Below are 72089 nucleotides of genomic sequence, written 5' to 3' on the forward strand. Positions count from 1 at the left end.
GGTCAATAATTTATTTACAGGGTGTACCCCTTATTTACTTCCAGTGAATAAATGTTTTTTATAGTTGGCTGTGTATAAATTTGTGATTTACTGTCAAATATAATCAGCAGCCTCTCCTAACTCCATCACACCCTTCTGTGCCTCAGTGCTTCCAAATTATGAAGACTGGAAAAAAACTATTCACCTCAGCTTGGCCTATCTATTATTGTCTGTTTAAATACCACTTATGGGTCATGACTGAAGAAAGCCATATAGCTACAACACAGGAGATGGAAGCTGGGGTTTGGATGGTTAGTGAGTTGCTTCTGCACAAAGCAAGCCAGAAGGCTTCTACGAGGCTTCAGGAATCACATGGATGCAAACTGGGCCTGTTTGCTTTATGGGAGCAGTTTTGGCTCCTCAGAGACCATAACCAAACATACTTCATGGGCTGGAGCAGAGGTGACAGATAAGAGTGCTCCTGGAAGCCTCTGCCCATAGCTAGGTGAAAATGTCTTCGGGAAAGTGGTGCAATGTAACCAAGTGTCAGTCTTGACACAAGTCATGGCCCTGAAGACACAAACAGAGCCGTATCTCTGCTGACCTTGCAGCTGGTGTGAGCAGCCAGGCTGAATTGAAAGCAGGTACTAAACACATCATACTGGGTAAAATACCAGCACACTACCTTGTGTGCACCCACATCCTCTTGAGTTGATCTTTTTTGGACTGATTCTAGTTCAGTATGCACTAAGGCTTAACCAAAAGGTCAAATAACAGTTGTTTAAAGGTTTTGTGTTTTCTAACTACTGTCCAGTGCATTGCCGAGTTTCTCTACTATTCTTGAGGGATGACCACCCATATTCAAACCTTCAGTGACAAATGCTTATGCATTCAAAGATACGTGCTTCTTTATTTCTCCTGGTGTCTTTGGCCTGAGGTGAGTCTTGATCCCAAGTCATGTCAGTTCTTTGCACTAATATTATTCTTACCTTTTATGCCAGGATTGTGCTTCACAAAGCCAGGGTAAAATGAGTCATTATATGGTTTCTGACTGCATCCATAACTCTTGTGAGTTGCCCTGTTGGGATGGGGCAAGAGAGTCAACCTCATACACAACACATAACATGCTGCAGAAAATGTAATACCTGTCAATAAGTGCAACAACATGGTGCTTTCAAGCCCTGCTGTACAGATTGGTGGCAACTGCCTGAGCTTTGACAGTGTGAAATGGACCCAGTATCCAGGCAGATGTCATGTCTTTGTCTGAAACTGAAGAACAGTGAAATACCATATCCAGAACATCAGGGCACTCTACTGGTGCTGCTAAAAATCAGGAAAGTCTAATGCCCACTTGTATAAATGAAAGGGGATTCACACTTTTCACCTGCTGAATTTGTGTCAATATCTGTGGCAAACAACACCCCTGCGTACATTTATCACAAAGACATAGGTTGCAGCCTACTATGGTACTGGCCGGCTCTGGGGTTGTAGATTGGCCTATTTAAGAAACCAGATGGGAGATGATCTAGAACTAGGAAACACCTTTAAACTATGAAAAAGCAACTCTGCTGACAATAGTAATTTGTTAAGGGTACTGCCACTTAAGGGACATAAGGCTGAGACTTACACATGCAATCAGAATTAGACACAAATGTGATAAAAGTAACATACTTGTTTAGGATGAGAAGGTGATAGCATGTAGTCAAAGATAACACCCAGAACTGAAATTTCCCATAATGGAAACAAGCAGGAAATTGTTTTTATAAAGCAACTCTGTTATAACAAGCTAAATTCAGCTGATGAAAAACAGTTTTCCTGACTCATCTCCATTGCATTCCGTTTTTTATGTGCTTCCCCTTGTGAGGAAAAATTACTACTAGGAATAGAATTACAGCACCTCTTGATCACTGCCACTTCTGATGCCATCTTATTTTCTCTGTCATTTTAGAACTTTGTTGAAAGAGCATAAACAAAAGAAACACCTGTGCTTAAGTGAAAATGGGGTGAGAGAATGGATTTTGAGAGGGCACATAAAAGCAGTTGCCATTCAGATCAAGTGAGGGCAAACCTCAGTGCTGTACAAAGAGTTCATTTTTTCAGTATAGGAACTTAAAAATTGCCTCAAATGTAATGGCATGTGAACAGAGTTACCCTGTGCCTCTCTGTCTTCCTTGGTTTGAAGCCAGGACAATATTCCCATCTGCCAGATTTGCAGCTCGGAACCTTCAGTGTAGTGTTCAATTTTGACAGCAAACAGGACCAAGTCATTACTGTTTTATCACACAGCTGTAGGGATACCAGCAAGTACTTATACAAAAGTAAGCCTACAAAAGTGAGCCTGAAAAAGTGACTAAACCCCTTGGAAACATATTAGGCCTTGAATGACTAATGAGGGATCATTATCTGCTGCCTGTGCTAAAGGCAAGGCAGAGTTTGAACTCTCACTAGTCAGAAACAGAGAGGGAAAAAGATTTAATGGGAAAATAAAAGGTGATTCAAGGACGATGAAAAAAAAAACCAACCCAACCAAACAAACCCACAAACAAAACCAAACCAAGCAAGCAAAACAAAGTAAAAGAAATAGGACTGTCTCATCCTGCTTTCTTCTCTCTCACCCTGCATTATATAAAGCCCATTTTGCCCATCTCTGAAGCCATTCCTTTGGCCACAGCTGAACCCCTGCCACTCCCTCTTGCTGTGGCATTCCAGAACCAGGGTAGTCAGTCCACTAAAAGGAGGGGATGAGGGGAGCAGGCTGGCAGCTGAAGGATAACCTGAACCCAGCCTTTTAGCCCAATCTGACTCCTCTGGACACCTGTCAGTAACCATTTCGTATATTGCTAAACTTGAACTATAAACTGCAATTGGTAAATCTGCAGAGCAAATCAAAACACACCTGACAGACCTTCAAATTATCAACTATTACAGCTGTTTGATTACTTTGGAACTGCTACTGATATGTGACATTAGCTCAAGGCCATGTCTGCAACTGTCTCCATCAAACCAGTGGAGCTCTCCGCAGAAAAATGTCAGAACAGAGACGAAACAGGCTCTCTCCAGAAATGGTTAATCAATAGCTTGCTAGGTTGATTGAATGCCATTCGATACAGCAGTGCACCTACAGTATATAAATCATGGCCTGTCTTCTGTATCATTCTCAGTCACCACTCCTGCCATACCGGTAGTTACCAATTTTCCACTTGGAAGTTTTTGGGCATTAACAGAAATGTTCATAGCATCATGGGTCTGGGGAACAGTGCTAATACTCTGCTGTGGGTTTTTGTTTCTTCTAGGGAGGAGGAGGAGGTAAGAAATATCTTTGTAAATGCATCTCAGAGTACCTGGCCTTTGTTTCTGTCAGATATACTTTGTACATTTGTTTGGTCTTCTGAGAGATTTATGTTATAATAGGATTTTTGTGTATGGTCTTTTTAATAATAGTGAGTTAATGCCTAGACATAGCTGTAAATACAAATCTATGCATAAATGAGGTAATTAAAATATGAATGTGCATGTCCCAATTTCCTAAAGCACTGGGCTGTACTTTTGCATGCACTGTAATCATAGATAATATCCACTTATATATACTTATAGTGTAATACCTACTTACCAACATTTTCATATCATCAGCCTATCATACCTAGTAACACAGTTTAATAAAGGTAATATTTATGTACCTTACTATGTCGAATATATATTCCTTAAAAGCATTGATCCTGCTGGCACATTTGCATAAGGAGCAAGTAATTTGCTTAACTGTTGTGTTTTCATACTTTTCAGCAGTTATTTTCTTGTTTTACTTTAAAAAGTTTAATAAAAAAAAGATGAAAATAGTTGAATGCAGATAATAAACAGTAAATTCAGATAATAAATATAAGAACTTTACTGGTAAAGCTAAAGTAGTATCTGAAAGTTATTTTAGCAGCTATGGCATCCTAATGCAGGAAAGTAGTTTTCTAACTCTATAAAATATATCATTGGAGCATATGCTTCACTCTAAACATATGTTTCACTTAATGACACTTTGCCAGAAGGACTTCCTCTTATGCTTACTGAAGATCATGGCAAAATCCCCACTGTTTTCAGCAAGATCTGATCCAAATGGTATATGCCAGTAACAATCTTTCTATACGACAAGGCTGTTCCCTTTGGTATTCAAATTGAATTGTGGATGCCATTGCCCAAAAATATATGAGACAATATTAGTGGGGTGCATTATTCATTTATGGAACAATTTCATAACTGTGCATGTTAGCTAATGGCAACAATTCTGCATTTAAACATGTGAAAAATATATTCCTGATCTAGGGAAAAGAAGATGACATAATCAAGCTGTGGTTTATTATGTTTATTATAATAAAGGCTGTTAAGGTTATTCTACCATAAAGTTATTCTACCATAGACCTAACAAAAGGCTTAGTCCTTGAAGGGGAGAAAAATTATTTGTCAGTATACTATTTGTTTGGGGAAAAGTGGGGTGTAGCATGTTTTCCACATCAAAAATTACCTCAGTATTTTGCTTACCTGGTAGCCCTTTAGAAGAGCTCTTTATACATACTTATAGATTCAGCTTTGTTTGTGTTTTGTAGGCGACAAGGTGAACCACCACTTGAAAATGGGTTCCTTCCATACCTGGGCTGTGCCTTGCAGTTTGGTGCCAATCCCCTTGAATTCCTCAGAGAAAAGCAGAAGAAGCATGGCCACATTTTCACTTGCCAAGTAGCAGGGAAATACATCCATTTCCTCACCGACCCATTTTCATACCATGCATTGATCCGCCAGGGAAAACACTTGGACTGGAAAAAGTTCCATTTTGCTACTTCTGCCAAGGTACCCCTTTAAAAATGCTTTTTATATCTAAAATGCAAAGTATCTGTTGGTAGGACAGACATACCCAGTCAATCCTGATAGCATAACTGTGCCTTTAAAATAGAATCGTTTTCACATTATTGCACTTCTATTGTTTTAAAACATCCGGGTCTTTTTTTCCCTTTCCTTAATGGAAATGAAATATGCAGTGATTTAGATTGTCCAAGAATGACATTGTTTAAACGTGAAGTATCCCAAATTGCTAAAGCAGAAATACAATTAACACCATCTTCAAAATGATAATGTAGCTTCCTGAAGCTGATACTTTCCTCAGGGGGTTCTCACTACTATGGAAGAGTCAGACCTAAGGCCTTAAAAAATGATGCAACACAATAGCAGCTCAGTCAAACTCTTCCTGAAGTAAGCAGAAAGGCTCCTGTTGATGTCACTGGGATCTGTTTGTAAGCATCTATGGAAATATATTTTCATTTGCCTACTTCACTGCTTTCACTGAGAGAGTATCAGCTCTAGTATTAATAGCCCTTATTATACTTCCCTCTAGTAAGCTATAATATGTTGTCTTTCATTTCTGATAGACTTTATCATCAAGGTTATGATAGGCCTTATTTATCATGTATATTTCTTTTGCGACAGGCTTTTGGGCATGGTAGCATTGACCCAGCAGAAGGAAACACCACTGAAAATTTTCACCAGACTTTCATTAGAACCCTTCAAGGTAATGCCTTAGATGCCCTCATTGAAGCAATGATGGAAAACCTACAATACGCAATGCTGCAGTCAAGAACATCTAAGCTTCAGTCTAATACCTGGGTGACAGAAGGACTTTATGCATTCTGTTGCCAGGTAATGTTTGAGTCTGGCTTTTTAACACTTTTTGGTAAAGAATTTAATTTAAATAATGACAAAAATCTATCATCAAAGCAAGAAAATGAGAGAGCTCATATCCTAAATGCCCTCGAAAACTTCAAGGAATTTGATAGGATCTTTCCAGCCCTTGTGGCAGGGCTGCCTATCCACCTCTTCAAGAGTGCCCATAGCGCACGTGAGAAGCTGGGAGAGGCACTCCTCCATGAGAACCTCCTGAAGAGGAATAACCTCTCTGAGCTTGTCACCCTCCGCATGTTCCTGAATGACACTCTGTCAACTTTCGATGACATGGAAAAAGCGAAGACCCATGTGGCAGTGCTCTGGGCCTCTCAAGCGAACACCATTCCTGCCACGTTTTGGAGCTTGTTCTATCTCCTTAAGTAAGTCTTCTGTAGAAGTGTTTAAAAAAACCCAACAAACACTCCAGGGCAATGCTACACTTTGCCAAGAAAGCTTTGGAGTAAATCTGTATGATATGATATTAAAAGTGCTGGTTGCAGTCAGAACATTAATTGTATGGAAGGCTCCCAGTATAACTGGACAATTTTAGACCATCTCATTAGAGCTGGCAAAATGAGCTGTAACTTTATTATTGTTTTCACAGATACTTAGTAGAAAATAGTTTTTACATTGATAGATCCTGTTGATGCTGCAGTGTAGACTTGTTGAGCTTCTTACTCATGAAAGGATGCACAGTTCAGATAATACTATTAAATGTCCGTCTTAGAGTGGGTCTCTGTGCAGTATAATCCACCTCAGCATAACTAACTCTTAAGTACGTATCTAAATTGCTAACGTTGTTATTTAGCCAGTGGCTTGCACCCTTGTAGCGACCTGCCTGTGCTAATATCTGAGGTTCTCTAGTATTTTGCACTCCAAGAATCCATTGGATTTAGGTCTATCTGGCCTTGGAGTCTTTTAAAAGCCTGTTTTATTGTGCATTCATCAGGATTGTTAGTTCACCATAGCTCATATATTCTGTGTCTGTAAGAAACTCTGGACAGTGAAAGATACTGTGTGGACTTTTCTTATTAGGAAGTTTCCTTTCAGCTAGACAGAATACTGCCATCATGTCCTGGACATCATTCAGGATAAGTGATGTTATGAAACTGATCTATTATCCTGTTCCTAAACTTTCTACCCACAATGGGGCTATTTCCTAATCTACAACTGATTGCTTTTTTTCTTATGCTTGGTGTTGCTTTTTAGTAATATTACTGTTTATTACCTGTTGCGCACCTCAGTTCTGTCCCACTTACCATTGGCGACAGAATCAAATACTTGAGGTTCTTTTCCTTTTTCTGAAGCTATCATACCTTTGCCGAGACATGAAAAAGTGTAATTGCAGCATTTTGCTGCAATATTTTAATTTTAAAAGGTACTAAAGTTTAGTCAGGAAAAAAGTTAATGGCAACAGCCCCTTTTTAAAGCATCCTTAAGTGTAAAATTATGCTATAGTTCTGCTGGTTTTGTCTTAGGAACCCAGAGGCAATGACAGCTGCTACCAAGGAAGTGCAAAGTGTTTTGGAAAGTGACGGAGAGATCAGCTCCAATGGCAAACACATTTCCTTAAACCGAAAACAACTGGATAATATGCCAGTACTAGGTATGATTATTTTATGCAGGAGTATCAGAAATGGCACCACAATTGTCAGAGTCTTCTATTTATTACCATAGAAATGCTTGCTATGGAATTACTATGGAATTAGCTAACAAACACTAGGGAAAAATCCCTGTATGTACAAAATCAGTCTTCCCAATGTCCCAGGTGGTACCGACAGTATCAAAATTCACGTGAATAGCACTTTTTCTTGGTAATGGCATGTCTAAATACTGCTGTACTGCTGCATAATACAGTATTGGAGACCCCATGATAATTCAAAAACATGGGGTTTTTATAATGACTATAGATCAAATAAAAGTGTGTTACCAAATTTTATATCCCTGTTCTTATGATGTGAAGCAGAATATTCCAATAACTTTTATTTCTTCTTATTTCAAATTATAGGCATATTTTTCAAAAGTGTCCAAGTTACAGAGAGTTTTGAAAATGACACCTTTTAACTACTGTTGCTTTAAAAAAAAAAAAATTTTTATTATATTAAAAATGAAGCAAACCCCCCACAAGTTACTTTTTCTGAGCACTGGTTTCCATGCATCACCTTTTAAAGTTTCAGAAAATCCTGATCACTGCAATATTGTTTTTCTCATTCCGTTTCCAGTATTGAGTGGTTTGTTCTCTATCTCAAGTGAAAATGTGTCTCACTTTCAAGTATTCTGTTACATCAACTATAAGTCCTCGGTGTTATCTGCAGAAGCAATAATAATGCTAAAAAGAAATGAGAAAGATACCTTCTTAAGCATTAGAAAGTTATGGTTAAAATATTTCTTCTATTAAATGCAGGGTTTGATCATGACTCTGAAATATTTCAAAATGCAGGACCTCCCCCAGGGACATACTATGTCCATAGTAATCATTCCTTTTCTGCTCCTCACAGACAGCATCATCAAAGAGGCAATGAGGCTATCGAGTGCCTCCATGACGTTCCGAGTTGCCAAGGAGGATTTCACTTTGCACTTAGAGAATGATTTTTACAACATTCGCAGGGATGATATTGTAGCTCTTTATCCTCAACTGTTGCATTTTGATCCAGAAATATATGCTGATCCCTTGGTAAGTATTTATCAAAGTGCTTTAAGCTCTGAACTCTAGCAGAAGCTAATATTCCTCTTAAATAGAGCATTTGTCAGGGGTGCCCCATGGCTGTTTTGCTGTTGAACTCCAGTTGTTCTTATGCCTGGATATGTAATGATAAACAAGAAAGAGAATAAAGTTGGTGCAAGCACTATATGCAAAATATATTTTCGTGTAACCAGAATGCATGCTGCCAGCCCTGGATAGCCCTGTACTGACTGCCTTCCTTGGTGAGGAAAAATCACCATTGTGGGGGTTTGAGGGAGGACAAGGATAAGGATAAGATTTTCCCAGAGTCACAGAATGAGAAATCTTTCAGTTCTGCTGCATGAACAAGAATGGAGGTTACAACTTTAAGACGGTCATAAAAGAAAAGGAGAGTTTCCAGCAAAGAACCTGGGATCATGTCCCACATACCAGAACTTCTCAGGGACTATCTTCTCCAAAACACCACCATGGGGCTGGGTGCTACTATAATATGCTTACTGCTAGAGGCATTTCTTTCCCAGCCTGCATTTTATGTCCTAATGGAATTATCTCTCTTTGAAGGTATTCAAATATCAATTAACTCTTTTGCGGGTTTAATTACAGACATTCAAATACGATCGCTTTCTGAATGAGAATGGAAAAGAAAAGACTGACTTCTACCACAGTGGTCGCAAACTGAAGTATTACTATATGCCATTTGGGACTGGCACAGCAAAATGCCCTGGCAGGATATTTGCTGTCCATGAAATTAAACAGTTTCTGGCTTTGATTTTTTCATATCTTGAGATAGAACTTGCGGACAATGATGTGCAATGCCCTTCTTTAGATCAATCCCGTGCAGGGCTGGGTATTTTGCAACCACTCAATGATGTTAACTTCAGGTATAGACTGAAATGCCTATGAATATATATATTATACGTGTAAACTATGTACTATATAAATGCACTATATAACATATACTACATGTATATTTTATGTATATATGCAAATAAAACATTGCAAGTCTTGGGGGAAAATCTGTATGAAGGTAATTCGTCTAATGGAAAATGCATAATATATACCATTATGGTACCAGCATGCAAGGGGTTTAATGCACTGTGTTGATGCATATGTCTCCCCTTTTACCGACCATTTTGAAATGCAAGTTAAGATTTGAATTGTGTGCGTGTGCAGTAGTTCCTTTTCTTTTTTTCTGTCAGCAAATACTTTCCCAGAGGTGGTGAGAATTTCATCAGGTAATTCAAAATAATTACCAAAATTCAACTACAGTTAAAACTTACTCTTTCTTATAAGTGACATGTTGGAGGTAGTGGTTCTCCCTGCAGGTGAAATAAAGTTTTTTGTTGTATACAAAGGCAGATTCATAGTGGGGAGGGGAGAGTTTCCTGGGGAAGTGCCTTTATGGTTTTATGAAAACCTAGAAAAAGACTTGAAGAAAACATACAAAATTATTCACGTTCTAGTGGAACTGCAAACTTGTATTATATTCATTGTAATATACTTCTTTTCAGAAAGTTGAAACTGTATTAAAATAAAAGATACTGGCTGAACCAAATGCATCTCTAGACTGTTTGTCATTTTAATGTTGTAACATTGTCAAAGATTTATGTACTCATCCAAAGCCCCCTAACTCAGCTTTAGACTAGCCAGCTCAAATGCCAATATGGGGATAAAAAGTCACCACGGGTTTTGCACTATTATCTGACCTCCGTATTTCCATCAGCCTCCATTGGTCACACTCCTTATGTTTTCCTAGTCTAATTCCATTAGAGTTATCATGGGTAGTATGCCCACACATTTCATTTTTAGTGGTGGCATCTCTGTAAGAGCAATTGCTCCAGGGATAATATAATTTGGTTCTCTGTAACATCACTGTCCTTTCTTGCTCCAAATGAGGGATGTATGCCACAGAGGTCCATTCTTTAATGAAACATCTTCAGGCTAAAAGAGAGAGTTTTCTTCTCATCTGCCAATGAAAAAATCAAATGGACTTGAAATATTGTTGTTATCCTATTTTTATTCCTAAGGACTTATGGTCCGACCTTTTGTCCTTGACTCACAAGTAAGCTTCATCACGGAAGGTAAGACACAGGACTATTAGATACTTTCAAATTTCACATTCTGGCTACACATCCAGTCTAGCTGACAGAGCTTTTCTTAAACATGGAATTTTGGATTGAGTCCTAGAACTGCTTTGAATTATGTATGTGTCTCTTCTCACTATTCAGTGTGATAAGTACTCAAGGGTAAATAAAAGGATTCAGTAGTGTGTGATTATTTATTGCCTGTGTTGTCTTTGTAATTTTATTTAATCTTTTTTTCATTTTCAAAGGAGAACAGAGAACACCAATTTGCTACTATTTGCAATATGTATAATATTAAACTATAACATATAATGCAGGTAGGTTTGAATTATAATTGTGGTTCTCTTGGTGAGGGAAGTATCCACTCTTTAGGTACAGCTTGTTTTCATACCTCTGTCAACTATATTTTGGTATTATTTATATGCATTTATAAATAGCACATTCAATGCAAGCTAGCACTGACTTAGAGAACACCTGAAAACCATAATTACATGTCCCTCGGCACATAGAATCAGAATCATAGAATAGTTAGGGTTGGAAAGGACCTTAAGATCATCTAGTTCCAACCTCCCTGCCGTGGGCAGGGACACCTCACACTAAACTGTCTCACCCAAGGCTTCGTCCAACCTGGCTTTGAACACTGCCAGGGATGGAGCATTCACAACCTCCCTGGGGAACCCATTCCAGTGCCTCACCCCCCTAACAGGAAAGAATTTCCTCCTTATATCCAATCTAAACTTCCCCTGTTTAAGTTTTAACCTGTTTCCCCTTGTCCTGTCTCTACAGTCCCTAATGAAGAGTCCCTCCCCAGCATCCTTATAGGCCCCCCTTCAGATACTGGAAGGCTGCTATGAGGTCATTAGAGTATCTACTCCCCCTTTCTTAAACAAATCCTTCTTAAAACACTCATTTTGGAGGGTAACAAAGCTATGCAACAATCGAAGCAAAATACTCTTCCTTGATGAAAACAACTTCAACACAGAACTGAAATAGTGTATAACAAAAGATAAGAAGAATACTGCTAAACTAATTCTGGGTTCCCTCAAAATTTAAGACTTCTTTTACATCCTCTTGTCTCCTTCAAACTGACTGCTCCAGGCTGTGGTTTAATGTCTTCTTTTGGCTTCCTTGGTCTATGAGAAATTAGAGTATTCAGTAGCTCCTAGACCTGATCTGACTTTCAGCTACCCAAGTGCAAGAAAAACATGGAAAATTGCTAGCAATTCTCCATGGATGGCTGGACCCATAACCTGTGGATCGATAGTGAGTGTATAAAACAACAGAGGCAACCAGCTCTTTCTGCCCCGTTCTGAAATTGTTTAACAAGAGGGGTATACCAGCACATCTTCAGGGAACTCTGCAGAGCAATGACACTTTTTAATGCTGAGCTAGTGTTATGCAGCTGAAAAGATCCAGTATAACCCCCTGACTACACTTCCAGTTCATGACAAAAGACATACAGATGAACAGTTTGAATGGCTTTGGATAAGGATTTCTTCTTTTTTTTTTTTTAAATTGGGCTATATACAAGCATTTTGGTTTGCTGCCATGGCTGCTACCTCAGTTAAACTCCTGTTACCAGGGCTCACACAGATGCAAGTAAGGGGAGAAAAGAGTACAAAGTCTGTGACTGCTATGCCTCAGCTAATGTTATCAAATACTTCAGCAATCAATAATCATTTGCCTTGCCAGGGTCATGGACAACCACAAGGTTGTAACAGGGCAGTTCTCTATAGTGCCTCTCCTAAGAGCAATGCTTTTCCTAAGACAGAAGACCAAAAAAAGTAAGACTAAAGACCATAAGAGCAATTATAAAAATACTGGTCAGATCCAGGTTCTTGGGAAGGCAGCCTGTGCCATGGGTTGCGTAAGTATTTCACATTACACACTTACTAGGTAGAATGTGTAAAGATACATGGGCAGTAAGGGGGCAAAAACCTCCACCCACAGGTGAGAACCCTAACCATTAAGGTTAGCTCAGGGATTCATGCCTTTTCCCAGGTATCTGTAGCTTGGATCAGAATCAACAGGACAATTTGCAAGACTCCCTGATGGTGCCCTTACAGCTAAAGTGCTCTCTTAGTTGAGAAAAGATTAACTTTTGATATGGGACTAGTAGTAGATATGGGTACCGCCTGAGGAAGATTACAAGCACATTATAGATTAGGCACACCAAGGAGTTTAAGTACTCAAGCTTTTTTGGACCCACATGAGCTCTGCTTGGGGCTATCCAGGTGCCTCTGAAAAGTGATCTTGGGATTAAGAGCAAGACACATGAGAGCAGGTGGCTCATAACCCAACAGAAGGAGGCATTTTTGCTGAGCAGATGGGATTAGGCAGTGTAAATGCTTTGCAGTTTTCTGGCTAGAAGAAATCGTTACCTCATCTTGGAGCTGTTGGAGGTGACATGATGACCTTGCTAATGAAACAAGACAGTTTATCAGAATACAGTTTTACGTGTCTGAAACCACATTGGCCATAGCTGTTGTTCACTAGCTGGGGTTCATCCACAGAGAAACTACCTCAAGAGAAGCCTTTGCTGGTTGTTAAAGGTCACGTAGAACTACCCCAGGCAGAGTCATCTGCCTCCATCAGGCTGCTCCATTCAACTGCTTGACAGGCTGAAGCTAAAACAGTCCTACCTGAATGTTAAAAGGAAGTTGCCATTGCACTATGTGGGGACTTGATCTTCAAGGCTTGCTTTGGGGAGCTACCCAGTGGCAGAAGGAGAGGACCTCCTGGTCTGTGGATTCTGATGGGCTGAGATCCAAAGCTGTGTGCAAAGCATGGCTCTTCTCAGTCAAAACTGCAGCACTTCCGGGCTCCAACAGAAGAAAAACTGTAGGCTCCTAGCAGCAGAGCTGCCACTAGTTCAGGCAGCCACTCTTCAGATTGTCAGCAGTGGGTTTGTGACTGCAGGTTTGAGCAAAAATTTTCAGCCCCTACCTGAACTTCTTGAACAGTTTTTGTATTTTACTGTAGAAATATCAGGGTGAACTGGTGCAAGACCTTTCAGACAAGTTTCTGAAAGGAAAAGAAGAAGTAAAGAGGAAGGAAAAAGAAGAAAAGTCATGGGATATTTTTTTTCTGAAAGCATGAAATAAATTTTAGTGTTAACTGTAGCTCAGTTGTCAATGGAGTGCTTCAAAAGATATTATTCATGGTCTTGGTGTAAATGGATAGCTGTAGCAGCATAAATAGGAATTTACCACTTATGAACTGCACAGAGTGCTACAGTCTCATGTCAGCAGCCTGAAGATAGGGCCAAAATCTGTTCTCATCTACACCACCATAAAGTCAACACAGTTAAACAGCACAGTTAAACAGAGGGGGTTTGATCATAACTGTGCCTACATTCTGTCCCTTGTCAGCTAGCTGCATACAGTAGATTTGGTGGTAAAAGCAATCATTGCCTTATAATAACCTTAGAATTAAACAATAAAAAGGTTGCATACTGCTAAGTGGACTGCTGTCAATGTAAATACCCACCTTGCTAACTGTTGTTGACTTTGTTTTTTGCCAAGAAAAACAACTCTGGAACACACTTCAAATGATCTCCAGTGGTCCATGTGTCATGAGAGGAGTGAGAGGTCACTTCAGAGCAATGCACTGAAGAACCACAGATTTTAAAATTAAAAGTTCATTTTACATAACTCCCCAATAATAAGATCCTGCAGACACTACTTACCTTGCTGAAGATGAAAGAAACTTCTGAAAGCCACCTCATCAGATAGCAGCATTCTGTAGAGGGTTTGAAAGATTAAAACACCTTGACTGACTGAATCACTCCTGAGAGCTCTTCAGTGTGAGGAGCCATGAGATCATTTCTTAGTGACATTTGTGTAATAGCCAGTTGGAAAGGGTTTAAATGTCTCACTGTCTCCAGTAGCTGCAGACTTGAGACACAGAAATACCCACAAGGACATCATTAAAGACCACAGAATGGAGAAGGTCAGACGGAGGTCCACTTCACCCAGGAGTATGGCAAGAGGTCCGCTTTGTTGAGGAGTAAAGCAAGCATGAGTGGAGCTTCCTCGGGACTTCTGTAAGTCACCTGAGTAATGCAAGTGCCCCCAGAGGTGATCAACCTATACATGCTCGGCATTTTTCAAGAAACAACTGGTTTTCTGTCAGGTTCTTCAGGGCTTTGGGAGGCCTCTGTCCTGGCTTTAGCTGCTGGTGAATACCCTGTGTGAAGCACTTGCTGGTTGGAGTGCAAGGCCCAATCCTTGCACCCTTGTGATGTACCCGAGCCAGCTGGGCCGCAGCCAGTCTCACCTTTTGCTCAGCTTATAGAGAGATCAGTGCCAGCTCCCCTGCTCCTTCTCAGCCATGCTCTGCACAGACATCTGGCCTATATCACATGGAGCGCCTCAAAGGTAAATCAGAGCCTGCAAGAGGACTGTGGACAAACATTTGGTGCCTATGAAAGCTCTGTCACTCCCACTATGAGCTTGTATGGCTGCCTTGAAGCACAGGATGAGGGACATTGGCCAAAGAGTCGCATCAGCGGGCGAGAGAACTGGGCCTTCCTGAACTGTGGTGACCTCAGCTTTGCTCCCTTTAATGGTAATTGCTCCTTACACTGAGGGAAAGACTTCCTATCTATCTGCTTTATGGGATATTTAATCTCGACTGCTCTGCCCAAGAAAGTGAAGCCTCAGGAAAGGCAAAGAGTCAAGGGGGAGCTTTCTAAAAATAAATCTTCCACATTGAATGGCCTCATTTCATGGCTATTTTATTTCCTAGATGTAAGAATTTGGAACAAGGAATAATATCCTTATGAGGATTAAAAGCTGATGTGAAAAAATGACAGGGGAAACTGTTAATGGTGCAAGCAAGAGTCAATTATATGAGTTCTGTTAACTGTGCCTTAAACTCTTGGTACATTAGCTTCTTACAGATAACATTTAGACACAGCAAACCTGTGTAAACAGACCAAAACAAATATCCATTGAAGTTGCGTGTCTCGAATTAGAGAGATTCACCTGTGCCTGTAAAGAGACTACAGTCAAAGGACTTTTCCTGAAATTTGGTGATATGAGAAAGCATTAGGAATTCTGCAGAATCTGCAGAAACCATAGCCACATGCTATGGGTGCAAAATACACATACACAGAGATACGCTACATTGCAGAGCTATCTGCATATGCTGACATTAGGTTCCTAGAGGAGGCATTGCAATGCCAGAAGGTAGACAACTGGTTACAGTTCAGAAGACCCAAGCTAACTGCTGAGGCTCCTGCACAGGCAGAGGCAAGGGCTGAAGGGAGAGCCTCATCTTGCCCCACGAGTAGCTTCTAGAGGAGGACAAGGAATGAACGAGGCAGTGTTGCCAGCACATGCTAGCTAGCGGTCTGAAAGACCAACAGGTTGGTTAATGTCAAGTTTATCTCTGACATTAAAGCATCTTGATCTGGTCAGATCTAAACCATGAGAACTAGACAGTTAGTACCAGGTGACACTTATGTGAGGATCAAGCTATGAAGCTCCTTGAAAGTGGAAAAAGAGCAGTTTATCTTTGGTGCTATAAAGGATGCAGGAGAAGAAGGCAAGGGAGGAGGAATCCCAGTATAGACAAACAGCCTTTGCACCAAAAGTACTAATGGATGTAGCAGGATAGGACAGCACTGCAAAATTGCTAAAGTGCAAGAAGGGAGCATTTGGATGACTGTTTTGTTAGGAAAATGGCTAGGGAAAGAGTGACAAACAGGGTGACTCTCAGGAGATACAATAGGATGGAGTCACAAGGACAGGAGGAGAGCCCAGTAAGAATGCTGGTTTAGTGGAAACCATGAACCTCAGTTTCCAGAGTAGACCTCAGACAGACCATATTCCAAACAGTTAGTGCTGTAAAAAAAAATACAGCAGACTGAATCCAAATGCATGTTCTTATACAAATATTTGCTACCACTCTGATCAAAGCTATTAGGTGATAATGTTTAGCCTTGGAAACTGGCCTTGAACAGCTCCTATTAAGGTGTTCCACTACTACAGCTATTGCTAAAGATCGGTACACCAAACTGCACCATCGAGCAACCTTGAACCTTTGTGCAGAAGACTACCAGTAAACCATTGTCCTGGGTTCAGATGTAACAGATATTTTTCTCCCTCTTAGTAGCTGGTGCAGTGCTGTGTTTCAGCTTCAGTCTGAGAACAACGCTGGTAACACACCGATGTTTTAGTTGTTGCTAGGTAATGCTTACTCTGGTCAAGGACTTTTCAGTGTCTCATGGTCTGCCAGTGAGGTGGGGAACAAGAACCTGTGAGGGAGTAGAGACAGGACACCTGACCCAAAAGGGGTATTCTGTACCACAGCACATCATGCCCAGTATACAAACTGCACCGGCATCATAGAACCATTATTACAACTTCCATACTGTCAAAAACATGCTGAGCAACAAGAAGTAACTGAGGAAATACAGAATTTTCACTGCCTGCTATACTTATCTAGGGGATAATTTTAATTTTTTTGAGGCAGGTGTTTTTCTAAGTTAACAGCCTTTACTTCAAGTCCTTAGCTTCAGGGTAATGAAGAGTTTTGTAATTAATATATGATAAGCATACAAGGAAGAGGCAAAACTTCGGTGTCACATATATAGATGAAAATAATTTATAGTATGAAAAATAAAATACTAAATTGTGCTACCAAAGGAAAGAGGAAAATACAATTAAAAAATGTTTGAAGTCTCATTTGAGAATGATAGAGTGAGAGTCAGCCCACAGATGAAGAAACCTATCTGTATCATGTCCATACATGAACTAGGTTTCCAAACTCCCCATATAGCCAGCAGAGATGTGGTCAGCACATGCAGACAGCTGAACACTAGCAGCTGCCAAACTATGCTTGACTACTTTAGGGTAAACCAAATAAATCTCTAAACTGAAATGATGTCACTAACGAGAGGGTTGACCCATTTGTTCTCACACAGGTATCTAGAGCCATTTGAAATGCCCCGTGTTATCCCACATAATGCACCTTCATACGTGCATGTAAGTCCTGTAAGTCAAGTGTCAAATCTGTTGACTTCATGATGTCTTCAGAGACCAAAACGCTTCTGGGATCTGATTGTGGGATAGCAGCCTGATCAAGCCCTAAACTTTCACCATATAGGATGGGAGCTGGGCACCTTGCTCATATGCAAATGCATACAGGTATATACCTACATTTAAGTGTCTTACTATTTGAACTGAACCCATTGCCAACTGTATCCTGGGCTGCATCAAAAGAAGTGTGACCAGCAGGTCAAAGGAGGTGATGCTGCCCCTCTACTCTGCTCTTGTGAGACCTCACCTGGAGTATTGTGTGCAGTTCTGGTGTCCTCAACATAAAAAAGACATGGAACTGTTGTGACAAGTGCAGAGGAGGGCCAACTGTTGTGACAAGTGCAAGGATGATCAGGGGACTGGAGCATCTACCGTATGAAGATAGGCTGAGAAAGTTGGGGCTGTTCAGCCTGGAGAAGAGAAGGCTGCGTGGAGACCTCATAGCAGCCTTCCAGTATCTGAAGCGGGCCTATAGGGATGCTGGGGAGGGACTTTTCATAGAGACTGTAGTGATAGGACAAGGGGTAACAGGTTAAAACTTAAACAGAGGAAGTTTAGATTGGATATAAGGAGGAAAATTCTTTCCTGTTAGGGTGGTGAGGCACTGGAATGGGTTGCCCAGGGAGGTTGTGCATGCTCCATCCCTGGCAGTGTTCAAGGCCAGGTTGGATGAAGCCTTGGGTGATATGGTTTAGTGTGAGGTGTCCCTGCCCACGGCAGGGAGGTTGGAACTAGATGATCTTAAGGTCCTTTCCAACCCTAATTATTCTATGATTCTATGATTCTAAGACTTTCAAGGACTGTCAAAAAAATTCTGGCTTTGAATTCAGTTTTGGTCATCAGCTTTTCAAACAAATTTTAATTTCTACAGAACAATAGCTATGAATCATATAAAATAATAAACCTGTCCTGAAGACTTTTGCTCTCAATTACAGTCTGAAATGGGAGACAGATGGTGTTCTTGGTTTAGGCATCATACCATGTAATTTATGCATAAGCTAAGGGAGTCAAGATTGCACAGATCTGGAAAAACACTTTGGCCAACAACTTTTGTGGAAAAAAATGCAAATTGTAGTAAATTGAAACAGTTTTATGGTGTGTGCATTTCCTGAATCACTGAGATTAGAAATAAGCAGATTAATTCTTTCTTTTTGTTGTATTCAAAATGACAGATTTTTGTTTCCTTCCCATTTAAAAAGCTCTTTTATTTTAAAATTATTTCAAGTTAAAGGATTAAAAGATGGAAAGCATAGCACTTTGTTTCATCTGATCTGTACTGGCTGTCACAATGTTTTGGTTTGCTGAAGATCCTGACACATTTTACTTAGGTCAGATCTGCTAAATGGCTATCATCCAACTCTTTCTGAATTTAATGATTTTCATAGCTTCCTAGTAACTAGAACTGCTTTTTCCATTTTAACTATAGACTTGTTAACTTTCTCCTACCATGCATTCATATATTTAAATCTATGTAGACTCAGATAGCATTTTATTTTGAAAACGTTTTTGAGCCACTTCTCTGGAGTTCTTACACAGTGAACGTTCCCCAAGACACTTGGCATCGGTTTGCTTTCAGTCTCATCAACATCAGCAGGAACTTAATCTAAAACTTCCACCACAGGAAGAGAAACCAGCATGTACTGCTCTTGAAAGCCTCCTCTATAACTTTTATTATAATGGCAGGAAGTGCCTTTGTCTGTTTCTATTAACTTGAAGTCACGGAAGAGATGCAGTGGGGCAGAGACCAAGAATGTGTTTCTATCCATTGCTGCATGCGCAACTATGGATCCATACAAAAGACAGAGATGCTCCTGTCTGCTGACACTAAATTCTGTTATGCAGTGTCTCATGACTATCACAGCCGTAATGTTCAAACCAGTGGGTGAGATGCATGTTGCACAACCCTTCTACAGTGAATGTTCAGGTGAGCAGGCTCATGCTTTCAGTGCAAATCTTACCTTCATGCAGATTAAAAGCTTTTATTCTGACCAGGTCTGAGAAACATCCAAACATCAACACCTTCAGAGCAGTGACAATGGAGAAGCAACACAAAAGAAATTTAATACGAAAAATTTAGCTTAGCTATGGCAAAAAAAAGGAATTTAAAAGAGTGTAGAAAGCAGAATCCATTAGTGATTTTTGCATCAAATGTGACAACCTTCCACTACTGAGTTGAGGAAAAGTTCTTTTCCTTTCATCCACTTCAATATGGTGAGGCACTGGTGAGGCAATTGGTGAGGCACTGGAATGGGTTGCCCAGGGAGGTTGTGAATGCTCCCTCCCTGGCAGTGTTCAAGGCCAGGTTGGACGAGGCCTTGGGTGATATGATTTAGCGTTAGGTGTCCCTGCCCATGGCAGGGGGGTTGGAACTAGATGATGATCTTAAGGTCCTTTCCAACCCTAACGATTCTATGATTCTATGATAATATGTCTTCCAAATGATTTCTTAGATATGCACAAGAACCTGTCTTTCAGAAAGAAGGTGAATCTTTGGGATACCAACACTTATGATCTATCATCAAGAAGGTAATTTTTCAGCATCAAATAAACTGCTACATGATTGGCCTAATTAACCACCCAAGCAACTCATGACTCAAGCAGCAGCATTAGCTGCAGAAGACCAAATAAAATGGATGAGGTGTAACATAAGAGATGAGATCCTGAGAGTACAGAATGAAAATATGTTGTCAGAAGACCACCTCAGTTTCAGTGGGAGATGCTCAAGTAGGCAACAATAAAAACAAAAGCATGACATTAATGACAGACAGGCAGCCACCTGCATGGGAAATGTAGACCACAAGCTCTGCGGGTGCAATGACAGCTGGAGTGAGAAGGCAGCATCTTTGGTGCTTGCATCTGTTGAAACCTTTCTAGAAGAAATACCTGGTAGAGATTACAATCATAGAGATCACAATCTGTTCCCCCCTCAGAATGACAAAATAAAGAAAAAAGAAAAATATCTATCCCTAATGATTTGCTGTGACCAACTTGCATCGTGTTTATAATCAACTGCTCTGTGTAGGGGCGAACCAGAAAGGAAAACTGGGCTCTACTGATATTAGCAGCTGCATATCAATTGCTTAACTGTCAAGTCCGGCCTACAGCTATGAAATATATTCAAGCCTTCTCTTTAAAGCCTAACACTTTTCTTTTGTTAAAAAGCACAAGTTACTGGCAGAATCTCCATGGACTGAACAAACAATAATAGAGTTCATTCTTGAAGATTAGTCTCATTTCATCAGACCAGCAGCTTTGGAATCCCTGCTTGGTTTCATCTGTAAAACCCCAATCCAAAGAAGTTTTTCCTATCTGATAGTACCGTTTAAGATTTTTTTTTATCCTGTCTTGCAGGAATTAAAATACCCTTATAACTGTAGACAAGCTCTCTATAATGCTACTGCTACTACACAAAATGTTCTGAATGTATTAAAAAATACATATTATTGACTATCACGTTGTTACTCTACAGAAAAGAGACTGGCTTATTCATCTAAGAGCAGACTTTAGGTTATCATCAAAATGTTTCCTACATAGTAAATATATCTCATTATTGTAGCAGCATTTTAACAACTACTCAGTTATTGTGCTTGTGCATAGACAGCAGCACATCTGAGCCTGCACGTGCTACTATTCTAAGAAAGTTAATAAAATTACATGTGTGTTTGTTGGTGGCCTTGGCCATGAGTAAAGGCTATTTGGAAATCACTAACTGCAGGTCACCTCTACCTTCTCTGCTTGCGCAGTTGATTGGGTAATAAAGCCTATACAGACAACAAAGGCAAACAGACCTTGCCAGGCTGACATGTTCTGACTTTTTATGGGCTCAGTAAACTGCCACTGCAAAAGAGAAAGAGAAAAAAAAAGTATTTTTCTCTTCCATACATTTTTTCCTCATCAAAACTACAGATTATGTCCACCAATGCATCAACTTGGAGATCCATGGGACTGATACTGCAGTACCATTCAGGGCACCAGGAGCTAGAATTTGGTCACATACTAGAAACTGGAACTGGAGAAACCATTAACATAGTCATTACACTGACTTCTTATTGTTTCGATGTTTTACTGCAGTAGAGCTTGAAGTCTGCCAACTAGAACTAGGCATCCACTAATTTTACGAACTGCAGATGCACTGAGAGGCATGGAACAGGCACAAAAAACTTAGGATTTGCGCATTTAACCTAAAGCTAATTATTTTCACATGCCTATAGGCAGGCCAACAGGGTCCAGACAGTTGTTTAAGAAGACAGATATTAGGCATTGCAGGCTCAAGTCTCTGAAACAGAACTTAAAAAAGTCTTTCTGTACACATATAAGACAATGTTTAGCCGAGCAAATAACAAGTAAACACTGCTGTGTGGAAGAGGTCAGTGCAGGTTAGAGGAGAAACATGGAGAATCAAAGTTCTTCCAAAATCTTTTCCAGGTTCTAGTTTTCTCACATTTCTTTGCTAACACTGTGACCTACTCCATGTCTTCATCATATGTACAACCTAAGCTTTATTTCTTAATTTGGGCCATGAGATGCTACACAAACCTCCACAAAAATAGAGAGAACACTATTCCAAAGGCTGAGTTCTACAACAGGAATGCAAAAGCACTAGCCAAGTAAACCTCACACGTTATTGAGAGTCCTTTGGGAGGGTGTCATATAATAACAGATTTAAATGTGAAATATAAAAACACTGGAGAACTCTGCACAGTATGGAATAAACAAACTTTATTTGCTTATAAGCCAAGCAAATAATAATAATACTAATCAAATCCTGCTGTAGTGAAGTGTGGCCCTGAAGAAGGAGAGCTGCCTGTGTGAGAAAGGCACAAGGCTGGAGTCCTTTGGAAGAAATAATGTGTCAGCAACATAAACTTACCAGAAGGGATACAGGGAAGACACACAAATTTTGCTTGTATTTGTTTTGTTTGGGACACATGTCTAAAAAACAATTGAACAGAAGCAAGGCAAGTGGAATATTTCCAAGTGACATGGTGAAAAGAAAATCCAAACTAGCTTAATATCCCCAGGTTAACTGTTTAGTGTATCTGAGGGTCTCATGCTGAGGAAAGCAGATGAAGAAAACAATTGTGGATAACGGGAAGACTTAAGTCTGCCCTTTGCTATAGACTCTTGCAAACCACTGCAGTTGTCTGTAAGAACTGATATCCTGCAGGCACTATTCTACTGCACAGGAACAACCAGCAAACACAGCAACTAGTAGATAGTCAGGAATGAAGGAAAGCAGGTGTCAGGAGCTTGGAGTACCAGCTTTGATCCAGCCTCTCAAGGAACAGTGGCTACTTCAGCTGGATGTGCTACAGGTCCCCATTAAACAAGCATCCTCTCCTCCCTACATTTGCCGAGTGTGGTTGTTCTGCCTCTTAGGCACAAATTGCCCCCAGGTTTACCAGACTGACACATCCATCTGTTCCCTCTCCTCTGTTTATTTAGCTCTATTCATTTAAGTAACTGCTTCGGGGGGAAGTATAGATCATAGAGATCCAGACAGAAACCTAGAAATTGAATTGCACTGCCTTAAAGACAAAACAAAACACAACAAACAAAACAAAAACAAACAAACAAACAAAAAAACAAAACAAAAAAAACTAAACAAACAAACAAAGAAAAACAAAACCCAAGACACACAAAACAAACAAACCCCAAAATCAACTAAAAAAAAAAACCACAAAAAAAAGCCCTTTGAAACAAACCCTTTTGTTAGCAAGGAAAAATTACTCCACTAACATGAACACCTTAAATCATCACATTGCAAAGAATCTTCAGTTTTCCTTTGTCCATGTGACAGACATGGTTAATGTACAATGGGCAAGATAGAAACATTCAGGGAATCTCCCTTAGGCACATCACTAATAAGAGGGCTGAGCCCGCCATTAAGGGTTGTGAGTGATGCCAGACCTATCTGTTAAGTCTAGCTGAAACCTAGAATATTTCCAGGCCTTTGAGCTTTATCTTTGATTTTAACAAGGTTTAGCTTCTATCTTAAAACCAGGTCACAGTACAGTAAGGTCAGGAAGAGTTAATGCTCTCTCCTTGAAAGCCAATTACACAAAGCTTGTTTTTACCATTTTCACAAAGAACTAAAATCAAGTTAGAACAGACTTTCCCTTTTTGTTGGTGGGAAGATAAAACTTAAATATGCATATACATTTCAGCAATACATCTGAACTTTCCCAGTGTGGGGATTTAAGATAGGATTTAGCCCCACTTTTTAATTCTGAGCAGTTCCCTTTAAGGTCAGTTGTCTGATCTCTACTAATGAAGCATCACTTCTTTTCATACAGACCTAACCCCGGCTTACAATATTTTGCATGGTGGCCAAGGTTACCAACAGTTCCAACTGGGACCAAGATCTGTGCCTGTTTCCAGGAGAAACAGTGTTCAGGAAGACTCCTTGAAAAACAAAAAAGACTGATTAGACTATAAGAGCAGAAGAAAATAATTTAGTGAAAAACATTTTAACATAACCACTTGCCTATATCCACTTATGCTGCTTCTTCTGCTGTCAACAATTATTTTTAGACAGCTATGGAAAGTAGCACTATGTTAATAAAAACAAGCAAGAACAGCATTTTATAGTTAAAAGAGTTGAAAGCTTACATAGGACACATTCAAAATAAGTGAACTGATATTTAAAAGTTAAAATTAATAAATGGAAACAAGTATTCACATTATCAAGGTACTCATTCATGGACAAACAGTGGCAGCACTATTCTCCATTCAGAGCCAAACTCTTCTCTATTCAAAGTTTCTCAGTTTCTTTTAGCAAGAACTGGCTTTCTGAGAAAAGAATAATTCAAATGCAAGTAGAAATAAATACCTTATCTAAATTACTCTCTATTAACTGCAAACTTTCAAAAAAAAAAACAACCCAACACACTTGCATTTTCATATTCAGGCAGAGATTTTTATTTGTAAAATCTAATTTAAAATGGATTAACTACATTGGCACAGAACACTTTAAGGGCATTTACATTGTGAACATCCAATTAATGATGATTTCACTTATAAAAGGTGGAAGCAAGGACAGGAGGCCTGGGAAGAATACAGGGATGTTGTCCGGGAAGCTAGGGACCAGGTTAGGAAGCTAAGGCCCAGTTACACTAAAACTCGGCTAGGGAAGTTAAAGATAACAGGAAGGGATTCTATAGGTACATTGCAAATACAAGACAGACAAGGGAAAACCCGGGCCCTCCTGGAAGCCATCAGGAGAACTGGCTGCCCTGGATTTGGAGAAGGCTGAGGTTCTGAATGACTTCTTTGCCTTGGTCTTCACTGCCAAAGGCTCTGACAAAACCACCCAAGTCTTGGAAGGCAAACGCAGGGACTGTGAGAATGAAGACCTTGGGCCCACTGTAGGAGAGGAACTGGTTCGAGACCATCTTAAAAACCTGAACCTGCGCAAGTCCATGGGACCTGATGAAATCCATCCGCGGGTCCTGAAGGAGATGGCGAATAAAGTTGCTAAGCCTCTGCCACACAAAGAGTTGTGGTCAATGGCTCAATGTCTGGCTGGAGACCAGTAACGAGTGGTGTCCCGCAGGGATCAGTGTTGGGACTGGTCTTGTTCAACATCTTTGTCGCTGACATGGACATGGGATTGAGTGCACCCTCAGCAAGTTTGCCAATGACACCAAGCTGTGTGGTTCGGTTGATACGCTGGAGGGAAGGAATGCCATCCAGAGGGACCTTGACACGCTTGTGAGGGGGGCTGATGTCAACCTCATGAAGTTTAACCATGCCAAGTGCACGGTCCTACACCTGGGTCAGAGCAATCCCAGGCACAGCTACAGGTTGGGCAGAGAAGAGATTCAGAGCAGCCCTGCAGAGAAGGACTTGGGGGTGTTGGTTGATGAGAAAATGAACATGAGCTGACTTCAGTGTTTTTGCAGCCCAGAAAGCCAGCCGTATCCTGGGCTGCATCAAAAGGATGTCAAAGGAGGTGATCCTGCCCCTCTACTCTGCTCTTGTGAGACCTCACCTGGAGTATTGTGTGCAGTTCTGGTGTCCTCAACATAAAAAGGACATGGAACTGTTGGAACAAGTCCAGAGGAGGGCCACGAGGATGATCAGGGGACTGGAGCACCTCCCGTATGAAGATAGGCTGAGAAAGTTGGGGCTGTTCAGCCTGGGGAAGAGAAGGCTGCGTAGAGACCTCATAGCAGCCTTCCAGTATCTGAAGCGGGCCTATGGGATGCTGGAGATGGACTCTTCATTAGGGACTGTAGTGATATGAAGGGGGTAACGGGTTCAAACTTAAACAGGGGAAGTTTAGATTGGATATAAGGAAGAAATTCTTTACTGTGAGGGTGGTGAGGCACTGGAATGGGTTGCCCAGGGAGGCTGTGAATGCTCCATCCCTGGCAGTGTTCAAGGCAGTCCCTAATGAAGAGTCCATCTCCAGCATCCCATAGGCCCGCTTCAGATACTGGAAGGCTGCTATGAGGTCTCCACGCAGCCTTCTCTTCTCCAGGCTGAACAGCCCCAACTTTCTCAGCCTATCTCCATACGGGAGGTGCTCCAGTCCCCTGATCATCCTCGTGGCCCTCCTCTGGACTTGTTCCACAGTTCCATGTCTTTTTTTATGTTGAGGACACCAGAACTGCACACAATGCTCCAAGTGAGGTCTCACAAGAGCAGAGGAGCAGGATCACCTTCGACCTCCTTGGTCACGGTCCGTTTGATGCAGCCCAGCACACAATTGGCTTCCTGGGCTGCAGAAACACTGAAGGAGCTCATGTTCATTTTCTCATCAACAAACACCCCCAAGTCCTTTTCTGCAGGGCTGCTCTGAATCTCTTCTCTGCCCAACCTGTAGCTGTGCCTGGGGTTGCCCTGACCCAGGTGCAGGACCTTGCACTTCGCATTGTTGAACTTCACAAGGTTGGCACTGGCCCACCTCTCAAGCATGTTAAGGTCCCTCAGGATGGCATAGTTCGCTAAACATTCAACATAGGTGCTGCCTACTGTTGTTGATCATTGCACTGATCTCTGGCTTTTCAAAGTTTATTTTTAAATAATTGATAAGCAGCTAAATAATACCAGTCATACTTTTAATCTCTTCAGGTACCCATTTCAACTGTATCCGTTCCAGAGAAACACCTTGCTGCTTTTGGTGTGCATGCCCACACTGAGGCCTGCCAGGTTTAATCAGCATGAGCAAGGGGAAGGTGTATCTCTGCCTATTCTCCCCGCACAGAATAATACAATTTAAAAATCATAGGAGCTTTATCTTAGTGCAAGCAACTAAGCAGGGAGCTTGCATCTCTATCCTGGTTAATTTAACATTGGACAGATTTTCCCCAGAGAGCAGGAACAGCATGGGATAGCTGTTAATATATGCTAATTGTACAAGTGTGTCCAGTAGTTTCATTAAAGCAGAATGATTGCAAATGTCTCAATGTGGTCTCAAATCCCCAAAACAAGCCTTATGCATTTAACCAGAATAACTATGATTACAAAGATGGTTTGTTTAAGTTTTCATTTGGACACTACCAACAAAAAAAACAAAACCAAACAAGTGCTTGGGTCCAGAAATATTTTCTTAAGAGAAAACATTCAGTTTTGCATTATTTGAGTATTGTGTGATAAAGGATTTCTAGGAAGGACAAGCAGAGGTGAAGCCTGCACCTTTCATAAACTGCTCACAAAAGCAAGTGACAGGATTAACTGTATTTCATGGAAGCTAAGAGGAATTCCTTAGAAGCTCAGCAGCCTTGTTGCGAGGGAAAGATCATCATCCTCTAGCAAGGTTCCTTCTCCCTTCTTTTAGTCTCTCAGCAACTTTCTCCCTTGTGGTAAGTCTTAACTGTGTATCCACTTAGGTCTGTACTCAAATAACTGGTTTATGCCAAAAATGCCAAGATGTTGGCTATGTGAGTGAGAATTTAATGTTAACAAAAGGTATGACATTCAATTACGAGACACAGATTCTATCAGGTTTAAAGTACAAAGAAGTAGTGAAATATTTAAACACATACATTGATACATTTTCTTAGTGCTTCACAAAATAATGTCAACTACTGGGACCCCAGTTACTCTCAGCTGCTACTGAACACTAAAATCTACCAGCTATGTGAAACAAACAGATGATGATAATATATAGTTGTGGGTTTTGGCATAATAAGGGGGGGGGGGGGGCAGAGAGGAAACAATTTAGTTAACCACTGTCCTTCATAATTCAGTTTAATTAATAATAGTCTTCAGAAGTAGTAAGCAATGTAACTTTACCTATATTCTGAACTGAAATATGCCCAAAACACAAACTGCCCAAGATTGATACCACAACACTGACTTTGCCCTTGCATTCACAGAGAAGTGTTAGTGTATAAAATACAGGCAAAGTAAACATCCATTCCATTTAGGCTTAAATACTTGCCATGCAATACAATCATCACTTCAACACAACATAAAATGCAAAGAAAACAGTAAGCATTGCCCATAGTATTTTTTGTTTAAAGCTTTAATTACTTAGCACATGAAAAGAATTATGATTAAAATCATGCAGATATTCAGATTACAAAACAAAATACTTCAAATACAATTGCATGTTTAAAATTTACTCTTTCAAAGATTTACTTTGAGGTAAAAAAATGTAAATTAACCAGATATACTGAGCAATTATAAGCTTAGCATAAATAAATATTTTCAGAATAAAATAATCAGTGAAAACAGCATTTTTAACACATATTGTACAAGAGATACAGCCCATTTACCCTCCTTCAGTGAGATCCACTCATCTGATATAAAGCCATGAATACTATAAAACTGCATACTACTAAAGCACAGCAGCCAGTTTGCCCACAGCATAAGACTCCTACCTGCATACTGCAGTGCAGGGCCATGTTATTTGAAAAAATATAGAATTTCAAAGATTAAGGGGTTTAATTATGCAGCTTCCAAAAAAGTATAGTGAAAACCATACAACCAAACCCCCACTGAATATTAAAAAATGCCTCTGGCCAGAAGTCCAAATATAAAGACCTGAAATTCAGGTCAAAAATACATGACCAATTAACACATCTACTTTTGTGTATGCATGTGACAGCACAAACAAGTTCTGTGTGCACCTGGGTGTTTTTTTTTCATTTGGGGTTATTTAAGTAACCGTTTATGTAGCTGCACAGGGTTCAACTGCATATTCAGGTTCAAAGTGACCATAGGCCTACTCTCATGAAATTTAAATCACAGCATTTCCCCAGTGGTGAAATGGGATACACCAGATGACAGTGGTGTATCCCACTTTCTAACCTCAAGAAGAAAAAAAAGTCATACCTATTTTCACCACAAGTAGAACAACCAGAATACAAATGCGAGCAATCTATGACAGTCTGCAATAGCTGAGGTTTGCATCTCCTGAACTGATTCACTCATATGCTACAGAGAAAATTACATAAAAACTAGAATATAAATATTATACTGCACCATGAAACAATACAAACAGAATATATAAAAAATTATATTAGAGCATTAATTATCTCTCCACCTATTAAATAGAACACCTTAGTATTAATACATCTTGGAAGGTAAACACCACCCACAGTCTAAGTCTTCAAATGGCTGTTTGTCAATGCAGCATAATACATTTCCATAGTGCAAATCTTACCAACTGTATTAAAGATAATGTCCCCTTCAGAAAAATGCTTCTCCCCACCCCCGAAAATAGTGGAAGAGTCATAAAGTCATCTCTCATTTCACATTTAGTACAAGATGTGGTTTGAAACATACTAACAAAGGGAAGCTTAATTTTAACACTAAAAAAAAGGTTGAACAATACTCAGAAATTAAAGTTAGATACCTTACTACTGGAAGACATGAAACCCAAAAAGCTGATCCATGGAAGAGGGGATAAGAAAACACTGATCTTTCCTTTTCTTTATCTGTTGGAAACATTGTATGACAATACAGCATGCTCCCCCCCCACTATTGCACCAACAAGTGTACAATTACTTTAATTGCTGAAGAATCACAGTGTTAAGTATATCTGCTTCTTGTAGTGTCAGGCTTTCATCTGTTAGCTCTTTATTTGGAAAGGTAGTCACAAGAACAAAATCAGTTGTTGCAAAAGCTGGACGGGACTGGATAATGAAATCTCGAATATGCTTAATCCTGTGGAAAGGATATGGACATGAAAACTGGGTATGATTCCATTTTGGCAGTTTTTTCTGAACATTAAGATGATGAGAGAATACAAAACCTTCTAACAGACTATTCAATATTTCCTACTGATTTTACATTTCCATTTGAAACAGGTTGTAGCCTAGAACTTTTTGCTCCTTTTATGAAAATAATGAAAAATGAAAATGAATGTTGCTTTCTCTCAAATAACAAATAAAACTTGTAACATAAAACTATATAGCAAACTGATAGTTAACACAGAAAGTCAAGTAATTTCAATACCAACTGTCAAAAATTCCACTCTCAATTAGTATCTTCCAAAAAGGCTAAATTATTAATGGGAGGAGGAATCTTAAAATACATGGTGAGGGATGAGAAAGCAGAGAGAACCTATTAATGCACTTTAGTAGTAAGAAGTTTACCCTACTTTAACTCTGCACCAAACTTCTGAACAATAGCTCATAAAACAATCACATCAACAGTATAACAAGAGTAATTTTTGGTTTATAAGACATGAATGAGAAATAAGATTTTAGAGATAAATGGAAATTTAAGGGTTTTCTCCTAAACCAGTAAGCTGAGAATAAATCCTTGAAGATCTATTGTAACTAGTAGCTAGGGAGATATACTGCAGCCAAAGAAATAGGGACTTCAACTTTCTATCAGTCTTCAAGGCTTATGACACACGCAATGCACTTTAGTAGCTGATTTTGATCATGCACATGGCAAGGATAAAAAGATTCACATCCAAGCTTCTGTCAACACACTCTTGGTTACAGATGTTACTGAGAAGTTTGCCACTTCTACCCTTTCACGCAGACAGAAGAAAACATGTCAGGAAGCCCTAGTGCTTACCTAAGTTGCTTCTCCAGCAGGTGCTATGAAGAAAGGGTCTGGGCCTATACTATCAGCATACAGTATCAGGTATATATGTATATATATGTGCCAAATACGAAAAACTATTGCAGTAGATTCCTCCCTACTGGCATCTCCGCTAAAATTGCTTCATTTTAGGTGGTCTGTGTATGTTGTCAGGTGAGGAAAGCTGCATATTGGCTCTGCCCTTATTGTGAGCCAGAAAAGAAGGAAACAGGTGAACTCTCCATGTATAAATATTAACATGGAATTGGGTACATAAGACCACCTCCATTGCAGGATTCAAGCTGTATTATAACACAGTGGTGCAGGTGCAGATTTCAGATCAGGGCTGGCTTGAACCTGCTTGCTGTGAAGCATGGGTGGAACTACTGCCCAAATCTCTGCCCTCTGCCCAAAGGTCTCTTGACCATGCAGCGCAAAGCAGAGCTTTGCAGAACCTTGCTCTAACACAACCTTTGAGGCAAATAAATAGGGTTGGCCAACACCATTTGTGGCAATGTGCCAATAGTGTCAATAAAACTGATGGCAAACTCTAATCAACAACCTACTAACAGATCTAAAAATTCACCAGGTTCAAATGCTGCCAATTCCTAGGAGATGACCATCCAAAACAAAAGCTGGTTCTCAGTGTTCTGTCCAGCCCACAAGCCAGAATTGCAAATGAGCATGTGAAGTCCATATACCCTTCTACCTATGGGCTGCAGCCTACACATGTAACTCATGTTACGTTTAGTCAGTCTTAAGAGGTAGAAAGATGGAGCTCTTGATTATGGGCCACAGGATTTCTCTGCCTGTAGCATGGACTATCTTCCAATTGAGACTATACTCCATACCTTGCAAGAAAGTGCTTTCACAGTGTCACCTGAGTCAGCCACATGCTCCTCCCAGGAAGGGCCCAGGGCTGAGATGACATACATAGCAAGGCTGTTCAGATTTTAGTCACCTGAGAACACTTATGGCTGGTACCATGTCCTTACAGATCACAGGACATAACTGTTCATAAAAGTCTGACTTTGCAGTTATCAAATATCTTGTGTTTTCCAAGTACAGAATTTTGCTTTGACAGCAATTTAGCAGTACATTTATGTTATGAAAGCAAACCAGAGCTACACATTTCAGTGGAGCAGTATTTTCTTCTGTTTGATGTTTTGCAGATATTCATTTAACGACAAAACACAGACTTATGAAAATAGTTATGGTTAGCTGCACTGAAGCAGGATCAATTTACCTGTGTGTTTGGTTAAATCTTTGTATTAGTCGGCTTCCATCTGCTAATCTAATCTGAATTTTAGTTGCTGGCATGGAATCATCAATCAAAACAGGTGCATCAAGAATGGATTTTTCCTCCTCCTCTGGAGAAGAAGGTGTGCTGACTATTTCAGGTGTAAGGCTAAATAATTGGGAAAAACAAAACAAAATACAACATAACAAACCAGATATATTAATGGAGTCAAACCAGAACTGAGTAATGCTTCAGCTGTCTTTATCACTGAAGGATTACTACACATAGCTAGTACAAATGAGCAACGAAAATTCTCTCAAAGTTATCTGAACCAAGTATAAACACTGCTTTCCTAATAAACACACAAATAATGCTTTTGTAGTTTCTTGTCAATGACTGCAAGATTTTTCTCATAACCATGCATATCATTACATCTTATTTTAAACAGGTAATCAAGTACAAACAAAACTACCTTTTGTATATGCTGACAGAGCTTGAAATGACACTCTTTGATAGCAAGACTTGTATATTGCACCACCTGGCATACTAAAAAATAATCATGGACAATAAGTTCACTTAACTGACCCAAACTGCTTTAGTAATTGCTTTCAGGATCACTACTCTATGATTCTGGACATCCCCCACCCTTTCCGAGCACAAATGGTATTAACAGGTAATTGGCAAAGTAAGCGTGGAATTTTTCTACATTTAGTATAAAACCAATATAAATCTGTTTGGACATAAGAGATTTGGCTACTCCTTTCATTGCTCACATATCTGAGACTTCATCAGCTACCGAACCAAAAATACCACAAAACAGGTGTGCACACTTTGTTACATAGAAACCTCCTCTCTTCCCGTTTTCTTTAATAATCTGAGCAAGTGCTCAGGTGGAAGAACTTATCACATGCAACTGTTCCCTACATCATCCCTATCAGTGCCTACCACCTTTTTATTCTACTGATTATTTGCAGAAGCGCATGAGTAATACCCTTTTTTGGCAACCAAACATATCACAAGAATAAATGCAGGTAGTATTTACTATTCAACAGCTAATATCAAGTCAGCTGAAAAAGACATTTTAAAGTCTATGATCATTATGTGATAAAAGCTTACGATTGGCAGAGTTGAGGTTACATTACAGTTTACTCTTACTGACCAATTTAAGATGAACAGAGATGCACTTCTGGACAAAGCAGCCTGAACTGTTCAGTCACAGGAATGACTTTTGGCACATTACTTATCAGTTTAATTGAAGTAATACACATTAGGAGTTTTTGCAGCATCCTTTGAAATTTCAATCAAATCTTGGTAAAACTTGAGAGATTTTGATACAATTTATTGCACGTTTATTTTGGATCAAATAAAAAAAAAAAAGTAGTTTATCAAATTATTTCTTTCTTAAACCCAAGAGACTTACCTTGTATACTAATAATCAGTGACATTTACAAGACTGTACAAACATGCTTTATATCCACATTGTCAAGCATCAGCCACATATATATAGGCAAAATCATATGCAAGAACAGGCAGATAAATGCCACACTCACAACAAAGTAGAAAGCATCTATCAAATCTGTGAACGGCTTCAACAGAGGACTAAGATATATATATATAACTTCCGTGATTACTGTGTGACTCTGAAATCAGGGCTGAGACTTGTGGCACAAAATAATTTTCTATCACTTTTGTGATCTGATTGGTTTCTCTAGTCTTCTAATTGATTAAATCCAGCTTTTGAAATAGCACACAAACACAGAACAGAAAACCTAGTGCTTTTTACCTTCCAAGCTTTTGCCCTTCACCACTGAAAGCTTTAAATCGTAGTCTAGGCTTCACATATTCCTGTTCTTGGTGGTCTTCCATATCCAAATTAACCTGGCCACCATGAACAAGTCGCTGCAGTTCCACAGGAATTTCCCTTCATTACAAAAATAAAAGTTTCCCAATTACATGCTGAACTGAAATGACAAACTTTACGCAGTACAATGAGTTGATACTAATAGTAACTTTACTTTGAAAATCAGACCTCCAATTGGTTTATGAATTGATTTCATCCTAAGGGAAGAAAAAAATATCAGCAAACTGACAGTCAAACCTAGAACATACTCAGAGTCAAAATCTAGAATGTGCTAACATGTGAAACTAGAAGCTGTCTGTAATAAGTAGCATTCAGAATTAAATCACAAGAAGGAAGCAAAGATTGCTGAATTTTTAAATGCCCTATGCATCTGATGACACATACAGAATGTATTTTATGGGTGCAGGCAGAAAAGAAGCTTGGAACTTCTAATAATTATAAACATGTGGAGAAGGCATTTTTCCTCAATTCATTTCAAAGACATGCCTAAAAAAAGTTGCCATTTTAGCTTACCCTCTTTTAACAGACTCAAGAAACTGAGCATTTGTTGGGTCTGAATAGGATCTCAACTCGCCATCATCTAAACTGAAGCCATTCCTCCATAGTTTCAGCAATATTTGAACCTGTGAAGCAAAAACAGTGAAACAAAAAAAGTGGAGACAAATACAGTATTTTAATTTCATACAGATCATTTATACATTATTTTATCTATACTTAACAGACTTTGTAGCAGATCACAAACAAGATGACAAAATAACAGAGCACTGCACTGTAACTATCGTTAGAATCCTTTAAAAAAAAAGCAGATCACTTTTATACTTGGGGAAAAGAATCTCTTAATCTGTTGCCATGACATAACAGATCATGCACTGACTGTGCAGTGATTTTCACATCATTCCAATTACTTTCAAAACAAGTGAAAATTTCTTGTTGATAAATTAATAAATCAAACCACAAAACTACAAATTACTGCTGATACATCAGTTACAGTGAAAATTACTCATTCCTCAAATTGTTACATGGTAAGCTCCAATACAGCTGGCTCAAACACCGAGAATCCTGCAAACCAGCCTCCTTCACTGCCTTCTTACTTTGCTGCATGTCTGTATGTCCAGCCAGAGCTTTTCACCTTCAGAGCCTGCACCTCTCTTCCCTGCAACTGTCTTGCAGTCCAACACAACTAGGCTTTCCTAGCCAGTAAAGCTGACCTTCCCTTAGAAAACTATCCCTGTCCCAGGTATTGTAACCCAACTGCAACAGACCTCTGGCTTAGTACAGCTGGCTATTACTTAAAAGGATTAGTTAAACTCCTGGTGTGGCATGACAGCACCCCCCAGCCTGAACTACATTCTCTGGTCTTATTCATTTCTTGGGTTTGTTTCTAGGTAAGCTTAACATTTGTTCTAGCCATTCATACAAATGGCAAAGTGTAGAGAACTTTATTTTCACCCACCCTCTCCCTCACTTCCTGCTTTTTATGCGAGAGTAAAGAAAGGCCAGGCAGCTTTCAAAAGGCCTTCACCTTTTGCTTCACCATTCCTAGAACCAATCTATGCCCTCCAGTTTGAGACTGGCTACTTCGCAAGCAAAAGAAAAAATTCGTAACCTAAGCGAATTAAAATGTTAACATAGCTAACAGAATGCAGAACAACAGTTGAAGGAAGTATCTGAAAGGAATGTCTGCTAAGAACTCCAAATTTATGTCAGAAAATTCCATAATGGAAGCCTTAGGGATTTCCAATGAACATTTGTCCCCTGTGGACACTTTAACAATTTCCACTTCACACTTATCTAATATTTAGATATTCATTTTTCCTCATAGACGGAGTTACAGTAATACTGGCCTTTCAAGCTGTAAACATGATTAAGCAGACATCTGTTGGAGATTGTTTCCTGCTATTCAGAATTTTACTTACATCTTGATTTTCTCCATATATGTATTCTGAGTGCTTTTGTGATGAGTCACCCAATCTATATCCACCACCAGAAAATGACTGGAAAAAATATACAAAAAAGCTTATTGAAATAAATATGTGAGTTTATTAAAATTCTTACCTACGCACAAACGACAACAAAAACCAAACCAAAACATCAGTAAGCTTGCTTCTGTGATAAAAAGCACTGTTCTAACCTGTGTATCTTCTGTGTGGAAAATTGTATCTAGTAACCATAATCAGGCTAAGCAGGTTGAGTGTGTGATAAGTTTCAGTTTCTAATCTGCACGCTTTTTCAAACATTAGAATCACAGAATAGCTTGGAATGGAAGGGACCTTTAAAGTCAGCTAGCCCAACCTCCCTGCAATGAGCAGGGACATCTTCAACTAGAAAACATTGCTCAGAGCTCATTCAACCAGACTGAATGTTTCCATTCAGACTGAATGCTTTCTAGGCACCTTGTTCCAGTGTTCCACCACCCTCATCATAAAATATTCTTATATCTAGTCCGAATATACACTGGACCTTGTACTTGGCCTTGTTAAACCTCAGGAGGTTCACATCAGCCCGCTTCTTCAGCTTGTCCATATCCCTCTGGATAGCATCCTGTCCCTCAGGCGTGTCAACCACACCACTCAGTTTGGTGTCATCTGCAAACCTCTTGAGGTGCACTCCATCCCACTATGTTGCTGATGAAGATATTACACAGTACTGGTGCCAGTATGGACCCCTGAGGGACACCACTCCTCACCAATCTCCATCTGGACACTGTGCTGCTGACCACTACCTTTAGTAGTTACTCAGCAGATAAGAGATACAGAAATTTTGATTTGGGATGCAGTTGCAGTTTTGGGCTTTTATTGAATCAATTTTACTTAAAAATAAAGCAAATCATTGCAGTTTAGGTCGACTTATAATGATTTCCCCTGGAATTGTGTGGTTCCTCCCCACTTTATTTTCTAGAGTAAGATATATGAGCTCAGATAATACACAACTGTGTTGATCAAATCCTCTGCTATTTGCAGACCACAAAAAGGTGTATTTGCTCTCATGTGGTTAAATGAGATTAAGAGAAACTAATGTAAAAAGAGATCAAATATCTTTTAACTTTTACCTTAGCTTTACTTAAATCACCAGATGCTCTTGAGGCTTCATCTAATGGGACAGCTCCATGTTCTTTTGCTTCCTTGAAGAGTTCAGCAACAATTTTACTTGGATTATTAGAAGCCCCAGAAATATGTAATCCTCTATATTCTGAGTCACCTGAATAAAATCTTTAGAATAGTGATATTCATAAGCAACAATACTTTAAATGACAATCACAATTTTCCTCTTCCCACCAAAAGAAAATAATAAATGAACAAAGACTCAAATTTGGCCCCAAACCTTTTCATTCTGATAACAGAAATGTTCCACTTTGTTCCACCCTTCCCAGCAACCCAAGCAATACTCCAAAAATATTTCAGTAACTACCATGGTGCCTTCTGGAGCACATCTCCAGAGGTCACGAGCCACATGAACACAGTCCTGATGCAGCTGTGACTTTATACACCTCATGTATGTGGATATCACCTGTTCCCAGAAAGACCAATTCCCTCAGGGGTGTCCCTGTCCATGGGCCTGTGCCTGGGCTAGTTAGAATACAGAATAACAACTTGGCAGAACAAGCATGAAACTGTTGAAAAACATGAACAGTGCCACGATTTGATCTTTTAAAGATATAGTAGACTTCCATTCCTGCCAGTATCAGAAATAGGAAGGTTTTAATAAATTCAATTAACCTTTCAAGGCATTTTATAATCTGCAGATACTGCTGCAAAAGTTAATTTGTGTTCTTTTCTTCAACACAGCCTTACCTCTAGCTCTTGAAGATGAAAGGTTAAGCTAAAAATAATGGTGTTCAAAACTGTATCTGTGTGATTACAAAAATCAAGATATTCCTTCAGGATTATCTTGAGAAAGTCACTAAAATTTCTTAATACCAATGGAACAGAAGCTGTACAAAAATCTGCATATAAATACAAGACCTGGTGAAACCTGAGTTTCTTCTTTGATTAGAAGAAACATTAATAACTAATAAAGTAAGTGCCTACTACTTTCCTTAACTTTGAAACTGTCGTGGTTTAAACCCAGCCACGCAGCTTGTTCACTCACTCCCCAACTTCTTGCCCTCCCCCTACTCCTGGAGGGATGGAGAGGAGAATCGAAAAGAATGCAACTCCCACAAGTTGAGATAAGAACAGCTTAGTAACTAAAGTATAACACAGATCACTACTGCTACCACCAGTAATAATAATGATACAGGAAGTAACAAGGGAAGAGAATACATCACCTCAGCACCAGCCAACCAATAACTCGCCTCACCCCACCCGACTGAGCCCCAACCAATACCTCGTCCAACCCTGCAGTCTCCCTAGCCCTTCCGGGTAACTCTCAGTTATATCCTGGGCATGACGTGCTGTGGTATGGAATACCTCTTTGGTCAGTTTGGGTCAGGTGTCCTGTTTCTGCTTCTTCCCGGCTTCCCCTCCTCCCTGGCAGAGCATGAGGCTCACAAGTCCTTGGCCACAGACCAAACATTTGAGTAATAACTAAAAACACTGGCGCTATCAGCACCATTCCCAAAAACACAGCACTAAACCAGCTACCAAGAAGGAAAAAAAATGACTGCTACTGCTGAGCCCAGGACATTCACTTAACCACTTGGGACAAGGCAAATCAACTATCTATGTAAAACTGTCTCTCAGGCAAACAACTTCAAAATGCTGTTGATTCCACCATATTTTACAATTACCCAAAACCAGTACTGGGCATGAAGGTGCTATACAACCATACTGCTCTTATGATCAAACATAACTGCCAATCCCTTAGTATCATCTCTCCTTCAAACATAAATCACTATTTGTTATCCAACTGCCATTTATATGGAAAATAATTATTAGATTTAAAAGAATTATAGTGGTAAGATAATGAAACAATTAGAATTTGTACTCAAGAAAGGAAGTACTCAAATATTTGAGTAATGGATACATAGAACAATTCAGGATATTTGAAAAAATGCAAAAAAACTTTTGAGTTCAAGTGCAAGTTACAACCTTCACATCCATACAACCATGTGTTAAGGCACCTACAGGTTCTAGATCACTACAGATGGATTCTGCTAAACACAGTTTCACTACAGCAGTGCACCTAACACTTACTCCAATAAGCCACATAACATGTCTGTAGTTACTAGCTCTTCGCAGGACAGACTTAGCTCACTTGTGTTTTGAAAAACAGGAGGGGGCAAAGCGTGAATGTCACAAAAAAAAAAACAGTTACATTCACAACTGTTAAATTATCTGTTGCTTGAAAAATACCTTTGGTTTTCTTTGTCATCGCTCATGCTTCTTTCCGGTTTTCTCAGCCTTCTGAGAGAATCAATTTTAAGACTGCCAAGAGAATGAAAGGAAACATTTGAAGATCACTGGTATATGCATTTCACCAAATACTTCATATCTAACTTCTGAAACTACTTCTTTTACAAAAAAAACCCCTAAGAATATCAAGTTGTTGAGGCTTTTTTTTGTTCTCACCATACTGTCTTTTTCTTCAAAGTACATAGCCATGAATGCTTCTCAGTGAATAAGCAGAAAAGGGCACATGTATGGCAGAGTACTTTTGCAATAACAGTTGAATTAGCTGATCATTGTAGGTCCCTTCTAACTGAACTATTCTCTTCTAGCATAGATTATGCTGAATTCTACATTACAACACAGGTGGTCCCACAGATAACACAGGTAATATGCAAGCCCAACGCCTGTTTCAGAATCCAGCTTACCAGAAATAACTACACTTCAAATTGTTTCCACATTTTAGCTTTTTTTTTGTCAAGAGTTCAGTTGCCTAGTGAAGTCAACACTGGCTTTCCTTGAGGTCCTGGAGTCTCTGTCTATGAGGATCCTAAAAAACTAAGAAGCAGTCACTCTTACTTCTATTTCATACAATTTTAAAAATACCTTTAGTGGCGACATCATAAAGACTTTCAAAAGATGACCAAAATGCAGAATTGCATTCTGTTTTATGATAGGAACATATCAATAAGCTACCACAGGACAAGCTAGGGTTGTTAGCTTGCAAAATTCCAGCAACAGCTGTACAGATATTTGCTCTTACCCTGCAGTACTTGATTCATTAATGCAAGATGTGTATGTGGTAGCTGACTACCTGGGGATAAGAACACACATACAATCTGCTACGTAAGTAATGGCAAATCACTAGTTAACATTTTGTCAATCAGTCTGATTACCATTCCTTTGATTTCCAAGTGTAGCAGAGCAGTCCATTGCTTTTTTAAGTATCAGTGTTGATAAAACAATGTAATTCTATATCCAAGTGAAGGATCTGCTTCTTATGAATTTCTCAGAAAAAAAATGTATTGCTATCGACTTGGGTCACAGGCACTAGAAATGCTTTAATCTCTTCTATTTTCTTGCTCTGTTGCATTGTAGGTTTTGTGGAGCAAATACTGTATTTTGTGCCAATGGTCTCAAGTTTCTCAAAGGAAACTTGACAACGTGACAGTATATATAGAATCATAGAATAATTAGGGTTGGAAAGGACCTTAATAATATAGCATTTGTTCCAGTAGGGCCCAGAGACATTCTTTTACACCTGCAATTGTGGAAGTAGACCAAGAGCAGCACTATGCTTCCTTGCAATTAATACACTGCCCATCTGAGAGCAAACTGAAGTCTATTAAAAAAAAAAAAAAATCTCAGTTTGGATACCATGCAAATAGCAGCAATCTCTTTCAGTCACATTCCAGCATGACTGCCAATAAAGACCTGTTTGCCAACAGCTATCACACTGAAATATCTAAGATACTGTACTGCAGCTTTTCCTTCAGTTGGAGCAGGAGGTTGTAACTTCATGCTATGTATGGGTAAATGGAGCCCTTGGCTTTATCTGTTTATAAACTGTGTTCAATGTAGCTGAGTAGTCAACGTAGGTGCTTTCGCCAAAACAAACAAAAAAACTCACCCCAAAAAATATTATTTTCTGAGTGTCACATGATGTACTAAAATCCCTCTTCCTGAGGATTTGCATTTGTAAATGCACTTGAAGCATGGCTCTGGTGACTAAGATATTTTCTGCTGATTAACCTCCTTTAAAACAGAGATCTACCTTGGCAGCAGTGATTGAAAGACAAGCCAAATACAAGACTTGTTATAGCATCACTGACACTTATGATGTAAAAACTTGTCTTCTTTAGAGCTATTTAAATAGAAACCAAACACTGGCAAGATTTCTTTACAAAAATTTAAAGCTACATTAAATCTTCAAATGCTATGTGAACTGCAAACACTGCAGGCCAGAAAAAGTTGGATTTAGACATAAAAACATGGCTTACCTTACACCTGCCAAACTCAGATAAATTCATTTCTCTCACCCCACAGGAGCCTACTAATGAACCTACTAATAATTTTTCAAGTATTTGTCTCATCAGGTACTTATATAAGTACAATACTCAAAGCAGCTGCCTTGTCAGGTTTCACACAAGCTGCAGATTTGCTGAGTTTTGAAGCAGCAAAGAACTGCAGTAATTTTTCTGGGATAGAATTTGGAAATTTATCTGTGTAAAAAAGGACCAACACTGCATTTCACTTATATCATCTTATCTTACCTGAAGTAGGTTTAAAGTATTTTGGAATACCATATAGCACAAAGGCTCCTAAATAAATACAATTTAAAAACCAGTCTGAGAAGACCCAGACTATGCATTATTACAGGGCTTCACAATTCTGGATTATGAACTGCTGTAGGTGGCTTTTTATACAACAAGGAGATCAAGTAAGTATGACAAAGTTTTGTGAGCTAAAACAGTACCTATTAAACATATTTCTGAAGTACAGAGCATGTCTTACCTCTGTGACGCTTTTGTGCTACTGATCTTTGTAGATGTTGGTTTGTCAGGACACAATGCCTGCCTTTTAGCTTCATCTTCATATAACTCTGCCAAAGCCAACTGTAGGAAACAACTCTTTTTAGAAGTCTAACCGTAGAACTAGACAAGGCAGAAATAAGACAAAAAGTAACGCAAAATATGCACAGCAGCAGCAAATTAGGAACACCAACATGAGAAATCCCAACTACTTCTCTAAATTGAACTTCCTTTTTGCTTTATGAAAAAAGCCCACACACAATGCTTAATGTAGTTGTGACTTGGAAATTGTACTCTGTTGTCAGTCAGCTCACCCTGCTTCAATAGTTACATTCCACCTGTATTAGATTCAAAATTGCAAGAGTATATGCACACATATATTAAGCATCATCTCATTAACGTTAATAAATTTAAACTTGTACTGGAATTAAGAACCAATTGTGGTTTGCTGGCTTGAAGAGAGGTGTTCCAGCCCTCTCATCATCTTCATTGCCTCCTCTGGATTCACTTGAGCAGGCCCATATCCTCTGGGAAGCCCCACAGCTGAAACTACATCCATCTTTCCCTGTTAATTACATATGATTAAAATAGGTGCAGTTTCAGTTACTAAAACTTTCACTTGTTTTCCAAATTGTTGCTAAAGTATGTTGAACCTTTATACACTCTGAAAATCACACACAAAATAAGAATACTGCTAAAACTATCTGCAATTCAGTATTTAAGTACCAATGCAGAGCTATGCTGAACTCCTGAAACTTTCCCAACGTAAACCTGGGAAGAGATCACGTCCATAGTCTTACACCACGTCTGTGGAGACTGACATTTTCATGTAGGAAAAGACACTCCTACCAAACAGCCAGGAAATATAACAGTGCCAAAACAACTTCGAACACAGTTAAAACCTAGCTACTTAAGCGCCGGGAGAGCCCTTCTAGCGTCCTGAAGAGCGGACTACTACACACGCTGACCAGCCACCGTTCCCTAAAGCGCCTAGTCCTCTTTCAGAGACATTCGTCCCTTCCCAGCCTCAAAAACAGAGAGCGAATAAAGAGGCCCGGTAATGTCGGGCTGTGTCGGGACAGCCCCGACTGGCAACGAGAACCACCACCACCGCACCACGCGCTCCCCGCAGCGGCGGCCCGAGAGAAGGCCAGGGGCGCCCCCCAGGGGACACGGAAGCGGGACACCCACTTCCACCCGCCTACCTGCAAATCCCGTGCGCTGGGCGGGCGGCCGCTGCTCCGGGGCTGCCGATCCCTCCGGACGCCACGGGCCACAGAGGATACATCCTCTTCCTCCTGCACAGGACCTGCCCCCCCGTCCGCCATCTTCTGAGGGCGGTGGCTGGCGAGGGGCGGGGCGAGGCCAATGCCGCCAGGCACTTCCGCCGCCCGGGGAGGGGGGCTGGCCGGGGTAGCTCCGCCCACCGCACTGTTTCCATGGGGACGGCGGGCCCTGCCGCCACCGGGAGCGCAGGTGTTACTGGCCACGCGTGAGCGTGTGTTCGCCAGCGCAGAGCTGGTTTACCCCAGCACAGAGGGAAGGCGTGTGTGCACGTCCCCTGATATAACTGATGAAGAGCAAGTTACGTTTAAAAGTAGGTATTTTCCGTTTCCCAAAAATAAATGTAAGACAAAGAAAAAAAGAAGACAACTAAAGAAATCCTAAAAAGAAATTCTCAGCAAACATTATATTTACCATTTGGATTATAGAGCAAGACATTACGACAACCAGGCTGACCGCAAACACTATGTTTTTGATATAAACCAAGGGCCTTTATATTTGTAATGGAAAAGAAATATTGACAATACTACAAAGAGAATCAATAAATCAGTTTCCAATTTAATATTTCATCACAACGTGGATCTGTAGTATCTACACACGAATAAATCGCTGCCCTAAGAGAGCTGACTGGCACTTACAATGTTTCGCAATGTGAACTGGTGAATATGAAAGTGATTACAGCCATCAGTTGGCTGGTTGGGATTTCATCTGGAATTGTGACTGATAGCTAAAATCACTAATTGTTGGACATTCACATATAATGCCCAATTGCCCCCAGCTGAACCAGGCAGGGGACTGGTGGCTGTGACCTGACTGCTGAGCTGAAATACTGTGAAGCTGCAGCTGGAAGTACCAGCTAACTGTCCTCAGTTGCTTCTAGTGCCATTCAGCTCAAACACACACCACTTTCTAATTCATCCCTCTAGACCCTGTTGACAGTACCATACAGTTCAGAAATGCTGGGAATGGTGGCTAATGAAGCTGGAGTCACACAGGACCTTTTAAGCCACAGTATTAAACTGTGTGCTTGTTTGTGCCTTCATAGTCAGACCAATCCTCATCAAGCATGTGGACAGAATGACCTGTTCTAGACTATAAACAACAGGGAAAACAGTGTGGTCTGATACCCAAATCCATCTCAAGGGTCAACACTATCTGCTCTACACTGGTGGCAATGTTTTTCCGATAGAGAGTATAGATACAAATGACTGGGTTTCCTTGCATAACTTTGTTTGGTGTTTGACGAAGATGAATGGCATCAGTGAGGATATATATATATATAAAAAAATATATAAAATATATCTATCGCATATATAGTACATTTCATATAGGCCTCACATTCTGAACTTTATATGCTGATCATGTATCACAGTATCACAGTATGCTAGAGATTGGAAGGGACCTCAAGAGATCATCTAGTCCAATCCCCCTGCCGGAGCAGGAACACCTAGATAATGTTACATAGGAATGCGTCCAGGTGGGTTTTGCATGTCTCCAGGGAAGGAGACTCCACAACCTCCCTGGGCAGCCTGTTCCAGTGTTCCGTCACCCTCACTGAGAAGAAGTTTCTTCTCAAGTTTAAGTGGAACCTCTTGTGTTCCAGTTTGTACCCATTACCCCTTGTCCTATCATTGTTTGCCACTGAGTAGAGCCTGGCTCCATCCTCGTGACACTCCCCCTTTATATATTTGTAGACACTTATAAGGTCACCCCTCAGTCTCCTCTTCTCCAAACTATAGAGACCCAGCTCCCTCAGTCTTTCCTCATAAGGGAGATGCTCCAGTCCCTTAATCATCTTCGTTGCCCTGCGCTGGACTCTCTCCAGCAGCTCCCTGTCCTTCTTGAACTGAGGGGCCCAGAACTGGACACAATATTCTAGATGCGGTCTCACCAGGGCAGAGTAGAGGGGAAGGAGGACCTCTCTCGACCTACTAACCACACCCCTTCTAATGCACCCCAGGATGCCATTTGCCTTCTTGGCCACAAGGGCACAGTGTTGGCTCATGGTCATCCTGTCGTCCCCTAGGACCCCCAGGTCCCTCTCCCCTACACTGCTCTCTAACAGGTCGTTCCCCAACCTATACTGGAACCTGGGGTTGTTCCTGCCCAGATGCAGGACTCCACACTTTCCCTTGTTCTATTTCATCAAGTTATTCCCTGCCCAACTCTCCAGCCTGTCCAGGTCTCGCTGGATGGCAGCACAGCCTTCTGGCGTGTCAGCCACACCTCCCAGCTTAGTGTCATCAGCAAACTTGCTGATAGTACACTCAATTCCCTCATCTAAATCATTGATGAATATATTAAATAATACCGGTCCCAGTACTGACCCTTGAGGCACTCCACTAGTTACAGGCCTCCAACTAGACTCCGCCCCATAGACTGCAACTCTCTGGCTTCTCTCCTTCAGCCAGTTCACAGTCCACCTCACTACCTGATCATCCAGTCCACACTTCCTCAATTTAGCTGTGAGGATGCTGTGGGAGACTGTGTCAAATGCTTTGCTGAAGTCAAGGTAGACCACATCCACCGCTCTGCCATTATCCATCCACCGTGTTATTTCCTCATAGAAGGCTAAGATTGGTCAAGTATGATTTCCCCTTGGTGAAGCCATGTTGACTGCCCCTCATAACCCTCTTATCCTTGATATGCCTTAAGATGGGACCAAGGATAAGGTGTTCCATCACTTTCCCAGGGATGGAGGTGAGGCTGACTGGTCTATAGTTACCCGGGTCCTCCTTCTTGTCCTTTTTGAAGACTGGAGTGACATTTGCTTTCCTCCAGTCCTCAGGCACCTCTCCCGTTTCCCAAGACTTGGTAAAGATGATGGAGAGTGGTCTAGCAATGACTTCCGCCAGTTCCCTCAGCACCCGTGGGTGCATCCCATTTGGACCCATGGATTTATGGAAGTCCAGATTGCTCAACTGGTCTCTAACCCATTCCTCATCGACTAAGGCAAACCGCTCCGTTGACCTGACTTCATCTGAGGTCTCAGGGGTACAGGGCTCTTCAGGACTGCCTGCAGCAGAGTAGACAGAGACAAAGAAGGCATTCAGTAACTCTGCCATCTCTGTATCTTCTGTCACCAGGGCACCCATCCCGTTCATCAGTGGGCCTACATGGCCTCTGGTGTTAGTTTTATCTGCCATGTATTTGAAAAAGCTCTTTTTGCTGTCCTTGACCCTTCTCGCCAGGTTTAATTCTAAGGAGGCCTTAGTCATCCTAGCTGCCTTCCTACATCCTCTAGCAGCAGCCTTATATTCCTCCCAAGTGGCCAGCCCCTCCTTCCATGACCTGTAAACTCTCCTCTTCCACTCGAGCATACCCAGCAATTCCCTATTTAGCCATGCAGGTCTCCTGGCCCTCTTCCTTGACTTCCTACGTGTCAGGATGCTCCGATCTTGAGCTCGGAGAAAGCAATCCTTGAACGCCAACCAACTATCTTGGGCCCCTTTACCTTCAAACAGCCTTGCCCATGGGATTTCCCCTAGCAATTGCTTGAAAAGGCCAAAGTTTGCCCTGCTAAAGTCCAGAGTTGCAATTCTACTTGCTATTCTACTGGTCCTACCACACAAGATCCTGAATTCTACCATCTCGTGGTCGCTGCAACCAAGGCAGCCCTCAACCCTTACTGCTTTGACCAGACCCTCCTTGTTAGTGAGGATGAGATCCAGCAGCACTCCTCTCCTGGTTGGCTCATCCACCATTTGCAGGAGGAAGTTATCATCCATACACTGGAGGAACCTCCTGAGTTTGCTTGCAAAGAACTCTCACTTTTTGTTTATTTATGAAAAAAACCACCAAAACAAAACAACCCCAACCATGAATAAAAATAAGATCCCCCTTCAACTAGCTCCTGTGCTTGAAGCTTTTGTACGATGACTCTGTCAAGAATAAAATGTAGTCACGCGTTGTTTCATTCAGCCTTCCATGGATTGATGCATGGTGCACAGCTGCTGTATAAGTGAAAATGTCCTGTGATGATACAAACTGAATTAGGAGAGAGGATGTCTAAACTGTAATCACTTTAAAAGCCAAATAACTTTATTATGAAATCACTTAGGCGCCCTATATTTTGACAGGTGTATCTTCCCTAAACACTGGCATAATTCCTTCCTTTTTTGTTAAGGATGCCAACAAAGTTTCAGGAGATCACCTGAGTACAGATTAGCATATAATCTTTTTCTCAGTGAAATTTATATAGGCACAGACATCGGGAAATTTAAATCTGTCTATCCCAGGCAGCCATTTTAATTTGCATAGCATTATTATTCTGACCAATGTTTTATCACACAGCTGTAGATTTAAAACAGTTAATTATTATCTGGCAGCTCTAGTTCCTTAATTAAAATTGGTCCTGTATTTTTATTTTTTTTAATGCCTGAAATACTCTTCATTTATCCTAGATTTTTCCTCCTAGAGATTAAAACTAGCAACATTTACAGTCTTCTAGTTGGGGGTGACACAGGTAACAGCCAAGTCTTTTATCTGCAAAATTTCACTGCAGTTGGTGCTGTCTAGAATCAAATATATCTAATTAAAATGCAAGTAAATGTAACAAAAACCAGATATTAAAACTCAACCCACCAAACATCCCAAAGTTTGGATGTAACTTAAGAGAGAAAAAGGAAAGAAGAATGAAGTTGAACAAAGGTAAAATTAATAGTAACTTTCTTAGAAAGACATTTAAAATAGAAGAATTTTAGAGCATTTTAAAAAGAGTGATCAGGGTAGGGATAGACAATAAAATTTACATTTTTAGGTTTATAAATGTTAAGGAACGACCAGTATAAAGGGTTTGGGTCTGAGACAGAGCCCTGAACTTGATGTGATTAAATGCTCATTGGACTGAGACTGGAATAAAACAGGCAGTAGGATCCCAGGTCTTTGAACTTCAAGGACTGGTAGTGCTACGCTAAATTTACTGTGTAAACAAAAAGAAGAGGAAAAATATTTAAGATACAAACCAATTATATCAATGGGATTACCCCAAACCCACAATGGGAGATCTTTTTATCTATTTTGTAGCACATAAATTTGGAAGATAATCTTCAGTAACCTCCACATCGAGATTGCAAGTATCTTCAAAAAAATAAAAGTACATATTTAAAGTGACAAAAGTCTTGGGGTAGAGAGAGACACAGAGAGAGGACACAGAGGGTTTAATTAATTTCCTTAGTTATAGTACATTGCTTAGCTAAACATGGCTTAACTGGCAGCATGTAATCTGTGTGCAGTCTATGGGATCATCTGTCCAATTTGCTGCCTTTTTCTTCGAGGAAATAGAAAATAACTGTTTGGATTGCACTTATTTGTTAAACACCTATCTCTGGTATTCAAGGAAAATGCTCCTGTCTTCAGTATTCTGAATACAGAGTATTCAAAAAGGTCTGAATTTATTCCCAGATAGAAAGGGTTCAAAGGAAGATGTCTTCTGGCAGAACCAGGACAGCTGTTGATACTTCAATGTGGTTTTTATAGGAGTTCCCAAACCTGGAAATTGGCTCTGTGTTTTGCTGAGATTTATTATGATAAAACTAAGCCTTACATAGAAAATATACTTTTGGTTTTGATTTAGCTTTAGCTCAGCTATGATCTGCCAAAACAGCAAGAGATGCTCTATGTCCAAGGACTGGCCAGGATTAGATTTCCAGCAGCTCTAGACTAGGTGGGTAGCAGTGGGAGGAAAAACGAGCAGTAGATACTGACGTGATGTGCACTTGGCCATTACTCTGTGAAGTCACAATATTGCTGCTGAAACTCCTGAGAAGTATCTGACGTAGAGACATGAGGCAGCTGGAAGAGCGGTTTCAGAGCTCAAGAATGCTTAAGGAGTAAAGTTTCTGCTGAAATCTCAGACATCAGTAGCTCTTGAGAACATAGAATCATAGAATAGTTAGGGTTGGAAAGGACCTTAAGATCATCTAGTTCCAACCCCCCTCCCATGGGCAGGGACACCTCACACTAAACCATACCACCCAAGGCTTCGTCCAACCTGGCCTTGAACGCTGCCAGGGATGGAGCATTCACAACCTCCCTGGGCAACCCATTCCAGTGCCTCACCACCCTAACAAGAAATAATTTCTTCCTTATATCCAATCTAAAACATTCCGTCTCTATTCTTGAGAAATCCCTTCTAGAGATGCTTTGACAATTTGCTGTGCCTCTCCAGCCTTTAGACTTTGACTGCTTAATATAAAATTGACTTGGCTTCACATAGCATTTCTATGGTAAATTTCCAGGCTGAAAAAATAATGTTGTTTGGATTTCTTTTTCCTAACTAACTAAACAAAATCTGCACTAGATTTTGGAAAATTAAGATATGTAAGATAAAAACTTTTAGAGGCACTTCCAAATCACAGTGAAGTATAATATCTTCTTGATTAGAAGACTTGTTTCTTTCTTTCTCACTCAAACACCAAATGAGTGTGTGCTGACTTAACATTTTTATTTCAACCCATTTGCTTGTTTTGTGACAAAAATGTATAGTTCTATAGTTTGTGAGTAGTGCTCAGGATGCAATTCCCTGGTTTAATTGCTTCTCCAGGAGTTGCAGTCTCATGGAGCTTGTCCTGGAAAGGGAGGAGTGCATTAGGGAGGAGGACCTCTGTGCTTTGTGGTTGTGAACTGTGTTAAAGTGAAATTTCCCATAGAAAATAATGTAGGAACAAGAAAAGGGTTGGGGTGAACACAATATGTTGCCATAGCCCCTGGTCACAATGTACCAGCTGTTTTGCAACTGATAACATTGTGTGATAAATCAAAGGAAACTTTTTAGGGCTGACAGATTCACATTCGTATTTAAAAAAAGAAAAATTGTCACCAAAGCAAACAGAACATAGTCCATTAAAAATATATCAGTACTACTAATTTCTAAAGCTCTATGCTTCTGAAACTGTATGTGTTTAAATACTTCAACGGGCTTTTTGTCATTGAGGTCTACTGTTCTGCTAATTCATCATCACTTTAATCTGGAATTTCATCGGGTTAACTCTGCAATGTGCATTGGATTTTATTACAGACATTATATTAAAGTAACTGCAGAATTGAAACAGCTTCTTCATTTTCCCACTGCTGTTTGGTTGTGTCCAAATATATTCCTATTAGCAACAGGGTTTTTTTTTTTCTGGTTATATTTACCAGTGATATTGAAAAGATTAATAATGCCTTTCAGTTATAGGATCTACAAATGACAGGTATTTGGTTTTTATTTGACAAGAATTGCACAAGTGCAAAGTTTTGATAAAGAGAGAAAAGAAAAGGGGGGGGGGGGGGGGGTGGAACAAACAACGAAAAAACAAACCCAGAACTGCAACTCCAGTTGTAGCATACAAGAGCAGAACTGAACTGCTTCCAGTTGCAGTGGACAAAATGAGAGCAGCCACTTCAATTCCTTTGAAAGGAACATACAAGTCATTTGGATCCCTGACAACCTTAACTTTGCAGCTGACTTTATGTGACCAACTGGTTCAAGAGCGGACAGGAAAGAACAGAGGGATTTAAGGATATCAGACAAATCTTCCACATCATGTTTTTAAGGGTATTTTTTAAATAAAGTTTCTATTCTTCCTGCAGATGCGCTGAAAACTAGGATATTTAAATTAATCCTCCCAGTGCTAATGCATGTTTACCTGATTTTGGTGCTTTAGTAGCCATGCCCTTGCCTCCTTTGTGGCAACTAGTGGGTACAGAGGAACAGTACTGAAAAAGACAAAGGTTTCAGAGGTTTGGCAGTTGGTCTGTAGTGTAGCAGATGCTGCAAAACAGATTTATGAGGTTGAGGTAGGAAAGCATCTTGATGAGGAAAAACAGTGAGGGCATATTTGCATTGATGTGAGAGCAAGTCTACAGGCAGCGAGTCTGCAACAGACCTTCCACTGCTTCTGCCAGAGGGGAAGCTGCAATAATAAAAACATTAAACAAACTGTTCCACAGAACTAAGGAAGCCAAATTCCCACAAATCTATATTTTGTGTCCCCTATTTCAGTTTCTCCCTTTATACCTCCCCCATTATATCCCTCTCAAAATATCAGATTCTTCCCTTCTTCTATCCTCCCTATGATCATTTCAGTACCTCCAGCCCCTTCTGTAAGTACCATTAGTGGTTTTGTGTCCCCAGCACTCTCTGAATGCAGTGTACCATCTTCCCTGCGGTGTCTCTTAGCTCCCTATTTTGACCTTGCATGGCTGGCTGGCTGCCTCTCAGAAGAATGAACGGGCTTCATTATTCCTACATTTCCTTCTCCTGATGCATGAGTAACTTCTCTCTGCTTCACTTGGGCATTTATTTGGCAGTGTGGCTATCTAGCAAAAAAAGAAAGTAAAATTCAATTTCAGTTTCATAAAAAAGTTGGTATATTGTATCAGCTAATAATAGAAATGGACCTGATGACCTTTAAAATGTCTCCTGATCTTGAGTTTCTGTATTCCTAATGATTTTAACAGTAGTATGATCTCATGCCACTCCCCTGGCAGTTGCCTTTGGGAAAATAACATACAACTAGCAGTAATTGAATGTGTCTAAAATATAGAGATATATAGGCTTTCTGAAGATTCATCTGGTAGTGTCAGTTCCATGTGAACTTTGGCTTGCATTTGCATTAAATGCTAGCTGTCAGCTTGGTACAGCATCTACTGCAGTCAATGGAGAGACCTTGGAAGGGTTGCTGATGCCTTTTTCAGCATGGGTGCCCCCTCTTAATACCTTCTGATTTCACTCTGGAGTTGCTGAGATGCCTCAATTCAGCGTAACGTGCTATACTTCTGCAAGAATAACAAGGGGAATTTCTGGGACAAATTGTGGCATTTATATCTGGTCAGACCCACTCAGCTGACTGGGGGCACGCTCCTGGATGTGACTGTGTTAGGCGAGATGAATCCTCTCTTTGAAATGCTGGGACTGTTCACAGTCACAACATGTGAAATGAACTGTGTGTACAAATCTGTTCAGAATCATTCACTGTGATGATGAATCCAATTTTGTTTCAGTTGCAAAAATATGATGAACTAGACTGTGTTAAAAAAAATGTTATGCCAATCAGAAGTCAGCTTCCCAGATGCCAATGGTACCAAACTGCATGGGGAAGTGGACATTTCAGAAGGGAGAGCCATGCTGCAGGATGACCTGGAAAGCTGGAAGAGTCAGCTAACTAGAACCTTACAAAATTCAACAAGGACAAGTGTAAAGTCTTGCACCTGGGTAAACAGAATCCAAGAGTGCAGCAGATGCTGGGACCTACCTGGCTAGGGAGCAGCTCTGTGGAAAGGGACCTGGAGGTCCTGGTGGACCACAAGCTTAATATGAACGAACAGTGTGCAGCTGCAGCAGAGAAAGCCACCAGGATTCTGGATTACATCAAGGGCATCACCAGCAGAGACAGAGTTGTCATTATCCCACTCTACACAGTATTTGTCATGCCACAGCTAGAATACTGTGTTCAGTTTTGGTCCCTGCTATACAAAAAGATGTAGACAGGCTGGTAAGGGTCTAGAGAAGGGCGATAGACGTGATCAAGGAACTAGGAAGCTGTGTAAGGAAAGGCTGAGAGAGCTGGTCTTGTACAGCCTGGAGAAAAGAAGGCACAAGAGAGACTGTATCACCATGTTACCATATTTAAAGGGTGGCTACAGAGAAGATGGACACTCCCTTTTTACAAGCAGTCACATAGAAAAGACAATGGGTAATGAGCACAAGTTACTCCTGGGGAGATTCTGGCTTCAGAGCAAGGTTTTCCTAACTCAGCATTTAAGAGATTTGGATAAGTCTCTTATTCTGTTCTTTCTAAACCAAATAACATCAGTATGAATTGTTCTGTATGGTCTCAAAAGAGTTTAGGAGACAACAAACGTTCTTTCTAATGTCCCCCATGTATTTTTAGAGCTTAAATGAAAGGGAAATGAAAGGGAAAACCTCTCTGACAGCAATACAAAGGAGAAGGCTGTGAGGTACCAGTAGGTGGTGCTGGTACAACAGTAAGAAGGATGTGCGCACTTGACACTGAAGCCAACTCTTCAAAACTTTTCCTCCCATCCAGTATCATTACTATATCACTTTCTAATTTTAAATATTGTTGTCTTATTGATGTGGGGGCTAAGAGCTGTACCTATAAAGGAAAAAGTACTTTACTGTGAGGTTGGTGAGGCACTGGAACAGGTTGCCCAAAGAAGCGGTAAATGCTACATCCCTGGCAGTGTTCAAGGCCAGGCTGCGCAGAGCCTTGGCTCTTTCATGTCTAGTGTAAGGCATCTCTACCCATGGCAGGGGAGTTGGAACTAGATGGTCTTAAGGCCCTTTCCAACCCAGACTATTCTATGATTATGGGATTCAATTTACCAACGTGACACAGCACTAAATTCTATAGAGAGCAAATAGCATTTTGTTCCTCCACTGGTTCAAGTAAACAGGCTAACAACGTGTTACGTAGCAGTCATGGGAATTCTTGAAAATGACAAAAAAAAAAAAGTCAAGTTGAGATGATTTCTTTACCTTTAGTTCACACCTATGAAATAGTTCTGTATTACCACAAACATAGACACATACTTGAAACATACAGTTGCATTGTACTGCAGGCACTTCAGAAAGAATTTGTAGAGAAATAGCCTCTGCATATAATAACATCCCTACCACTTTGAATTGTAACCTGAAATTGAATCAATTTACCTTGTAAAGTATTCAAAGAAAAATTAATCTTCCACAAAGTACTCTTAACAGAAATGTCTCATGGTTACACCATTGTGTAAAGCATCAGGTCTCCTTGAGCTTTTATTCTTCGTTCTGTCTGTCAGTGCACAGCTCTACCATAAGTTAAGCTAAAACATTTGTTAGGAAACATCAGTTTAAGTACAGGTAAGACATTATAAGGAATTTAATCCCAGGAAATACTAATTTGTTCTTTAATTTGCTAGTGGTAATTACAATGAATGGATTTGTTAAATTTCTGTCTCTCATAAGCAGAATTATACACACTTCTCATGCTTACTTTCACATTATTTGCACTGGGTATTATAAAATTTCATTAAGTTCCCAGTTCTTTTGGAAGCAACAATTTTTTCTAGTGTAGAGTAATGCTCAGAAAGACTAGAAAAAAAATATCATCTAGAAAAAAAAACACCCCACATTTCAGCTGTGTTCTGAACCCCAAGGGATGCTTATTCCTTTTGGTCTTTGTTTCTTTTATCGTCTTGTTACTTCTTCCTTCTTGGAACACAGTTTGACCTGACCTTTTTTTTTGTTTGTTTGTTTTTCTTTTGGAGAGTGAAATTAGAGTCTATCAGGGAATATGGGCAATACTTCATCCACATCCACCTAAGCTTTTGACCTTTGACTCAGCACAAGCTCTAGAAAGTCATCTACAGACATCCTGTCCATGCAGCCTTTCCTTTCATTTCTGCATTTTGCATTTTTTGGCAATTCTTTAATCTTCCCTCATTACTGAAACAGTAAATGGAAGCAAAGAGAAGGGAAAGAAGAATTAAAGGTGGTGAATAATAAGAGGCAGCTGTTAGTTGCTACTCAGCAGCCACAACGTTATATTCTAGGCACTTACAGACAAATGATAGAAATCTGGGCCTACAAATCACCCTTCCATTAATCTGCATTAGCAGGGACAGCCCACAGTGGAGTCCTAGAACCTGCCACACCTTGCAAGCTGAGAGATGACGAAAACCACCTGTGCTATTTCAGTGTATGTGAACTTTGGAAAAAGACATCACCTGAAAAATGTCTATAAAGAAAGAATCCTGGAAAAGAGATGTCTCCAGGGAGTCTTTGAAGTGCTCTGTACAAAGCAAAAGCATGGGAATGCCAAGTGAGGTCACTCGGTGTGGTATAAAGTTGGTAGGTTGATGCTTGCAGGTTTCTGCAAACTAGAGCAGCTGGGAGTCAACTGCAACTTGGTTTTGGAAGTAAAATGTTTTTCTTCCACTCATTTCCTTTTCAGAAATATCAGTTTTTGTCCCTTGCTCAACACAGGATGAAAAATTAAAGTCTTAAAAAATATTCATGAGCAAAATTAAATAGATCATTCATTTTTAATGATTTCTTGATTGTTTAGTTTAGATAGCTTGAAGTAGCTTGAATTTTAAAATAAGTAACTTAGAAGAGGAGAGTTGGAATCTTCCAATTAATAATGATACTAATAGATATTTTGACAGGTTGAAAATATGTTGTTTTATTCCGCAAAATATTTTCAGGAATAAATATTTGTTGAAACCAAAACCCTTTCCTCACTAACATGCCAGTTCTGACAATCTGGCATTTTGCAGTCAAAAAATCACTTGAGTGGGAAATTTCTTCCCAACTGCATTTATAATAGGGGAGGGTTAGGCAATTCTGCAGTCCTTATTGTTCTTCTTGTGTTCTTCTTAGTCTTGAGATTCTCCAAATTCCCCGAGTAATCTAGTAACTCACCTCTGAGTATCTTGCCTTGCTGTGGTAGTACATCTCAGATTGTCTGACACGAAATTATATTCTTGTCAAATATGTTAACAAATTGTGGTCTCTCTTAATGAAAGGATGGACAGTGAGGGAGATGTGTATGGTGATGCATGAAGCTGGGCATCCTCTCATTCACCACTAATCGGTGAAGTGGTGCTGGTTGCTGCAGCACTGACAAGGAACATTAGCAGGATCTATATTATTAAAAGAATTGCTGAAGCATTTACTCATGTTTTTGTACTGATTTGCCATTTAGCTGTTCATGGGTCAGTCTGCCTTCAAAAAGCAGGTTGTTGGGGATTTGCGTTAGTGTGTTTCTATCAGCTTCGATTCCTCTCTCTGACTTGTTTTGGATTTATGTGAAAAACACTTTAAAAAAGAGTTCTTGAACCCTCATAATTTCCCAGTTTACTGTGTAATGCTACATGATGAGCACAGGCAAAACCTTCCCAAGATGGATATTCAGAGGCAGTGCAGTTGTGATGGAGCCAGACTCCCTGGAAAGACTCTTCCTACTGGATTATATTGCATAGTCCAAATCTCACATGTGGCTGCACAAGTAGTCAGTGACTATAGGTCATTTTTATCCTTGTTAGAAATTACTTGGTATTACATGGTGTGAGCTGCTTATTCTGTTGGATTCTTTATTCAACTTAATGTGAAGACTTTGCAAGTTTGGACACTATTAGAAACTGATATGTTGTTAAGAGATACTTTTATATATCTCTATTCTTGTAACTGTGGCATTGCATGCAGTATTGCCGCCTTCGCAGAGAAGCCAGCATTGGCCCAGGAATGGAAGACATTAGAAAGCCATAGCACCTTCAGATACATTGACATTGTCCTCGCAGAGCCAGAGCAAATGTCGGGGGTGAGCTCTATAGGCATACCACTTCCGGGCAATAAACAACAACAAACTAGAGATCTTTGATCAACTGAGAGATTTATTCTGAAGTGACACCACTGGCACAGCATGTCCATGAAGCAGTAAGATGCTACATTTGTATTAGGAAACAAATGAACTGATTTTTATTGTGAAAGAAAAGAGGAATCATGGTGACTTACCCAACAGAATATTGCTGCATTAAGTAATTCAAAATGAGCATATTTTTGGCCGTTGACGGATCTTTCTGCATTTCTTTTATTAGTAATGACATTAAGCTGTATTTGCTTATCTAAACATGACCTTGATTTTCAAAACTCCTGCACTTTTGTCCAAATCTGAGTAGAATATTGGATTGCACAGCTAACTGCTGGATTATTTCACTCATCAGAATCTGCTTTCTATGCTGACCAAGGAGGTTACTATGTAGAATTTGTATGGAGTCTAGAGGCTTGATAATGTGAAATCTGCGTGCTGGTTTAAGGTGAAGTATGTATTACAGGATTCAGGAATGTGATTTGTGGTTTGATGAGTTGTTACTCATCAACTGCATAGTGATAAGTATTCATGTGTGTTCTTAGTGTGTGACAAAAATGAAATAGCATGACTTACATTACCCATCTTTAAGTGAATATTGTAACCTTACAGAAAGTTCAAGTAAGAAAACTGGGGATTTTGATTTAGGTTACTATACCTTTGAAGGGGTTAAAAATAAGAGTGTTGAAAGAGGCATAATGTAACTGGAGTGGTTCAGTCATCAGAGGAATTATGCTGGTAGCACAGTCCACAACTTTTTCACATGTAGACAAACTTTAAGAGCTTTCAGGCTGTAATGTGATCTGTACAGGGTAGAGGTTTCAACCTAGTTAATAATTATACCTTTTGTTACAACTTAAGGAAAAGTTTGCTTGAAATCAACAATCAAAGACTGTACAAAGCAAAATTAAAAATCTGAGTTCTGTGAATGTTGGAAAGTTGAGATTTACAAGTAAACTTTCTTTTTTTGTATTTTAATTTGCCAAAGTTATCAGTTACTCCAGTATTTAATGTACTTCCACCACATCTCTGAGCATGTCTGTCCTCCCTGTAATAGAAATGAACTTTAAGACAGGGAGACTAATTTTTTTCAAAGTTACTTAAGTGGCTACAGACACAGAGAAATGTCTAGTGGGATTTGGTGTCTAAATACTTTGAAAAATCTTGTCCTAAGTGATTTGCTTAGGATTACAGTGCAAACCTGTGATGGAAGCTTGAACTGAGATTTTAGGTAAGATCTCTCTGAAAAAGTTCAGTTCCAAAACTTTTGGCAAGTTTTTGCAATGAATTTATTTCCATCAAATTCTGACATAGTAAAGATTCTCTTTTCTTTTGCTTTTAACTTTGCTGAGATTGAAGATGAAGCAGCTTCCTTCCTGTTCTAACAAGCTACCTCATTGCATGCTGGAAACTTACTTCTAATATAGCTTTCTAACTTTGTTCATTTTCTGATTATACATTTAACTCATTTGTTCTTTGACTTTGAGAGACCATGGCATGAGGTCAATACTAAGAAGTGGTCAGAATTTTAAACAGAGACTAGAGACAGGGTCCCTGTTGACATTTGAAAAACCTGAGCTCTTCCATTAGCTCTATGAAGCAGTACAGGTCAGTTAAAAATTAAGGCAGGATGGAAGTAAATTACTTCCTTCTTCATGGTTTAAGAAAAGGAAAATGAATCTCAAATTGAAGGTTTTTTTTTAACAAACCAGTCTAATAGGGCTGAATAAATTAAACTGTCAGACTTTAGTCATTACACATCTTCCTGTGTGAAGCATGGAAATCGGAAGCACAGACTGTGCATATTATGTTAATACTATTTACTCGGTATCCATGACGTATCCTGGTGAGTCTAAGCTACAACAGAATTATGCCTTCCAGAAAAGAAAGAGAAATAAGGTTAATGAAACGGCATCTTGGCACTATGGCTAAGTAAAATACATCTCTGACTAGAGTGCTGAGCAGTATTTGCGGTATTCATGAGCTATTCTACAGATGCTATGGCTCACATTAGCATGTATAACACCGAATCATCCTGTCAAAGGACCCTTTTTCTGTTCAACGGCATAACAAGGCATTGATTGTAATTGTTGGATTATAGAGTCTGTCTACTGAGATTTGTGCAAGATGTTAAAATGACACAAAGGGACATATTCTTCACTAGAATCCAGAAGTGAAACGTTCATAAAATATGTTGTCTCCATGATATAAGGAAAGACTATACATTGAGAGCTGACTTTCTGTTTCATCATGCTTTAGTATTCTGGAGTGTTTTATATGGTATTTCAACTTCACAATGAACAAATTTTCAGTTCCACCAAAGAGATGTTTATCTCAAAACGATGTACAGAAAACGTATTGATTTTCACCAGGGAAGAATCTCATTTTGTTATGTTGAGTGACATTCTGAAACCTATGTGATTATTTGAGAGTAAGTGACTCCTTTTCAGGTAAAGATGAGACAAACTTAATGAGTGTTTTTGTCTGATGTTGCATAGCATAGACTTCAACAGAACAAACACCAAAGCACTACTTGGATATCATAGAATCATTCTTTTATGCTATATAATATAGATCTGATAGAGCTGATACTGCAGGAGTTAGTGACTATGTCTAGGGCTATGGGTACCCTCTCATCCCCTATTATGCTGTTATCAACTAGTTTTACTTTGGAAAATCTTAACAATTATTACAGGTGCCTAGAAAAGTGTTTTAGTGTTAGTTCACTGATACAACATATGTGGAAGCAGTGGTATGAATGTAGAGGTAATGTCCATGCCCTGGTGTTACTGCCACAGTGCCATGTGCAGTTATGTGGTGATTCTGCAGCTGAAATAAGAATGACGTTATTACATTTGCTTCAGAGTCAACTCCAAGGGTCACAACATTGCAAAGACAGGTGAGGTCATGGCACTGGGAGCCACTGGTGTGCACTGTGGCTGCTAAGTCCAGTTGCAGCGTTACAGGAGAATGACACGCTGAAAAGGCATTAATGCCTTTAACGCTGATACGCCATGCAGGCACCTCGCTGTGCGGTGAATGAGTAAATCACCATTGCTTAGCCCTGCCACCAGAACAGGGCATACCTCCAAATGGACAAGAGAGGTTGCTCCCTCCATCCAGCTGCTAGCACTCGCTCCCATCTTCCCAGGCCGGTGCCCAGGGTTTCCAGACCAAGGCTGTGGCAGTGATGCTCTGCAGTATGACTGGGCAGGGTCAGCAATGCTTTTTTCTGCCACAGGAAGAATTTTCTGACTCTGTAAATATCAACAATTACAAGGAGAATTTGTTTTCAGACTCTGAGTGAAGTATAGCATTGTTCTGGCAAAAGTGAAATGGCGAAAAAATGTCACTTCAGAAACATTAAACTGTTTTCATTGTATTTTTTCTTCCAAAATAAGGCACAACAACCATTTTTCCTGTAGTTCAGAACCCAGACACATAGGAAGACAAGTCTGTTACCTATTAAATAAGAGAGTCCTTAGCCAGTCTTGCTGACTGTGAGAGTTCCAGACAGGTCAATGCACTGGCCCAGAGATGTGCAAAAATACAGAGAAGGATAAAAAAAATGTATATTTAGTAACAGTAAGTGTGGTGAAAGGGAAATGGGGAGAGGTGGGTAGATATTACTGTGACTATAAACAGACCAGTGTGTCCCTGAGAGAGGCTCAAAATTCAAGAATTCAATCCGAGAGTAACCGAAGCCATGCTCATTTCTGCAAATAGCATATCTGATGCCAAAGAAATTTCTGAAGGAAGCTATGAAGCTGAGTACATTACCAATTTTCTTGCCCTTGGTGGGCATCTTGGAGGTTGTGCTATGATACAATTTGAAGGCAGATATTTCTGCTGAAAGAAAGTAGAATTTTCTAAACCATTGGTCACAGACACAAAATGACCTAAAGTGAAAGTGGAATGATGGCTCTGTTGCAATGTAATGAATAAGAAATCCATTTAAAAGGGCATAGAACACTATTTTGAGAAAGTTCTAAAATATATTTAAGTAGACAAAAACTGGCAAACGGAATTATTTGCATTTAGCACTGTGGAATGCAGTGCATTAATATACACATGACATTAATTTTTCTGTTTAAATCAGCGTAACCTATTTGTAATTTGATTTACTGATTAAATATACTGCTGTAATAAATTTGGGGATGAGAAGAAATTACCAAGTTCCAGAAACCTTTTTCACAGCATGTTTTACCAAGTGAAAATTTGGGCAGAGCGTCTAGAGAATCTGAAATATTACTTCTCTCTATTAACAACAAAGCTAAGTGTTACTTCATTGATTTTAGATTCAGCAACAAATAAGACAAAGTTATGGCTGGATAAACATAACATGGAATGAAGGAAAAACCCAATTCTAATTGAAAATTATATAGACCCCAGGATACTATGTTTGTTAAGACATGGAATTTAGGTGACTACCTCATGGGAAATCAGGTGGAGAGAGACCTGATTTTTAGAGGCACCTCAGATGCTTTGGCAGCTCTATGACTTAGTGAAGAATATGCTTACAGATACTTTGTTGATTTTGCCATTTCAGTTTACAATTTTCTTGAATGGGTGGTGGGGAGTCCCAAAATTCACTTGATAAGAAACATGTTACTGCTGAAGAGAAATATCTGAGAAAGAAATAAGAGTGTGCAACATATGTGTCACTAAGGAGGTTATATTCTAAATAAAAGAATTAATCCTACGCAAGTTTACAGAAGAAAGGAAGAAATCCAGGAAACTCAGTGTGGGCTGTGCAATACTAATTTTATTGGACTTTATGCTTTTGTCCAGACAACATTAGTGGGCTGTAGAACACAAAACAAGGCTGGAAAAGTGCTGTGCATCTGCCTCACTTTGTTCTGAGGAAGTGACAAATATGGTTCCCACCAGACTTCAAAAGACCAGTCTAAATGGTTTAAAGATATGAAATCCTGGAACTGTATAAATAAGCATGAAGTGTTAAAATAAAATGCTTAAATCCAAATAACAGGACCTTTCCGTAATCTACTAGTATTTGGCTACATAAACAGATCCCCCCAGAGGGGTGGAGAACATAAAGGGAACAAATCTCCCTTGAAGGGAGGCTTTTGCAGAAAGCTGGCATTTGTGTTAAAATTGCTCTTTAATTCAGACTACACCAGTCTGACAAGCCTCACACCACTGTGTAAGACACAGCAACTGCTTATCAAGCACAGAAAGTGTCAAAAAGCAACATGATTTATTTGCCAGGAATATGGGAAAGGCACTCAGGACTACAATGGGCTTGACCTAAGGCCCTTTAAATTTAACAAGAGAATTTTGTAAGTCCTGAGAAACTACACCTTCAGGAAATAATGGGAAAGAACAAGCCATTTCATCAGCCTCTCCTGACTGTGCTGGCGCTTTGGTAGTGTTCTGCTTATTGTTTTCTCTCGAACCTCCATCTGTTGCTGGTGGTAGCCAAATGCTGATATTCTCATTTTCTTTTATGATTGAACAAAATTAGTGGTTTTACAACCCCATAGCCTTCTCTTACAACAGGATCAGCAGCAGTGTTAAGGATTCTCTGTAAGTGGTACGCAAAACCCTGCATCCACACACCACTGCAGTCAAAATGGGCTATCTGAAGCCTTTGCACCTGGCTGTGCTCCAAAGGTGAAGCTTTGGGCAAAAGGGCTTTGGGAAAGGAAAGAATTGTGGGTTTTCCTCTGCATGGGGGAGTTCTTTACAAAAGGAAGGACTCAGGACATTGCATAGGTGGGCCCCTTCCTTTGAGAAGGTACCCATGCATTGAAATGGAATACAGGAGCATATTTTCCTCCTTAGTTAAATCCTGAGGCAGCGGGAGCTAGTGTTGCTGACAGAGGGAAAATCAAAGAAACATGCCAAATCTGCAGGTCTGGCCATGTTATTGTCTGGGCTACATTTGGGAAAAAAGATATATCTGGATAAGGTACAGCTACTGGCATCTTCTAAGCATCCAGGGATTTTGGATCTAATATCCTGCAAACCCTCAGCAGAAGGCCTGATTCCCCCAGCTGCCCTTGAAAACCCCAACCGCTGGAGAGAGATGTTATTTTTGGAGAAGAATGGAAATATCCTACCTACACTGTGAGTATTACAGCTTTGAAAACAACACGATGAAGCTTTTCAGGTGGTCCAGCCTTGTCAGCTATAATGGCTGGATTGAGGTGGGCAGCCTACAGTTTGAGGCCCCCACAATGTTTTGTGTTGATGTAACAGTAAGTGTTGGGCCATGCGAATGTGTATGGGGAAGAAACTCCTTCAGCCTCATGTTTCCCTAGGTACGTATACTGCATAAATATTTCAGCTCTTAAGTGCTTCATCTAGCAGTATTGCCTGTATTTCCTTTGTGAAATGTGGTAGGCCAGAGGGATTTGTCCCATGAAGCACCAAATGAACCCTGATGCTCTAAGGGATCTTTCACATATACTACTTGGATTTATTTTTTAAGTATTATGATTATTTATTTTATAAGCCAAATTTATCTTGCTAGTCTGAGACTAGAACCAAGGTATGACTGAACCTTGACATTTTAGCAACTTTTTATTTTATAAACTTAAGGCTAAGTCTGATAATTTTTCATGTGTTAAAAAGTAGGATGAAGAGAATAGGTAACTTTTTTGCCTCTTCTTCCCATAGATATTTAAACTGAGGTTCACTAAAGGCAGTAAAACCTTAAAAGCCCGTACAACAGCCTATTCTACTCTGTTCCAAGAATATGTCATGTGGCTACATACTGAACAGGGCTGCATGTAATAGAGCAGACTTAGCTGAGATGACTGGAGAAAATGTTATCATTAGGTCTGTAGGCAAACAACATTAGGAGACAGAAAATACTTGTGGAAGCCAACATGATTAAATCACTACTTGCTAGTCATGATCATGCTGCATGTTGTGTCCAAAAATATCAAAGCAGTGATTGAAGGTAGGATAACAAAGAGCTTTGAGGGGGAGAAAGGATAAGACTTATCCCCTCTACTTTTTTTCAGGCTGAGAAAGAAAAAGTTTGATTAAAGGAAATGATATCATGGGACTTTTCTAAGCAACATTCAACATACAGAATAGAAAGATCAGCAGTAGAAATGAATCAAAACATCAAGTAGATACTGTGAGGAGGTCTAGCTTTTTCAAAAGGTTCCTCATGATTTCCATACTAATTAACTGACAGAAGATGATCCCCTTTCCTGGCAAATTACAGTAACTTAACAATCTCTGTGGGTGACAAGGTACAAGGCATTGACTTGTAATGTCTCACATCAGGTCCAGAATCAGTCTGACTTTGCAGTTGGCTCTGCCACACAACATCTGGGCTGCATCTGGCTGATATCTGATAAAACCCATGTAACACTGAGCAGCAGTGCCTGCACTGACCCACTCACACACTCTGAGTATGTATGCAAAAATCTTCATTTTGTGATGTAGATATGCTGTGAGTTGTATATAAACTGGGGTATGAAAGAGGCCAAGTGGCACTGACTTGCTTGTATCCACAGTGCTCCTCTAGAGCAGGTTTTTCCTGGAGAGACCGCATTGAAACAGTCCAAAAGAGAGCAAGTTAACAAATAAGTAATTGGGCACTCAGGGCTCTGGTGTCTAAATTCATTTCTATGCCCTCTGTTTTTTAACATTATAGTCCTGACTGTGCAGTACAAAGCAATTCAATAACGTTATTCCAGCCCATATAATCTGCTACCTTTATCGCACTGTAGTGTCCTACTTAGCATGTTACACATTGATGTGTATGCTATTGTTGCCTGAAAGAAATAAAAAAAAGAGACTTATTCCTCACTGCACCGCATGTATTTAAAAATATTGTGTGTTCCCAGGTACTGAATAGTATGTAAAGAGATGTCAAGACATCAGCCTATGAACAGCTGTCAGAAAAAAATGATATACAGGTTGTATAATGAAATTTGGAGAAACTGAATGAGTTACCAGGCAATGCTTTTTAAATGTATCCATTACTAGTGATGGGACTTCAAATTCTTTTTACTGCCATGTAATGAAATGAACTTTGCTGGAGCAAATGTAATAGGCACCAGAGATATAATAGGTGTTGTAGCCTGTTGTAAAAGGAGATGGTTTCCTTAGAAATAAGAATGATGCCAGGAGAGTATCCTTTCTCTTGCCTTCTTTTCAGTAAATTCTCATGCTTACTGGCTTGCATGAAGAATCAAATAGCTGCTGCCTACCTTCAACTGACATGAACAGATGCAAAGTGAATAGATTTCATTCTGATTAGCCACTAGTAAATTTTGTGAGTTCAGGCTCTGTTTAAACTTAGAAATATTAATGATTTTAATGTTAGTGTGCATTTCCTGGTTGATGCTATGAGAAAACATTTGCATTATGTAACTGACATGGCACTGGCAAATTGTCTACACTGATTTTCTTCCTCATACTGTTAGGTCACATGAATGCATGTAATGCATAAAACAAATTCTCAGATTTCGTACTTGTGGGAAGTGGGTAAGAAAGGATTCATACTGTCTCCTTATCCTAATAGCTATTAGGAAACTAATACCTTTCAGGTAAAGTACTACAGGTACTGTATTCTTATGTGGAAGCCCTTTATGAAAAATCATGCAGGGTTTCTAAACACCTGATTCTCATTTACACTGATACCCAAACACTGTTCTGGCAACATGATAGAACTTTAAACCATACATATTATATTCTCAAGATACAAAAAACCTTACTTGTTATCCCTGAACACAAATAAAGGATGGTTTTCATAGACATATAGTATGAATCTATAACACAGATTTCTAAAAATAGATGAAATTCTGTGTTAAATCGAGTACAGACAAATGTAAACATTCTGTATTGCTCTCCTTGAAAGAAGTAAACAAAATCAATCATCTCCTGCATGTCCTTTACCTATAAATCACTTGATTTATTTATGAAACTTAGAGCCCTGTGTTGCAGGATATGCAGCGCTGGTTTGTTTTAATAATGATCATAAAGCATTCTGAGCAAAGCTGAGGTATGCACATTGCTACTGTGTTGAAAACATATTAAAAAATGTGAAGATAACACATTCTGAAAGAATCTGTATCTTGTGGGGCCAATAGGGTAAAGGTCTAGAGAAAATGTAGGTAACAGCAGAGGCTGCACAAAGCAGATGGAAAGTCACACTGAATTATAATGTCATGAGTGGTCTGCAGTGTTGATGGTCAGGAGGAATATCTTGCTTCCACACTGAGCAAGTGCAACGGCAGTTTGATGCATTAAAAGCACAGTGCATGACTGAAGTAAGGCTTAAGAATATATGCAGCGCTGCCCGATGTTTTAACACCTCCAGTAACTGCACATTTCAGTAAGAAACAGAAGTCCCCCTAACTCAATAAACATGAGAAACCCTGATTGCATTTTCCTGAAATGCTTACTATGGTTGAAAATATATCCAGTATTTAAGAGCTTTACATCATTATGTTCTCGTTTCTGCCATAACATGGCTGTGTGTGGCAGAAAGACAGTACTTTAATGCCTTGTTGGGCAATGGCTTGGATGGTGAACATGTAAAGTGCATTGGCTGCGAAGCCTCTGAGACACTTGGGAAACAGTCCTGCTTTTGTGGTATCAAGTATAGATGAGTTTAATTTGAAAAGAAAACTTTCCCATGAAAATCTGAGCCACAAAAATCCTGAGGGAAATGATCAGATGAATATTGTCTCCATCAATTTCCTCTTTCCTGTGTGCTCAGTCTTGCAAATCAGCTTGGAGCAGACTCCAAAATTTGATAAATTCACATGAAGTCATCAGTCTCAGAGCCTCTCAGAAGAGCTTGATACAACACTCCAGGCTGTTGATATTACAGTGTTACCCTTGAAAGGGTGAGGCTGACAACAGCTCCAGCATGTTGCAGGGGTTGCAAACGTCTCTCACAGTCCGTTGAGATCACCGAAGTAAAGTATTTCCAGTACAGTCTTTTTGCCAGGAGTCTCTAGCTGATAGTTTCTTTCTGCTGGAGATGGACATCAGCTAAGTCTTCTCTGGCACACCATTTAAAAATCATAGCCCTTGACCCTTCCAGAGTTAATTCACCTTCTTTTTGCAGGCTCCTATTCCATGTGTTGAAGGCAGCTGTCATTGCCTTCATCAATCAGGGAGATTTCCCAGGTTGTGTCCACATGTGGATATGTACATCCTCCATTGCTGGGGGAAAAAAATGTTTCATTTTAATGGTTTCATTAGACAGAAGAGTGAAGCATTCTACAGCTCTTGGCCCTTCATAGGACATAATTTTCTCTTTAGCCATCTAAAATTACATTGTAAACTGTATTTGATCTCTGATGAGGAGTGTCTTGATGCAAGAGGTAGCACAAGCTGTGTATATGCTCTTAGGGATGCTTTTCCTTTGTTCATTTATGATGTCTTTTTGTTACCTTTTGTTTCCTAGTACTCCCATGCTGTCAGTTTTATTGTTGATAGTTGTTGATACTGTGATACATACTTTTCTATGAGTCCTTTAAATATTCTTTTTAAATTTTCTTTTTTCCTGAAGAACACAGAGAATTCTATAACTACTGATTTTTGATGTTCTGAATCGTATAACACCACCTTTCAGTGTTTTCGTCTTTTTCCCCTGCATCTTTATTTTACTTTGTTTTCCCCCCACAGGAAAGTTCCACACACAACTCTACAGATCTTAACATGTCCTCCTTCTCCAGACTGCCAACCACCTGCTATTTTTGAGATTTAGCTACCTCTTTTTATCATCTCTCTGGCTTTATTAAAGGCCTCGCTGACTTTAAGAGTTATTCTCCTACCTCCAGCTCCAAAGTTGAGTGTCCTGTCCCAGACAGTGAGAAAGGAGGCCACCAGTCCACCATGGAGGGTAGTGGCTTGGTGGAAGTGCTATGGCTCCGCTGATCAGGAGAGGATGCAGCAGCCTGTGGGGTAACTATACGCAAAACATGGGGCCAGGGCATGCCTTCAGAAGCCTAGCAGCTTTCAAAGACAATGGGTAGACTAGTCCTACTCCTCCGCAAAGGTCCTCGTTGAAGTCTTTGGAGTGGAAGGAAGTTGAGGGAAGAGGACAATGTGTCAAGGCACTGTGGATGCTATTCTGCTGACTGAGAAAGCGTGGCATTGGTGAAATGTCAAAACACACCTGTAGTGGTGCATGAAATTCCCTTTATGCTGTCTCAAGCAGTTCACAGTGTCATGGGAGTGTGCTCAAAGGGAGTGTTAGGCTTTACTTGTGGTGGTGATAGTGCCTGGATTGGGTAGTGGCATTTCCAGGCTTTCAGATGAAACTTTAACTATCACAGCTGGTAGCATTTCTAGCATCAGTTGCTAAAACTACTGTGACAAACTGCATTTCCCTTCTCCTTTCTGCACTGGATAAATTGAATTCCCTTCAGCTTGCTACATGCTGAATATTCAAGACCAGACTTCAAAAGCTGTGTTTCTGTCTGAGCAGCACAGACATTAAGAATCTCCTAGCTAATATATGAAGTAGCTTCACCTTTCTGTCCTTGACCATGATTTTCTTGCCTCCAAATGCTGCAGCTATCTTATACCACATGAGCTATCTGTAGTTTTTCGCCCTTAGCTATATGTCAATGCTAGAGGTTGTATATCATTAAAATGCACTTTGGCATTCTTTGGTGTGTGAAAACCTATAGATATGCATTATTCAAAAAAAGAAAAAGCTCTTCCAAGACCAAGTTAGCTTGAGCTATCTGCTTGCCTAGCCCTTCTGGAAAGCAGGGGGAGTTCAACACCATAACCATGACTCAAAGCAAACATTCTCAGTGATGTTGTCTGATGCATTTCATTTTGCAGGCAAAACTAGTACAAAACTGACTAGCACAAAGTCACATAGTATTCATCTTACAAACCTTCTGCAATTCCTCTAGTGCCAATGTCTGCAATATTTTTTCCACTGTGTAAATATTTGCTTTTTGTATAAACTCTACTTTTACCACTTTGGCTGTGTTTAAATCCACTGAAAGTAGATACTGCTGCAGTGAAGGTAAGGGGAACGCATTTTGATATCATGTGAGGAAGTTCAGCTTCAGGCCACACCAGTCCTTGTTGAGTGTGATCTGTAATATTGCCTTTAGGGTCATTCTTGACCAGCAGAAAGACTCCATTAGGTTGTGATGCTATTACAAGCTCCTTTTTACCTTTACTGTGATCTCAGAGGGACAGTTGTTTTTATATTCTCTCAGACTTCCTTAGGAAATAATTTATCCTTGCAGAGCTTGTCCTGCTCTGTGCAAGGCAAAGGATCATATAATTAAAAATATGGCTAGAAGCTGTTCTGGGGAAAGATACATCCCTCCAGAATGAAATTCTTTAAAAGGTATAAAGAATATGTTTTGTCTTCCTCTCTTTTTAAAAGCACTTATCCTGGTGATTAACTAATACCATCTGGAAGCACATGGTAACTTTTATGTGAAGTCTCCTATTCCAGACTGAGGTTAAGTGTTCTAATGAAGCACCAAGAAGCTTAATTTAGGAAAGATAAAGCTGTGCAGGTCTGAGAAGATGCCATGTGGGGTAAAAGCAATTTGGGGAAGGGAAGCAGCCACTGGAAATGAAACGAAACTCCCTTCTGTGTGACTTCCACGAGGTAGAAAACATTGCAAGCAAATTGTTGAGTGGGATTAGAGCAGTCCTCAGGTCCAGGACCTAGAAGCTCAGAGCTATATGTAACTGTAAGCACCAAGCATTTATCTATAAGTACAGCACAGCTAGCTGTCTGTATGTGAGCTGGGTACTTCAATAACAACTGGGCATCCTGGAAATGCCTGCGATTATTTCTTCCCACGATACGAGAACATCATTTTGACAATGGAATCTAGAAGCTGAACCATAAAATGTATGCTGAACTGAAGAAATGAGCTTTTCCTAAATTATATAAATTGCAAATGGGCATGAAAGAGAGCTGGTTTTCTACATGGCTGAATATCCAGTTTCAGGAAACCAAAGATGAGGCTTTTGCTGGGTAACAGGATCCTGAGAGAAGCTGCTAGTTCATGAGCACTGCAATGAACCTTATGGTTCATCTGGCCTTGTTGTCTATGAATCATGATGTTGCAATCAGCTAGGCAGTTTTGTTTTGGTTTTGTTTTTTTGTTTTTCTTGAAACTCATGGCAACAATGATGCATCAAATCAGCTTTTATATCTAATGCAGTTTTGTAATCAAAAGAGTGAAAAATTTCTTTACCAGGGGTTTGCACAGAGATGAAACTTGCCAACAGAGCAGATAAGCAGATGTTTTCATTGAAGTCCCAAGGCTGCAGAAGGATTATCTCTCTCTACTTAAGTCAAACACACTGCAGTGAAATAGGAGTTCTTTGTATAAATACTGAAGTGTAAACTAAAGGCTGCTTTCACTCCCAAAGCAGTATAAGTGCAAAACTAACTTAGCTCCATTCACTGTGGGCTGGGGCTCTTTAAGAGTTTATTACACTGCTAAATTAAAGTTGCCTGGACCCATTCTATGGCAGTAGTGACAACTGGAACCAAATATCCTGTGTTATACTCTATTACCAGATAAAACTGGTGAGCTGCCTGTTGGGAATAGTCCTTGGCTTGTCCCATCTCCCCTATGGTGCCTGGCAGCAGTGAAAGAAAGTGTGGATCAGACAACATCAAAAACATGTCAAACACCCTTCTAATGTTTAAGAATATAGATTATTCCTGTGCCTCGGAACACAACACAGTGTCATTTCACTTACTAGAAGTCTACGTATGAGTTTATTTTTTATGACCTATAAATGTATCTTTCTAAGAGAGGCTGGGGTTGCATACAACATATATAGTTAAACTTGGAACAGCTTTTTCATGCCTGGGTGACTATTTAAATGGTTTACTACTGTAGCCTACCTCGTAAGTTAAAGTTTTCTGGAAGTGCAAACAGATGTAGGGGCTTTTGTTAGCAAAGAGACTATCATATTTTGCTAATGCCATGCAGTTTTTGAATGGAAGTTTATAGTGCTTGCTATTAGATGAGTGGGCATACATAATGGGATAGCTTTTTCTTTGTACTAACCTAGCTCATCTGTGGAGCAGTTTCAGCTTATTGTGTTTATTTTTTCCATGCTGCCTTGGGTTCCATTATGTGTAACATAGCTTGGATGAAGATCCGCTTTAGAAAAGAAACAAGATTAAATATAATTAAGGACAAACCTAACTTTTCCTAGTAGTAGATACAGGGAAACGGATAAACCTTAAGAAAAGCTAAAGGTGAGCTGCTGTGAATCCTCAAACAAAATAGACACTTCATCCATTAGATTCACAGCTTTCCTACAGGAATGTACATGTGTTAAAGTAGTCTCAGGAGGGTTGTGATGTTATTCCTTGCTAGCAGTAACATCATGCTGTGAATTACAAGTAAAACCATAATTAAAATGGAATATGAAACTACATGGCTCGGATAGAGCTGCTGTGCACATAATATCAAGCTTTCTCTGGACACACCTAAAAAATAACATGAAAAATAAAACTAAGGAAAAGGCATACATTTATATCTAAGATATATTTAAGTGAATCACCTACTTTTGTGTATCAATATATTTTAATTGTGTTTTTCTGTACAGAAATTTAAGAGAGTTAAGCATGTCCTTAGGTGTGTGAAGTTATGGTGTACTTGTTCTGAATCAGCTTCAACATTGTAGACAAAAAACCCCACTCTTTGTCCTTCAGTCACTACTGGGGGCATTAAATTATGGCAGTACATTGCAAAGACAGGTTGAAGTTACCTTTGCTATTTTTCAGGACGTGACATGGAGATGAAAAAAGTTTCTATATGCAGCATGTGTTGGTGTCTGTATTGCTCAAATCCATGGCAAAATTCCCAATAGTTTCATTAGGGCAAATACACCAACCAGGAAATCATTCGTTTTCCTGGCTACAAAACCAGAAGAACATGAGAAACCTCACCCGGCCTGGACACAGACAGGATTGGCAGATTGAGAGCTCTTTCTCTATTCTGTGAGTGGTGATGCATGGCTGTTCTTAGTTGGTGGAACAATTTGTCTGGTTAATTCCGATAACTAGTTACACGACCCCCGAGTGGTCGGCGTCCAACTTCTTAGAGGGATTTGGACTCAATTCTGGAACAACCTTATAGACACTTGGGCCGAAGAGCATGGCATTGAGTGGGTATATCACATCCTCTACCATGCACCAGCCTCTGGGAAAATCGAACGGTACAATGGACTGTTAAAAACTACACTGAGAGCAATGGGTGGGGGAACTTTCGAACACTGGGATACACACTTACCAAAAGCCACCTGGTTGGTCAGCACCAGAGGATCTGCCAACAGGGCCGGCCCAGCCCAGTCAGAACTTTTACATACTATAGAGGGGGACAAAGTTCCTGTGGTGAACATAAATAATTTACTGGGGAAGACAGTCTAGGTTATTCCTGCTTCAGTTAAAGGCAAACCCACTCGTGGGATTGCTTTTGCTCAGGGACCTGGATATACTTGGTGGGTAATGCGGGAAGATGGGGAAGTCCGATGTATACCTCAAGGGGATTTGATTTTAGGGGGAAAACAGCCAATGAACTCAATTGTATGCTGTTGCCTGCTATGTAGCACTTTTATAGCCCACCAACTAGATGTCTTCAGATCACCAGCGACTGGCCCTGACTTCCCTCTGACCATTATCCCAACAAAGAATGAACTTTGAAGAAACCAGATGAGTTCTGTGGTATCATCAGCAAGCAACAATCCAACACTGCACAGAGCCTCTCCTGCTCTGAAAGACTGTTACAAGAGATAGAGCCCAACATGGACTGGATGAACTCAGCAGCTTTGTAGGGATTGTTCCATGCACTAAGGAATGATCTCTCTCTCTCTCTTTGTGTGTGTGTGGTTGTGTGTATATATATATGTATATATGAAATAAGAGTGATAGTATATTGAAAAATGTGAGATCTGAGCATGACGTGAATGGTATGGAATAAGGGGTGGATACTGTCCTGTGTCGAGCAGTAGCAGTCATTTTTCTCCTTCTTAGTAGCTGATGCAGTGCTGTGTTCTTGAC

At 39.9% G+C, this 72089-nt stretch overlaps 2 protein-coding genes across 2 annotated transcripts; one reads left to right on the plus strand and one right to left on the minus strand.

The window, feature by feature from the left end:
• Positions 1-2741: 2741 nt before the first annotated feature.
• Positions 2742-9912, plus strand: LOC133266820 (cytochrome P450 7A1). The gene is made up of 6 exons (XM_061448429.1): positions 2742-3285; positions 4569-4809; positions 5443-6056; positions 7155-7282; positions 8175-8350; positions 8963-9912. Exons 1-6 carry the CDS (start codon positions 3074-3076, stop codon positions 9260-9262), a joined length of 1671 nt encoding a protein of 556 aa, XP_061304413.1. The 5' UTR covers positions 2742-3073; the 3' UTR covers positions 9263-9912.
• Positions 9913-27945: 18033 nt separating this feature from the next.
• UBXN2B (UBX domain protein 2B) lies at positions 27946-42811 on the minus strand. The gene is made up of 9 exons (XM_061448434.1): positions 42644-42811; positions 41422-41522; positions 38875-38946; positions 36630-36789; positions 35497-35574; positions 34094-34203; positions 33503-33640; positions 31726-31887; positions 27946-29609 (listed from the first exon to the last, which is right to left on the minus strand). The coding sequence occupies exons 1-9, from the start codon at positions 42764-42766 to the stop codon at positions 29447-29449; spliced, it is 1107 nt and encodes a 368-aa protein (XP_061304418.1). The 5' UTR covers positions 42767-42811; the 3' UTR covers positions 27946-29446.
• Between the last annotated feature and the right edge of the window lie 29278 nt (positions 42812-72089).

Source organism: Pezoporus flaviventris, unplaced genomic scaffold (genome assembly GCF_033815535.1).
Source record: "Pezoporus flaviventris isolate CSIRO_AGI_PZ_B2104156 unplaced genomic scaffold, CSIRO_AGI_Pfla_v1 ptg000007l, whole genome shotgun sequence".
Lineage (NCBI taxonomy): Eukaryota > Metazoa > Chordata > Aves > Psittaciformes > Psittacidae > Pezoporus > Pezoporus flaviventris.

What these genes read in the sequence shown, in the direction of transcription:
- LOC133266820 (XM_061448429.1), top strand. Translation starts at nt 3,074, where the DNA reads ATGCCATTCGATACAGCAGTGCACCTACAGTATATAAATCATGGCCTG. An exon ending in CTTCTAGGGAGGAGGAGGAG is followed by an intron (nt 3,286 to 4,568) that starts GTAAGAAATATC and finishes TGTGTTTTGTAG; the next exon opens with GCGACAAGGTGAACCACCAC. An exon ending in AAATATATGCTGATCCCTTG is followed by an intron (nt 8,351 to 8,962) that starts GTAAGTATTTAT and finishes GTTTAATTACAG; the next exon opens with ACATTCAAATACGATCGCTT.
- UBXN2B (XM_061448434.1), bottom strand. Translation starts at nt 42,766, where the DNA reads ATGGCGGACGGGGGGGCAGGTCCTGTGCAGGAGGAAGAGGATGTATCC. An exon ending in CCAGCGCACGGGATTTGCAG is followed by an intron (nt 41,523 to 42,643) that starts GTAGGCGGGTGG and finishes TGTTTCCTACAG; the next exon opens with TTGGCTTTGGCAGAGTTATA. An exon ending in AGATTTAACCAAACACACAG is followed by an intron (nt 29,610 to 31,725) that starts GTAAATTGATCC and finishes TCCTTTCCACAG; the next exon opens with GATTAAGCATATTCGAGATT.